This window comes from Xenopus laevis, chromosome 8L (assembly GCF_017654675.1).
Source record: "Xenopus laevis strain J_2021 chromosome 8L, Xenopus_laevis_v10.1, whole genome shotgun sequence".
In the NCBI taxonomy this organism is placed as follows: Eukaryota; Metazoa; Chordata; class Amphibia; order Anura; family Pipidae; genus Xenopus; species Xenopus laevis.
The window spans coordinates 95446968-95519056 of NC_054385.1; the positions used below are offsets into that span (position 1 = coordinate 95446968).

At 38.0% G+C, this 72089-nt stretch overlaps 2 protein-coding genes across 2 annotated transcripts; one reads left to right on the top strand and one right to left on the bottom strand.

The window, feature by feature from the left end:
• The first annotated feature begins 16433 nt into the window (after positions 1-16433).
• Positions 16434-30529, top strand: LOC108698977 (myosin-1B). Its single transcript, XM_041573117.1, has 40 exons — positions 16434-16475; positions 17851-18063; positions 18161-18304; positions 18816-18972; positions 19167-19194; positions 19293-19407; positions 19963-20055; positions 20137-20200; positions 20289-20387; positions 20937-21040; positions 21120-21258; positions 21358-21476; positions 21555-21704; positions 21793-21963; positions 22050-22356; positions 22439-22506; positions 22632-22719; positions 22825-22942; positions 23460-23583; positions 23768-23904; positions 23984-24239; positions 24334-24576; positions 24659-24835; positions 25059-25204; positions 25288-25378; positions 25520-25909; positions 26092-26218; positions 26674-26792; positions 26888-27084; positions 27170-27353; positions 27577-27742; positions 27875-27999; positions 28212-28520; positions 28763-28966; positions 29058-29183; positions 29268-29438; positions 29523-29627; positions 29715-29810; positions 30212-30346; positions 30438-30529. Exons 2-40 carry the CDS (start codon positions 17863-17865, stop codon positions 30453-30455), a joined length of 5811 nt encoding a protein of 1936 aa, XP_041429051.1. The 5' UTR covers positions 16434-16475; positions 17851-17862; the 3' UTR covers positions 30456-30529.
• A 4837-nt stretch (positions 30530-35366) lies between these two features.
• naa30.L (N(alpha)-acetyltransferase 30, NatC catalytic subunit L homeolog) lies at positions 35367-49234 on the bottom strand. Its single transcript, XM_018230748.2, has 5 exons — positions 48666-49234; positions 48001-48553; positions 41134-41257; positions 40556-40611; positions 35367-37843 (listed from the first exon to the last, which is right to left on the bottom strand). Exons 2-5 carry the CDS (start codon positions 48550-48552, stop codon positions 37706-37708), a joined length of 870 nt encoding a protein of 289 aa, XP_018086237.1. The 5' UTR covers position 48553; positions 48666-49234; the 3' UTR covers positions 35367-37705.
• Positions 49235-72089: the final 22855 nt, after the last annotated feature.

A 72089-nucleotide genomic window follows, 5' to 3' on the forward strand; every position in this document is an offset into this window, starting at 1 on the left:
TACTTAGACTCATATCCCCTTTGTACAAACCGCTCACTTAAGGACTGGCCAGCCATTCTATAATCATCATCTGTAGATGCAATCCTTTTGGCCCTTAAAAACTGCCCCTTAGGGATTGCTTTAACGGTACTTGGGTTATGAAAACTCTGGGCATCGAGTAAGTTATTTCTATCCGTTCCTTTTCTATACAAGTTAGTGCTAATAGCCCCATTACAAATGGTGAGTTGAACATCTAAGAAGTGTAACTCCTTATCAGACATTTCAACCGTAAATTGTATAGTCTCATGTGACCCATTTTCTTCGTTAACCATCTCATTTAATTTATCCATGGTCCCATTCCATAGTATCAGAATATCATCCACATATCTAAGATATAATATGATATGTTCACTTAACCTATGTCTCAGGAAAAATTTCTCCTCCAATCTGCGAACAAACAAATTGGCAAAAGAGGGGGCGACCGGGGCACCCATCGAGGTCCCCTGTCTCTGCCAATAGAATTCCCCTCCAAATCTGAAATAGTTTTTACACAACACCATTGTCAAGCAATCAACAAAAAAGTATACCAACTGGGTATCGATCGTGGTATCCAATAGTGCTTCCTCAATATACCTAATCCCTTCTTCCTGGGGAATGGAAGTATAAAGACTCTGAATGTCAATACTGGCCAGGACTATACCATTAGGTAAAGGGGGTAGCTCCTCAAGTCTGCACAATAGATCATTCGTGTCTTTTAAACACGTAGAGATATCTGTAACCATTGGTTGTAAGTAGGCATCCACAAACTGTGCAAGAGGCTCTAAAACTGACCCCACACCGGATACTATGGGGCGCCCTGGTGGATTGAACAAAGATTTACTGTATGTATCTTAGGAAGAAGATACAATACTGGTATCTTTGGATGGGCATTAATCAAGAAATCTTTAACATTCTTAGGGATAACATTGTTATCAAATGCCTCTGTAACCATTAAATCGACCGCTTCCTTTATCTCAACTGTTGGATTATATCCCACTTTTTCGTAATGTCCAGGAATCATCAATTGTCTATTGGCCTCATTTACATACATAGTATGGTCCATCACTACCAATGCACCGCCTTTATCGGCCTTCTTGATTACTATATTTTTATTCATTTTTAACCCATCAAGTGTCTTTTTCTCATTTAACGTTAAATTGTATCTACGTTTTTTTTGCTCCATTTGTTCCCAAATTTGCTTAACCTCCATACTAACCATATGTTCAAACATATCCAGGGAAACGTTCTCTATTTCAGGCATAAATTCACTCCGCTGGGTAAACTTCCCAACCACCTCTTTAGTTTGTTCTACAGTTGGTATATTGGCAAAATACATTTTCAGTTTTAGGCTACGTACAAATTTTTTAAACTCTATATCCCAATCAATCACGTCCCCGCGATAAGTCGGTACAAAACTTAAGCCCCTATTAAGAACAGATTGTTCATACTCTGACAGTTTGTATGAGGAAATGTTCACCACAAGATTTACCTCTTGTAAGATTGTGTTCTGCGTGGATAATCTTCCCTCTGAAGAGGGGCCCTGGGATTCTTTCAGTGCCCTTTGCCTCTTGTACTGTTCTCCCTTGTGGGTCCCACATCTTGGCCCGTCTGACTTAGACCTAAAAAAGGAAAAGAAACACATTGTGCCGCTCCTCGGTCTGTTGACGAATCTAATGGCTCTTCGCTTGACGCTTGTTCACTGTAATCACTCGAGTACTGTTGAGAGGGATAACATTGTGGGGGATATTGTTGCGGGTAGGAGAGCCGATATCCTCCTTGTGCTCTTTTTGGATATCCCCAAGGGTGTCTGTAACTGCTCTCTGGTAAATACCCTTCTCCTTCAGGAGCTTGCAGACCGATCTTCGGGTTCATCCGCCCCCACCGCTGCCTATTCCGCTCCTCTCTCCAAGTATACACCCACCGTTGGAGGTAATCCTGTGTATCCCGTTCAAATTTTGCCGCCTTTCGTTCTGTAATAGCAGCGCGTAGTTTATTCAGCGCTTCCGCTTGTTCATTAAAGATCTTTAGTGCCGCCTCCTCTGACTCACTTTGCCTCACTTCCCCTTTCAGCCTCTCGATTTCTTCACGGATCGGCTGAACTTTAACTTGCAGCCTATCGATTGTAAGTAACATTAAATCCAAACTGCATTTGTTACAGATCTCCTCCCATCTCTGGATTAATATAGGGTCATCAGGACAAAGATTAGGACGCAAATCAGATTGCAGTCCACGAGGAATACGTTTAGCTTTTATATATTGTGCTAATGAATTGGAAGGAGTGCCTACTATTGCAAGGATTGGGGATACGCTGATAATTCGTTTGTTACACCTTAAAAAGTATTGTTATGTGCAAATGAATGACTCAATCACAATGATAAGTGGCTTCATGGTGCACTGATTGATGAAAACTCCAACAGAGATGAATGAACAAGACAGAGTTCATTAAAAAGTGTTTAATGTAAAAGAAATGACATGGCAGCTATTTGAATTAGTATAGAAAATATTTTTTTTTTAAATTACATTCCTATTTTTAATTCAGCTAACAGATTATTTTGTTCATCTGCTCTATTTATTTAGTACACAATGCAGCATCACTGTGGAACTGAGAAATCGCTCCTTATGACAAAGGTTTAGAGAAAAATCCCCAGGAGTAGCTATATCATGTATTTATCACAATAAAGTAGTTTAATGAGTGTGCCTTCCACATAGAGCAACAAACTATAGGGCTTTTTAACTACAGTATTGTAAAGTTTAACATTTAATGCAACATTTAATCCCAAAATCCCAGGCCATCACAACCCACAAAGCACAAACATTCCTGTTAGTGCCACACTATGTAATTTTTTACCAGTAGGGGGGAAACTGACAGAAGTGTAAATGTGTAACTCTGGAGTACCTAGTACTAGTAACTGCCTTGCTTTTTGGGGGGAGACTAATTGCTTAACTAAACCCCCTGTCTAATAAAAACCCCTACTCCCTACCCTTCATAGTCCCCCCTCCCTGCTCCCCCACGCACAGGAGTTAACACAATACCCCTAAACTGATAATTACCACTTGTTGCAGAGTAAGCGCAGTGGAGCTCATGGGGGTCATCTTTAGCCGCTTCGGTAATCTCAGTAAGAAAGCTCCGTATCGGTGCATGCACATTTTCTCAGTTCACTACAAATGCGCATGCGCCGAAAGTGACAAAAATTACCGAAGTGCCGGAAGAAGACCCGAAGATTACTGAAGCGGCTAAAAATGGCCTCCGTGAGGTCCGCTGACTCTGCAACAAGGTATAATTACCAGCTTAGGGGTATTAACTTGTGTTCTCCTTTAAAGGGGAATTGTGAAAAATTAATGTAAGCTTAATTATTCTAAAAGAAAAAATCATTTTAAATCTAACCAATTTAAAATTCTGTATTGTTTCTGAAATAATAACTGTCCCTCTCCTTGCATCTGTTTCTCTTCCTTCTCTCTGCATGCAGGAGTTGACAGTTAGAGTCAATTTATCTTATAGGGGAGCTCCCTTTCCAGCAGAAGTGTTAGAGCTCACTCAAATAACTTGACCCAGCACAAACAGTGGCAAGGAAATACTATGTTTAGACAAACATCTGACTACGTTGCAGTAAATGTATATGTTTCAACTTATATACAAATTCAACTTAAGAACAAACCTACAGGCCCTATCTAGTACATAACTTGGGGACTGCCTGTACTAAAGACTATTTGTCACACAGATTTGTTTAATAGCCCACAACAGCTAAATTCATTTTTAACAGTGACAATAAAATAAAAGTTCTTGGGAAAGGGATTTTGTGTAAGGAGTGGTCTTACCTGGCAGCACTCAAATTATATTAATGATTCAGCCTTTAGATCATTAGGCCACTTCTGGTTTTATTACAGGAATGGGATCTGTTATCAGGAAATCTAATCAGAAATGACCGAATTACAGGAAGATCATCTCCCTTAGAATCCATTTCAATCAAATAATTAAAATTTTAAAAAAAATAGTTTCTTTCTGTGTAATAATAAAACAGTACCAACTGAGATACAATATAATTATTCCTTATTGGAGGCAAAACAATCCCATTATAAGAAGGTCAGCTTTACTGATAGCCAGGCTAGTATTAACACATTGACACATTTATCAAAGCTAATATAGGTTTCAATTTGTTTATGGGTATTTGTGCTCAGTACAGCTCAGAAGCAGCACTGTGCAGTTATACCATCCAAATACTCACTTCTTCATGTGGGTCACATGTGGGATGAAAGGACAATCTTTTTCCATGCTAGAATGATTAACAAACATGTGTATATTTATTATTATTAACATGTATTTATATAGCGCCAACATATTGTGTAGCAACAGCAATGTTTTACTGAGTGTTGGTAACTGCTTTATTAAAAATTATAAAATGTATAAAAACCTAAGGAATAGGGCCATTCCTTATTTCCACTCTCCCTCCCAGTTTAAAATATAACTATGGATGATGGCTTTTCATTGTCTCTAACATACATATACATGTATGGGATCCATTAACTGGAAACCCGTTATCCAAAAAGCTCCAAATTATGGGAAGGTCTACTCCCATTGACTTCATTTTAAGTAAAACATTCTGATTTTTAAAAAAAATTCTCTGTAATAATAAAATAGTACCTTGTACATGATCCAAACTAATAATCTTTATTGGGGGCTGAGCAATCCTATTGGGTTTAAATAATTCTTAAATAATTTTTTCATTTTAATATTCTCCGGGGCCACATTTTTTTTAGCTTGTAAGGGGGGCCCTGGCGCCAATGTTTTTTTTAGAAAATTACTCTTTGGAGCCCCAATATTTTTTTAACTTGTTAGGGGGTCCCTGGCACCAATGTTCTTTTTAAAACTTTTATAGGGGGCCCTGGTGCCAATGTTTTTTTTGTATGGGGCCCCGTGATTTCTAATGGCGGCCCTGATTTCAGAAGTGTTCATTTTGCTGTACAGTTCTTTGGAGTTTGTTTGTATTTCAATGTTGTAAAGAATGGACTAAAAGGAGAGGACACATTTAACTGGACAAATAAATAACATCCCAAAGCAGTAATCTTAGCAAAGTTTTATTAATGGGCCATCAAAATAAATGAACATACTCTGCATGCAACTGGAAAAGACTAATGACTGTTTTAATTTGCTTCTAGTGTTGTTGAGTGAATATGACATCCCAATTTTGCTTTCCTTCAAGGCAGGGATCCCAGGGGTACTATAAAAGGAACGATTACTTTGACTATTATATCTTTTCCAAACCATTGGTTACAAATTTCCAGTAGATATAAGCTAGGAAACATGTGACTAAATGAATGCTATAAATTCATAGGGTGGCAAAAATGCAGCCTCTAGAACACACCAAAATAAATATTGTATACCAATTTTCATAGCAACAATTCTCCCTTGCAAAAAGACATAGGGGCAAATTTACTAAAGGGCGAAGTGGCTAACGCTAGTGAAAATTCGCCAGCATGATGTAATTTCGTTACTTCACCGATTTACTAACGGGTGCTGACGTAAATTCGCTAGCGAAGTGGACCTACTCTAGCGCTACTTCACATCCTTACACCAGGCGAAGTTGCGCTATGGCGAAGGGACGTAACTACGCTAATTCACTAACTTGCGCATTTTATTGAACGTTACCTCTATCGCCAGACTTGCCTTCACCACCTCAGACCAGGCAAAGTGCAAAAGAGTAGATAGGGCTTGCTTCAAAAAAAGTCCCAAAAAACGCTGGCGTCTTTTACTTTTTTAAGGGTGATAGGCTGAAAAATATCGTAATTTTTTTTGGGGGTACCCTCCTTCCCCCTACATTTCCTAACATATGGCACCTAAACTATACAGTGGCAAAATAACAACTCTATTTTATTTTATGAAGCTTTCCCAGGCTTGTGTATTGTAATGTATTTGCTGCTACATACGACAAAAAAAAATGTCATATATTATATGCAATTAGATATACAATCACCCCAAAGACCTGGTGGATTAGATTCTCCAATCACACAGCTGCATGAGGAAAGTGTTTCATATTTTACCGTCTATTGTACTTTAACTTGCCACCGTATGCAGATTAGGCATCGCTAGCGTAACTTTGCTTTGCTTGATGAACTAACGCTAGTGCAACTTTGCTACCTTTCGCCTCCCTGAGCGCAACTTTGGATTTTAGTGAATTAGCAGCGCCCTGGCGAAACTTTGCCTGGCGAAGTGCGGCAAAGCCAACACTGGCGCAACATCGAAGGTAAGTAAATTTGCCCCATAGACTCTTCTAATTCAATTCCAGATTTGTATATAGAACCAGATGCAATTCAATAAGAAAAACTTCTCTCACTGTTTATCACTTAAAAACACTACTAAAGTCTAGTGGTGGGCAAATTTATTCGCCAGGCGCAAATTTGTCCGAATTTGTCTGTTTCGCCACTGGCGAATACATTTGTGAATTTGCAAAGTTTTTTAGACAAGGGCGCCCATTAAGAGACCCATTGACTTTAATTGTCGCCGGCATCAAAATCTGCGTTTTGCCATTTTTGTGCCAGTTTCGCAAATTTCTCAGGAAATTCGTAACATTCATGGCGAAGCGAAACGGGACAAATTTGCCCATCACTACTAAAGTCTATAGGAACTGAATTAGAAATTTTCCCATGATAAATATAATCTATTAAAAATTCTGCATTGTTTCTGAAATAATCAATTTTATATTCACTATTCCTCTCTCAGCATCTGTTTTTCTTCATTATGTCTCCATGCAGCAGTTGGGTCAGATGAATGATCCAATATATCTTATAGGGGGGCTTCCTTTACTAGCAGATGGATTAGAGCTCACTCAAATAAATGATTCCAGTACAAAAAAAATGAACAAAATAACTTTTGCACAAATCCTTCATGTAGAGAGACAGGATGTTGATGATTCTAACAGATTGAGCTCTAATACATCTTCTAGGCAAAAGAAGCCCCCTATAAGATATATTGGATCATTCATCTGACCCCCAACTCCTGAATGAAGAGCATTTTTAGAGATTTTGATACCTTAATAAGTCTGTGACTGTACAATGAGTGTGGAAGCTGCTAAGCGAGTGTTGCACGTGAATTAAGTGTTAAGCAATGTTAAAAACCTTAAAAGGCATTTGGTTTAAAACCAAAAAAGGTATTTGTGAGGAATTGCACTTGGGAGACTGTAAGTACCTGTAGGGGCCCATAGGGGGTTAATCTACCCCTATGGCTTTAAGGCACCACCCTTTGCTCAGTGTTATTGGCCAAGAGGTGATATGACAACTTCCTGCCACACTGCACTATAGTGTATGTAAGGAGTGGCCTCTTCCTCTTTGGCTGCTGGATGCTGATCCAGCTGGGTGTGCCCAGGGGAGCCTGGGTGCAGCAAGGCTCAGAAAGTCATGTGTCCAATTCGGGGACCAGGCAACCCCATGAATGAGGAATAGAAAGTGGCAGGTGAGCTCCCAGATACTAAACAAGTTAGACCCAACAATGGGCAATGATTACCAGCCCAAAGCCCCTTTAAATATTCAAAATTTGCGCAAAAATGCAATGATGTCATGACACTAACGACGCATGAAACCCGGAAGTGCACGTCGCAGGCCGTAGGAGAACCGTCAGTGGAAGAAGAAGGATCATCGTCCTCACAGGTACAGAATATTTAATATATTTTATCAGTGTAGTTGGGGTGAAAAATTTGAATACTCAAATTGATCGAGTTTTTGTGAGGAAAACTCAAATTGATCGAGAAAAAAACTTCATAAAGGCTATTAACATCTTCAAATGGTTCAAGGGACCTCTGCCATTGACTACATGACCTCAACATGTTTAAGATGGTGTATTTTCAGATTCAAGCTACGTTTTTTTTACCTGAATAATACCCTCAAAAACTAAGTTGCAATTTTTGTGGAAAAAACAACTCGACCTTTAATAAATCTGCCCCTATATGTGTTACAAGTTCTCCCCTTTCTGATTGCTCCAACTCAGCTAAATCTAACATTTGTATTACTAAAGGTAATGCCAGTCATTCCTATAATAAGTATAGGACTTAGTGCCTATATTTGATCCTATGCTGGTTTATAAATGGCAATCTCTAGCTCTTTCATCTAAAAGCTGAGGGTTTGTTGACGAGATTAGGTTTCAAAATGTAGAGCTCTTTTTTTTTTTAACAATTCTTTTATTGAAACAAGTGTACATGCATTTAACATCACTGTTACAAATACAATGTTTGTTCCGTTTTGTACACGTTCCATGTAAGCATTTTGTTACTAAATTAAAACATAAACGAAAAAACAATTACACGGTGTCTTTGTCATTCTTTAGATACAAGCTTTATACCTACATTTGATTGTGTTTTCCTTGCACAACTGTAGAACTATAACCATGCAGTTCTAGCGCAGCACAACAAGGTAACCATAGGTGGAACTGTAACAAGTATCAAGTACTGCCAATGGTTCCCAACATGACTCAGTATAAATACATAGTACTAATCCAGACTCGACTGTGTCTAGCGCACCTTTGCCTCCTAACCATATTAAGTGCAGTCTGTTTAAGAGGTGGTGAACCAATAGGTAGGCCCATGACATTCCCGTATCACAACCATTTATTAAGTACTGACAAAGGATAACACAAGCACTATGTGGGCGGCTAGTGAGTCAAGGTGGATCCTGATCAGGGTCGTCTTCAATCCACAAGCCCCATATTTTATCAAATTTCTCAGGGCAACCTCTTTTCATATATGTAAATTTGTACAATGGTAGGGATTTGTCTACTAACTGTACCCATTCTTGGGCATTAGGCCCTCCGCTAGATTTCCATTTTATTGCTATCAGTTTTTTTGCATACATACAGAGTATGGATATTAATGTGCGATGAGCCCTCCTCGGAGACACGTCCTCAACCTGACTTAGTAAGAGTATTCTAGGTTCTAGTGGCACAAAGAGGTCAGTCTTATCTGCAATGAGTTGCACAACCGCCCTCCAATACCTTATTATCGCTGGACAAACCCATACCATATGAAAAAAGTCCGCAGGAGAGTGTTGGCATCTGGGACACTCCGAACTGACAGCTGGGTTCATTTTATGCAATCGCTGTGGAGTAAAGTATACTCTATGCAAGTAGTTAAGTTGTGTCATCCTGTCTTTACTACTAATCACACCCTCAAAGATGGAGGTCAGTGATTCTTCCCAATTTTCCTGAGTGATCACGGGAATGTCATGCTGCCACTTAGCTCGTAATTTATGTAGTGGGGTACCCCTTACATTCTGTAATTGTGCATAAAAGTGCGATAACGGTTTGCGTAACTCCTGGTTATGAATCCCTGATTCTAAGCCATTTGGCGTGATGTCTACAGATTCATTTTTAAATTGAGTTAGAAGCGCGTGTCTCAATTGCAGATACCTGAAAAACATAGAGTTCGGTAAAGTATAAGTGTCTTTCAGAACTTGAAAACTGACGAGTCTACCTTCTGCTATGACATTCGACATGTATTTTATATTATATCTTGCCCAAAGCTGGGGATCTGGGAGCAGCTCCAGCTGTTTCAGATAGGGGTTACACCATAGTGGGGTAAAGCTGGAGCACTGATGTTGCAGCTTTGGGTAATATTGCAGAGCCAACTGCCAGGCCTTTATTGTCTCCTTCCTCAGGGGGGATATTGTAGTATTGTAAGTGGCTCCCCGGTATGGTAGGTTTTTCAATCCTTCAAAGGATCCCGCTAGTTTAGCTTCAAGTATCACAGATGCATTGGTATCATCAGAGTTGGCCCAGTTCCTTACAACCACCATCTGTGATGCCAGATAATAAAGGAACAGGTTGGGGGCTGCCAATCCTCCCTGATGACAGGGGAGTTGTAAAGTGGTGAGAGCTAATCTGGGAATAGTGTTATTCCAGTATAATGTAAGTGTGAGACTTTTGAGTGTAGAGAAGATGTAGAGCTCTTTAGATTTTTTCTGCAGTCTTGGGAGGCCAATTATTTCTTTTGCATCCATCTGTGTAGTGAACTTGCCATTTTATATATTCAGCATATGTAACTGCCTTCCACTTCTGCCAGATGTTTCCCAGCATTTCTTAATATAAGCTTGAAACAGATGCATCTACAGTTGGGGCTCCAATTCAGGTTGAGATCACGTTCTTCCACTCAATCTCAGCAATCCCATTGTTTAGGGATCTTACTTTGTGCATTATTGTGCTGAAACAGGAAATAACCTTGCCCAAACTGTTGCTATTAAGTAGGAAGCATGGAAATTGCCAAGAATGCCATTGTACCAGTATTGTAACCTTAAGGTTTTCATCCAATGGAACAGGAATCTTAGTCCAAATAAGAAAAAACTGTCCTACAACTGTCCTATCAACTTTACCATAAGCAGTATGCATTCAGGCATGTAGTGTTCTCCTGGAATCTGTCAGATTCAGTGGCAGTAAAATTTATAGAATTTAAGCTAACAATGGCTGAACACCCATAAAAAACATACATTTCCTACAAATAACATTTATGCTGACATTGCTTTTGGAGACAGTATCGAGTGGTTTCAACCAAGGACATGAAGATAGAGTTCTGGGTACTTGATTTCTGATTCTGCCCAACTCCAAACCTTGTTCCCTTTACTCCTTTCTCTTTTTAGCATGTACGCATTTTGAGCAGGGCCCTCCTTTCCTCATGTATCAGTAGTATTTTTGTATGGAATCTGTATATTTAATGTATTTAATATCTATACCTTTTTATTGTACAGTGCTATAGACAGTGCTGGGGCTTTACAAATACATGTTAAAGTGATATGGACACTAAAAAAGACTAAAAAAATTAACATACATTAAGGGGGTTATTTGCTAAAATCCAAAGTTATCTCATATTTAATTTAAAAATAAAAACACGACCGAACTCCCATGCCTGATTTTAGCTTATTTATTAATAAAAAAAACTTGATTTAATCGGATCAAAGAAAAATTTGATAAAATGGAGCAAAAGCCAGAATTGCTTAAATTTTTTGGCCCTTTTGCCCGAATTGCTTGAATTTTTCTGGCTTTTCTTGCTGAATTGCTCTAATTTTTTGTGTTTCTGACCAAAAAGGTTGGATTTTCAGGCTAAACCCAGCAAAGACCACGAAAACGTCAAATTGAGATAGGTGCCTCTCCCATTGAGTAATACAGGACCGCGACAGGTCTGAGATGGCGAATTCCATAGCATCAGAGTATAATACATCTCAAAAAATTCAGGGTTTCTTTACCTCTAAAAATTTGAGTTTTTTTAGTAAAAAAAACCTTGAATTTTTTGAGATTTTAACATTTGGATTTTAATAAATAACCCTCTAAAAGTTACCTATATGTCATGTTGATCATTTTCACGGATAGGTCTTGTCTGCTTTTTAAAGTGTCACTTAAAATTCCTAAATCTGGCCGTCCCTTCTCAACCTAAACTCTGGGCTTCCATCAACATACAACTAGGTGTTCATTACATTAACCTCTACGGAGGACCCTAGCTGAGGGACAATGATCAATATCTATATGGGAAGGATTTCACACATACTTGTTAGATTGACAATTTTTTTTTACTCAGTGCTAGTGTGTATAAATGTTATCATCTTGTAGTTTCTGTGTATACAATGCCTGAAGCAGGGACCTTAGTAGGGCCAAAAGCTTGTATTTTTTAATCTACCCATTAAGCCATAAAAAGTATCACCTACTACCTTCCGGTTTTCCTTCTCAATCTGTCAGCATTTCTAATTCTAATGGAGTACTGCTGCAGAAATATAGCAGCCCCCTCATAGAGGAACATGAGGGATCACATAGGTAATGTAAAAAGCATCAGGCAAATATTTTCAAGTCAAGATTATAAATAGTATGCAATGACAATGTTATCATAGATGAAAAAAAATTAATTTCTGGTGTCAGTTTCTCTTTAAGAAGTGTTTGGCCATAAAATGTAATTAAAAATACAAGTATTGTGAGTGAACTGATGTGTATTAAAGGCATCTATTTAGAAAATCTAAATAGCAATAGGTTGCTAAATCTTTCAAAAATGGTAGAATTGGCCAGCGACCTCAATACCGTGCAAATGAGCTTAAGGACGGGACATCAACATTATAACTCATGCCTTCAAGAAGAAATCAACAGAAAGGCCCCTGAACAATGGGTCTATCCTCGGTGTGGGCAAAGGAGATAAGACCGACAAAACTTGTCCTACACTGGCTGATATAAGCTGCCACTCAGTCTTTCCAGACTAAGTGGGAGGCCTGTCCAAATGATATCTGGCTGAATATTTACCACATATCTAATAGGCAAATGAGAAACCCCCACTGTGAGGACCTTCTAGGAATGTTGATGTGGTCCTAGTCTGACATATCTACTTAGGCCTATAGTTTGATCCAGCTGGCAAAATCAGGCTTAAATATGCTAATTATTTTACATTTGCAAATTACGTCCACCCTCGGACTGTTATAGTGACATTTCTTCTTTAAATTTGTTTTGCACATATCCTGCCTACATCTCTAGCTGTTTGGCATGGGGCAGATCTAATGCTTATTCAGAGGAGAGTAAGGGGCACATTTACTTAGCTCGAGTGAAGGAATAGAATAAAAAATATTTCGAATTTCGAAGTGTTTTTTTGGCTACTTCGACCATCGACTACGACTTCGAATCAAATGATTCGAACTAAAAATCGTTCGACTATGCGACCATTTGATAGTGGACTTCCTACTTCGCCATGTGAAACCTACCGAGCATCAATGTTAGCCTATGGGGAAGGTCCCCATAGGCTTTCTAGCAAATTTCTGATCGAAGGAATTTCGTTCGATCGATTGAATAGCGGTAAATCCTTCGACTTTGATATGCGAAGTCGAAGGATTTAACTTCCATAGTTGAATATCGAGGGTTAATTAACCCTCGATATTCGACCAATAGTAAATGTGCCCCTAAGTATAGGTGCAGAAAGAAAAAAAACCGAATTATATTAACAATAAAACAAAGAACTGAACCAGTTTATTTTCACACATAAAACAACTCCACTTAAACCTTTATCTACAGCTTTAACATCAGGCAGGTGCTGCTAATGCAACACTGCAGGCCTCCATAGCAAGAAAATGCCAACCAGTTTGGTGCTTGAACAAAGCCGTGACACTGACAATTGCATGGTACGGAGGACTCCGGCACTGAAAGGATTAAGGCACATCAACATTTAATCAGTTATCAGTCCAAAAAGAAGCAATATACTAATGATAAAGAAGAGAGCGGATTTTATTTTGCATCTTCAGCACATTCCAAACACAATTATTTTCCATTAGACTTCAAAATTAGTTTTCAAAAACGCATTATCCAAAATGTGCCCGTAGTTAGGCTAAAACCTGAAGTGATTGCACTCTTTCAGAAAGGTAAGAAATAATGTTTTCATGATCTTTTTAGGACATGAACATACAGTACAAATTCGGTTGGAGACAGATAATTCAAGGCCTGACACTCAAGAAGCAGAAAACAAAAGTTCACTCTTTGAAAGTAATGGGAAAAAAAGAAAAGATAGTACCTTATGGGTCCTTTTAAATTTTTGAATACAAAGCATTGTAGTAAAACTGTGAAGAACTGAATAGGTGAAGCCAAGTTAGCAAGTGTGCTTTATATTTGCCTGGATATATCTGGAGAATCATTATGGAGCTTTCTCTTTAAACAAGTGAACTTAATATGCATCTACTGTTATAAGGAGAGCAACTTTAAAGATTTGACAAGTGGACTTAAATCACATTAAAAAGAAAACCCCCAAATGAAAAACAAAAAAATCCCAGACACACCCTTTTACAAAGCCTATATGGGAAAATATAAAATTCACATTTTAAAAAAAACAAAAACACCCATTCTTACAATACAGTAGTAAGGCAATATCAATTCTGAAGTACTACAAAATGTAACAAATGCCGCCACAAGAATGATGGGAGTGGGTGTAAAAAAAGAATTACATTTGCGGAAAAATCTGAGACAAAAAGAGAGAATTCATGGGGCACTAAAGATTTTGAGGCTAGTTCCAAAACATACAACTTTGAAACCCTGTACTGCGAGGCCCGAAGAAGTGAAACATTTTAACCACAGTGAAACAGTGGAACAAAAATGTAGCTGCAGTATTCAAAGGGCAACCTGCTCCCCACCAGATGCTGCTGAACGTCAACTCCCAGAATGCCACTAGAAGATGCAGATCAACACCATCCTGAGAGTTTTGCAGAAATACACAACCTCTACTACTGAAGTTACGTTTGCAGTTGCCAACAGTTTTCTAAGCAGGGTTATAAGCAGGGGCGATCCGCCAATGAGGCGAGCTGAGGCGCTCGCCTCAGGCGGCATCGCCAGCTAGGTTTCCAGGGGCGGCAAAAAGCCGCTCCTGGTGCCTTTAAGAGCCGAATTTCCGGTTTTTGAACCGGAAATTCGGCTTTACTAGGGCGAGAGAGCGCAATTGCGCTCTCCGCACTAGCGTTGCTGCCTCCCCCCGGAAATCGAATCGGGCTGGGGGGGCGGCATTACTGGAGCCGCCTCAGGCGGCAATGCATACAGAAACGGCGCTGGTTATAAGAGGAAAGCTGCAGCATGTGACCCCTGTGGTGAAGTTTTGGGCATGTTTTTACAATTATTATTCACAATGCTGAGCACCAGGAATAAGGTGACAGGTTAAATATAGCAGAAAACTCGGTGACACATTGGTTTCCTTTACTAACAGCATAGCTGTTAATGTGATATGTAGTTTAGAGGCAAAATATTTTTGCATTACTAAAAATCATCAATATCATTAAAAAGAATGCAAATGTAATATTTTAATCTTACAGAAACCCCCTTTGTAATTTGTAGTTGGAATGTTTATTTTATACATTATTATTTCAGTTAGTACCACAGTGCAGTGTACAATGTACAGACACAAGTCACACGTGTTTTTGGCAGTAACGTAACTAGAGGGGGCGGGCCCTGACGCGGGACGTGCAGCCGGGCCCCCACGCCCCTCCGTACGCACAGAAAAACTGAAGAAGTCAGTGGCGCGCAAGCTGCCAGGGGGCCCTGAGGGGGTGCGGGCCCTGGCCCAATCGCACCCCCTGCTCATCCGGTACTTACGCCACTGGTTTTGGGAATCACATGCAAGTTGTGGCTGGCATAATAGGAATGACGATGGCTTCACTTCTGGAGAACAAATGCTCACTCTGTCTATATCGACACATTGTGTGATTGGCTTTGTGTACCATTCACCTGAGCATGCTGGACGGGTACATTGGCTCACAACTTTAAATCCATGTTTGCATGACACTTGCAGTCTAAAATGAAGCTTATAAAATTAAAATTGAGAGCATATTTATTAATCAGCAATTTTCACAAAGGGTGCAAAAGAAACAGTGAAGCTCCCTCCTGCGCAAAATGTATAACACGTCTTTGCACCATTATTTTGTACCACTGGATGTGCCGATATCAGATGAAATTATCATGCCAATATAATTTAAATCTCCTATAAAAATGGATGTTTACATACATATACAGTGTAAATTTTCTGTTAAGTGCTTTTAAACAAGCCTTTAAAAATAAGGCACGTATTGTAAGATTTTATTTATGTCATATTCATCCAAGAAGCATGAAGTAGTAATTATACAAAAAACAGATTTAGGACTGTGATTGACATATTTTGTTTGCTAGAAAAACTTTTATAAAATAGGATATCAGAAATTAAAAAGAGAAAAACAGCAGTTACATAGTTGAAAATTAGACAGCTACTGACGCTATTTCCCATATTCACAGATGCAATTTAGAGTCCTGCTTATTACACAGGATCTATTTTGACAACACAGATTTTGTTTGAATTTCAGATTCCTGAGCTCAGTGAAACCCAACCCCACAGCAAGTAGTAGGCTACACATAGGAACAGTTGCTTTGAGCATCTCTGGGTATTTGTAACCTGAATGGTGTGTGTTATTTTTACTTGTGATGAAGAGGCAACTTTGGGTCTTGGTTCACCATTATGGTAATATGGAAACCTCTTCCTTAGGTGGAAAACTGCTGAGCTCACACTGTTTGCAACACTATATAAACCAGCCCTGGTTCCTCCAGCAGATTGCTCTGTCTCTGGTAAGTACAGCTGCCTACTAGATGTAAAGCTCTAGCTGCTGGGTTTAAAGGTCTAGCAAGTCATTTCTACTGGGTGTAACTAACATTAAAGCTTAGTGTTGGATAGATAATACAGACAGTGCTTTGGCAATCCTTTAAGCACTTAAATATAAGTTGTGAGTAACTTTTATATCCAGCATTTCAGCCCCTTTACCCTTTTGATTTCCTTTTGAGACCTCAGATAAGTTTTTCTTCATAACTGGATTAGCTCAGAGTATGGTAGATAACATACCTATAATCACATGCCTGAAGGCTATAGAAATGCTTACTGATAATCAGGTTCACTAACAGGACTCTCTCTTGTATTTTTATAGGGGGACTTAACTTTTTTTCTTATCTTCATCTGGACTGAAAGGTAAGTGAAAATTGAATTTAGTTAAAAGCATTGTTTTTTGTCCATCATAGAAAAGTAGAACTTTCAATTGCTTTACATTTATTTTTGTAAGCATTAATGGTAAAATAATGCAGAAAGAAGTTCACTTTTAATTCTAAGAAAATACAATTTAAAGTAGTCTGGTATTTTATGTAAAATTGTATGAATCTCTTCACTTTGGAGTTTCAACTACAGGATGCCAGCTATAGGTTCAATTGAGCCTCCTAGTAACCAGGGAGTGGTTGGAAAGACCAACTGCAGGAGGAACAGGAGAGGGCTTGAACAGAAAGCTAGTTAGATAACAAAACAATAAAATCAATGAATGAAATAGCTAGTACCTGTATGTACCTTATACAATTTGAGATAGATAATTCATCTGCCTCTAAAAAAACAGTTCATATGTCCAGTTCAAAAGCTAACTTCATCCTTTAGAAAACTAAAAAATGTATATATTATGTATCAGCTTTAAAAGCCCCTAAAAAGGCCACACAAACGGGACTCACTCTCAAGAGCAGCTATCACTTTCCCATACTGATGAATGTAGAATGGTGCAGTGGGGCTGGGAGGGCAGGTCCCTCTTCATTATGATCTTCCCATACTCTGTGTTGGCAGTTATAGTACAGAGGATCTGAAGCAGTGCAAGATGGTGCTCTCCAACCCAACTGGACTACTCTGTAATGTTCATCTATGAAAGTAATAGCTGCTATTTGGTGGGATTTCAGTGGTGCAGTTCAGGAGGGGAAGGGAGGCCTGGGGAGGGGTCTGGGGTTTCATTCAGGCTTTTCTTCTCATTTAAATAATATATTAAAGTAAATGAGCATAACTTCAGCATTATGTTTCTGTGTAAATGAAAGTTGTATAATTGTATGTGCACCGAGAGAAAATAGTGTTAATATACTGATACTATATTATATATAATGCATAGTGTATAAAGAGCCACCTGCATATACATGTCCCTATACATTCCATTAAGTGATGTATTTGTGCATGTATATAAGCCTCTGTGTTTTATCAAGCATAGAACTTGCCTTTGCATAAACGCCTTCATTCTCCAAGACTGTATAGTGTGAATGTTATGCCGCAGTTGTAACACTGACTTCCTGGTTTTCTTGTGTACCTTCTAAATTATCCATCATTGCAAGCTACCACATTCCCAACCAACCTTTACTCATGTGTACTAATATTTTATTCAGTTTTAATCCACCAGGCACGACTTCCTTAGTTTTAGTTCATTATATAGCACTGCATTGCCCACTAACTGCTTTATTTTACAGTACAGAAAGAGCAGAATGTGTATTTGTAGCCACAGTAAAAATATTTATATTATCAATACTATAAACTAAATTCTATATCCTAGCAACCAGCAATCATGGGTGATGGAGAGATGTCCATCTTCGGCGAGGCCGCACAATTTCTCAGAAAAAGTGATAAAGAACGTTTGGAGGCACAGAGCAAGCCTTTTGATGCCAAGAACACTGTATTTGTAGACGATCCAAAGGAACTTTATGTCAAAGGTTTGGTTACAGCCAGGGAAGATGGCAAAGTAACTGTGAAGACTGATGATGGAAGAGTAAGTAGAACTTTACAGTTCTGTTGTTCAGCAAAGTATTGTCAATCCCACCTATTTTCAAAATACATTTCAACCCTTTTTATTCCTTCCATTACAGACAGTAACTGTCAAAGAAAGCCAAATTTACCCCCAGAACCCTCCCAAGTATGATAAAATTGAAGACATGGCTATGATGACCCATTTGAATGAGGCTTCTGTCCTGTATAACCTCAAAGAGCGTTATGCTGCATGGATGATCTACGTAAGTCATAGAGACAGAGCATGTTGCAGTGATGGGGCTCCACCTTGAAATATAATAAAAATATTCTATATTTAACTATTAATTACTGTACAGACGAAAACGGCAGCGAACAACATCTAATGTAACAATGTCTACTAATTTATTGGTAAAATAATGACATTATTTGGTTTCTAAGGAACTGAAACTTGTTTTATTCTGATCAAAAATTCCCATTTCACAGCCCCCATTTATCTTTATTATTGTAACTTTCATAGTCATTAGTGTAACAGTGGTAATCATACAATTTTTGTCACTGCATGCTGACTTAATTTTTATTTGTATAACCAAAACATTTTGCAATGTACAAAGGTGCTAAATGTCCACAAGTCCTTCTGTACTACGTTCAATGAATCATATGAAGTTACATATAAGTATTTATATTTCAAACATAACATTCAACAAATATTTATATAGTTATAGTTGCTAGTTGACATAAAGAGCTAATACTTCATTTTCTCGTATATCATTTCAGACCTATTCTGGCCTTTTCTGCGCCACTGTAAACCCCTACAAGTGGCTGCCAGTGTACAACCCTGAGGTTGTTGCCGGTTACAGAGGGAAAAAGCGTATGGAAACCCCCCCTCACATTTTCTCCCTTTCTGATAACGCCTATCAAGCCATGTTAACAGGTACCAACTTTATTACATTATATTTAGATATCTGCTATTGTCAACCATGGTATTCCCAGCTTACTACTGATTAGGATGATGGGAGTTTTACTTAAATAGTTAAGCAAGAGCAGGAGGGCTGGAGGGTGACTGTGTCTAGAGAGAGAGAGATAAACCAATAACTAAAAACTAAAATGGCAGTAATCTATTTGCAGATCGTGAAAACCAGTCTGTCCTTATTACGTAAGTAATCACATCTTTAAAATAATCATTTGTATTGCTTGCAGCTATTAAAACATATCTAGATAATTAATTAAAGTTTAATTAACTCTTGCCTCCAGTGGAGAATCCGGTGCAGGAAAGACTGTGAACACCAAGCGTGTCATCCAGTATTTTGCAACAATTGCAGCACTTGGAGACGCTGGAAAGAAGAAGGAACTCTCCAACAGCTTGCAGGTAATACTATGATACCATTTCCAGATATGGTTCTTTCAGTAAAGGGTGACATTAGGTAGCTTTAAGCACCAATTATTTCAGTTTATTGGCCCTTTTAAATATAAGGATACAGCATTTTCATTTATCCATTTAAACCATTTAAAAATGAAATCATATTTCTAGCACTCACTAACACAGGTTATGCTATTCTCTTGCTGGCAGCGTAAAGTCATCTACGGTACAAAGAACTAAAAACATGATTTAAGCTTTGACATATATCTCATAAAAAAAATGTGTTCCTGTTTTTTTCTGGAACTTTGTTTCTCTTAGCAAACACGGGCAATGCTATTAGTCCTGTCCTTATCTGCCCTTACTTATTAAAAGCAATTACAATCTACCTTAAATCATATGTTTAAGCACTATTTTGTTAAGCATTGCCCCATTCACTTCCAAAGCAATCTTCATGTATACAACGACTATCTTACTACAAGATTTCAAACACACAGAATAGAAAAAGTGAACAAACAGAACTGCAATTTATTTTATAACTACATGTCTACCTTATTGTCGCTTTAGGGAAATCTGGAAGATCAAATCATTCAGGCCAACCCTCTTCTGGAAGCCTTTGGTAATGCCAAGACTGTGAGAAATGACAACTCCTCTCGTTTTGTAAGTTGGTTGCCCGTATCTGTCTCATTGTAATTCCTTATGATTATTTATTTGTATTCTAAACTGAGCTGTAACTTCTAGGGTAAATTCATCAGAATCCATTTTGGAACAACAGGAAAACTGTCTTCAGCTGATATTGAAACATGTAAGAATAATATGCCTGTTAGTTTGTCTTCCTTTTCTCCATTCTTGTTACACAGCAATCATTCATATCTCAATATCTCAATCTGCAGATCTGCTGGAAAAGTCCAGAGTTACATTCCAGCTTTCAGCAGAGAGAAGTTATCACATCTTCTATCAGATCTTAACAAATAAGAAGCCAGAACTTGTTGGTAAGTATATTGTGTGAAATAGATGACTTACATATCTTACAACTCATAAAAAAGTCACAAGATTACAATTAATACAAATAAGTTACATTCAATGTTTACTTACTAAAGTAAATGAACATAATTTGCATTCTTCTTTGGCCCTGGAAATCTTTGCCCTTCACCGAACAACAAGTAGAGGAATTCACAAAATGATAGCAAAATAGCAGGAGAAATAGGAAAAAGGCAAAGGAAAGTTTAAAAAAAAAAAAAAGACTGGCTGCATAGAGCAGAAACGGGGACAAGAATGGACGGAGGGTGAAAATAAAATAGATAACGTATGGGCTGAACAAGAAGTTCAAGACAATATACAGTATGAGATGATAACAGAAAACAAAGGGTAAGAGCAGTATGAAATGAAAAAGGTGGAAGCTATTATCTGAAATAATTGTCACTCAGAGTTTGCTGGATACAGGGTTTATCTTTCTGAATAACAGATTTTTCATAATAGATCCCATAACTGCATTATGCCAGCACTGATGTGTATAGTAACAAAGGCTTTTACTTTCACAGAGATGCTTCTGGTCACCACCAACCCATATGACTTCCCATCCATCAGTCAGGGTGAGATCGTTGTGAAGAGTATTAATGATGAAGATGAATTGATGGCCACAGATGTAAGAAAATAAAAAAGTGTAAGAAAAATATTGTACATTGCAACTTACTGAAATCAATCACACATTAATTTACTTGCAGAGTGCCATTGACATCTTGGGTTTCAATCAAGAAGAAAAGCTTGGCATCTACAAAATGACTGGTGCTGTCATGCATTATGGCAACTTGAAATTTAAGCAAAAGCAAAGGGAAGAGCAGGCTGAGCCTGATAGCGTTGAGGGTATGTCAACTATTTTCTGTTTATATAGTCAATAACTATTGACTTCTTTGCTGCCGTGTTTCGACATATTACTAAAATAATTGTATTTTCATTTTGTAGTGGCTGACAAAATTGCTTATCTGATGGGCCTCAACTCTGCTGATTTGCTCAAGGCTTTGTGTTACCCAAGAGTCAAAGTTGGCAATGAATTTGTCACCAAAGGACAGACTGTCCCACAGGTAATATTCTGAAAAAATTGTAGAAGCAATTGTAATCTTATGGACTTTATGCTCTAATGAGTATTTTCTTTCTTTTAGGTCTATAACTCTGTAGGTGCCCTGAGCAAGTCTGTTTTTGAAAAACTGTTCTTGTGGATGGTCACTCGTATTAACCAACAGCTGGATACTAAGCAACCAAGACAATTCTTCATTGGTGTGCTGGATATTGCTGGGTTTGAAATCTTTGATGTAGGCAATATTTTTTGGTTGTATAAATTATTATATATCCTATAAGGTCATAACATCAATTATTTTAACTGTGCTCTGCTATTTACAGTTTAACAGCTTGGAGCAGCTCTGCATCAACTTTACCAATGAAAAACTGCAACAGTTTTTCAATCACCACATGTTCGTCCTGGAGCAGGAGGAATACAAGAAGGAAGGAATTGATTGGGAGTTTATCGACTTTGGTATGGATTTGGCTGCCTGCATTGAGCTTATTGAGAAGGTTGGTCAGATTAATCACTCACTTTAGACTGCTAGAAAATAAATCCTGTATTCTAACTTACTCTTTTTAATAACTATATTCTTCAGCCACTGGGTATCTTCTCCATCCTTGAAGAGCAGTGCATGTTCCCCAAGTCCACTGACAATTCTTTCAAGGACAAACTATATGAACAACATCTGGGCAAATGCAAGAACTTTGAGAAGCCCAAGCCTGGCAAAGGAAAGGCAGAAGCTCACTTCTCTCTTGTGCATTATGCTGGGACTGTGGATTACAACATCTCTGGCTGGCTTGAAAAGAACAAGGACCCACTGAACGAGTCAGTTATCCAACTCTTCCAGAAGTCTTCTGTTAAACTGCTGTCCATGCTCTACTCTACCTTTGCTGCAGCTGACGGTAAAGAAAAATCTTTTTCATAATAATTACAGTTTTGAGATTGTGGTTATGGTGGGCTTTAATACTGTTATTGTAATTGTAGATGCTGGTGGTAAAGGTGGAAAGAAAAAGAAGGGATCCGCTTTCCAGACTGTGTCTGGTCTCTTCAGGGTTAGTATGATTTTGTCCAATAATTATCTGTATGTATGAGATAATCATAGCATGAGCTAAGTAAAAGTATGGATTTGTTTTAAATATCTAAGTGTTTTTATTGTTTTATATTTCAAACACTCCAGGAAAATCTGGGAAAACTTATGTCAAACTTGAGAAGCACTCATCCTCACTTTGTGCGTTGTTTGATTCCCAATGAATCCAAGACTCCTGGTAAAGTTTAACTCTACAACATATACTTTTAGGAAATGTAAAAAAAAATGTACTTGCTGATCTCATTGTGCATAACCAAATTATATAAACATTCTTTATTACTAGGTATCATGGACAACCATCTCCTTATCCACCAGCTGAGATGTAATGGTGTGCTGGAAGGTATTAGAATCTGCAGGAAAGGATTTCCAAGCAGAATCCTCTATGGTGATTTCAAACAACGGTAAATGGTTTAATATCATCATAGATAATATAATTTAAAATAAGAGAGTTTGTTTATATACATTAATAGCATTCACAGCTGCTTGCAGCATTCATCTCCTTCTCCATATTCAAAGTGAAATGTAAATAACTATACAAGGCAAATCACTGTAGTGAGAAAAAGTTACAAAAGTTAAGAGGTTTCACTTCCTGCTTCCTCAGACAATTTTCAATTTTTATACCACAAATATATATATTTCTAATAAGTAAACTATAGAGTATATTTCAATAACAACTACAACAATCCTACGTTATAATTATCTTAGTTGAATTCACAAACAATTCTACTTTGTAGATATTTGGTTACTGATGCATTTATTTATTGTTTGGTTGTTATCAACTGGTAGACTGCCCAGTCACCTGCATATTTATTTTTGATAAAACAGGATGGGATCTATTCTTTTAGTCATTATTGTTTTCTAGGCTTAAACTAAATCTAATAATATAAATATAAATATATGAATTGTGTTTAATTGTAGTTACAAAGTTCTGAATGCCAGTGCCATTCCAGAAGGGCAATTTATTGACAACAAGAAGGCTTGTGAGAAGCTTTTAGGCTCAATTGATATTGACCACACTCAGTATAAACTTGGACACACCAAGGTACGACATTTTGCATAAAATGTGTGATAAAATTACATGATGAAAATTAATAGTGTAAAATCTGATCTGTTATAAATACATGACATAAATGAGATTGAGCTTTTTTTATGGCATAGTGACACTGAATTTCAGATTATGGCTAAACATATTCTTGAAACTGTTCAAATCTATGTCTTTGTTAAAGGTATTTTTCAAAGCTGGTCTTTTGGGTACTCTGGAGGAAATGAGAGATGAAAAGTTAGCTCAACTTATCACTTGCACCCAAGCTCTTTGCAGAGGATTTTTGATGAGGGTTGAGTTCAAGAAAATGATGGAAAGAAGGTAAGGAGAATGTTACATTTTAGAAAATAAAAAATAAAATAAATTAAAAATTGTAACATTTTACTTATGCAACAAACAGGGAGGCCATATATGTCATCCAGTACAATTTGAGGTCGTTCATGAATGTCAAACACTGGCCATGGATGAAACTGTACTTCAAGATCAAGCCTCTCCTGCAGAGTGCCGAGACTGAGAAAGAGATGGCAAACATGAAGGAAGAATTTGAGAAGACCAAGGAAGCACTGGTAAAAGCAGAAGCAAGAAAGAAAGAACTGGAGGAGAAAATGGTTTCCCTGCTCCAGGAAAAGAATGATCTAGTCCTGCAGGTTCAATCGGTAAGATGATACACTATACAGAGAATGTCCCACAAATATCTTACCTCCTTATCTATCATTCTAATGTAATGATATCTGATTCATATTCAAACAGGAAGGTGAAACCTTGGCTGATTCTGAGGAGAGATGTGAAGGGCTCATCAAAAGCAAAATTCAGCTGGAGTCTAAACTAAAGGAATTAACAGAAAGACTTGAAGATGAAGAAGAAAGCAATGCAGAACTAACAGCAAAGAAGAGGAAACTGGAGGATGAATGTTCTGAGCTTAAGAAAGACATTGATGACCTTGAACTAACTTTGGCCAAAGTAGAAAAGGAGAAGCATGCCACAGAAAACAAGGTAGGAAATTTGTCTTATGCCTACAATATTTTTAGTGTTATTTATAAACAATGTTGCAATAAATGGTCACCTTTGGTCTTAGGTCAAAAACCTTACTGAAGAAATGGCAGCTCTCGATGAGAACATTTCCAAACTGTCCAAAGAAAAGAAGGCCCTTCAAGAGGCTCACCAACAAACACTTGATGACCTGCAAGCTGAAGAGGATAAAGTCAGTTCTCTTTCAAAAGCAAAGACAAAGCTGGAACAGCAAGTTGATGATGTAAGTATAACTTTAGTATAACTTTCTTCCCCAAGACACTTTGAATTTTCTAAACACTAGAACTAAAAACCTGCCTGAAAAGTTTAAAACATGATATATATATATATATATATATATATATATATATATATATATATATATATATATATATATATATATATATATATATATGTATATATATATATATATATATATATTCTTAATATCATGCAATTTCAAACAGCTGGAAGGTTCCCTGGAACAAGAGAAGAAACTTCGTCTTGACTTTGAGAGAGCCAAGAGAAAGCTTGAAGGAGATCTGAAACTAACCCAGGAAACTGTTATGGACCTTGAGAATGATAAACAACAAACTGAAGAAAAACTTAAAAAGTAAATATGTGCCTTTAAAATGTATAAAAAGAAAATGCTCCACTAGCAACAATACACTCATACAAATGTTTTCTCAAACACAGGAAAGACTTTGAAATAAGCCAGCTGCAAGGAAAGATAGAGGATGAACAGTCCCTGGGCATTCAGTTGCAAAAAAAGATCAAGGAACTGCAGGTACACTTTTCCAAAATACATTACGTGATGCTCTAAACAATCTTATAGTTTGTGTATGGTAACTCATTTACTGCAGGAAGCGAATATCAGACTTATCTCCGTTGTCCTTCAAAACCATATTTATATGATTTCAATTTACAGGCTAGAATTGAAGAACTTGAGGAAGAAATTGAAGCTGAACGTGCAGCTCGTGCAAAGGTAGAGAAACAAAGGGCTGATCTTTCCAGGGAACTTGAGGAGATCAGTGAAAGACTTGAAGAAGCTGGAGGTGCAACATCTGCTCAGATTGAGATGAACAAAAAACGTGAAGCTGAGTTCCAGAAACTGAGACGTGACCTGGAGGAGGCAACCCTTCAGCATGAAGCCACTGCTGGTGCCCTGCGCAAAAAACACGCTGATAGCGTAGCTGAGCTTGGGGAGCAAATTGATAACCTGCAGCGGGTTAAACAAAAGCTTGAGAAAGAAAAGAGTGAACTGAAGATGGAGACTGATGATCTTGCCAGCAACTTGGAAAATGTATCCAAATCAAAGGTAGAAATAATTTTTACAAGTTATATAAATACTTTTCCATTCATTGCCATCCCTGTCTGAAGTGAATGCTGTGCTATATGAAAAGAATGATCCAGATAACAGAATATATTGTGTTCCATTTGTATCACTCTTTTATTAGCTTTTAAAAATAAATACCACAATTTTTATTTTGTTTCCTGAAGGCTAATCTTGAGAAGGTTAACCGTGTCCTTGAGGACCAACTTAGTGAAGTGAAGGCAAAGGATGATGAGCGCCAGCGTCTCCTCAATGACCTCACTACTCAAAAGGCTCGCTTGCAGACTGAGACTGGTAAGTATAAGTAGGAGAAATGTAAAATATATACATTAGTATACTATCGCTAAAAAGTCATATATATTGAAAGGTACAGTATATTTTACTGTTGCTTTATCATCAAAATTTTAGAAAAATAGTACTAAAAAATGGATGTATAAAATTTAAAAAGAGCCATGTGCTCATTTGTGATTGCATCAGACATAAATCTCTGTGCCTTCTGAATGGGCAGGAGGATAGTATGATGGCAGGTGTAGCTTTCCCCATCTTCCCTATGCATCAGCATCATTCATAGGCACTCCTTTGGAGCTCTGCATCTTGAACTAAATTGAAATAACAAATAACACAAGGATGAAGAGCACGAGATAATTTTATGCCCATTAGCACAAATAACATATAAAAATATCTTACACCTGCAATTTATGAAAGGGTAATCTCACTAAGCTGTACAATGAACTGCCATTGACATTTAGGTGAGCTCTCCCGTCAGCTTGAAGAGAGGGAATCTCTAATTTCTCAGCTCTCAAGAGGAAAGCAGGGATTTACTCAGCAAGTAGAAGAACTGAAGAGGCAACTTGAAGAGGAAACAAAGGTAATAGTATTGTGGTTTAAATAATTAACTAATTAAAGTTCTGCTGTTCCCATTATTAAAGCCAGATTTAAAACTGTTTTATAAACATATTTCAGGCAAAGAATGCCCTTGCTCATGCGCTACAATCATCCCGTCATGACTGTGACTTGCTCCGAGAACAATTTGAGGAAGAGCAGGAGGCCAAGGCTGAACTTCAGCGCTCACTGTCCAAAGCCAATGGTGAAGTTTCACAATGGAGGACCAAATATGAAACTGATGCAATTCAGCGTACTGAGGAGCTTGAAGAAGCCAAGTATGTTTATACCAAATTACAACAATGACAGAAAGATACAGATTCTGAATTGTCATAAAATATTTTTTATTTCATCTGTTTTTAGGAAGAAACTTGCTCAGCGTTTACAGGATGCTGAGGAGCAAGTTGAAGCTGTGAATTCCAAATGTGCCTCCTTGGAGAAGACTAAGCAGAGACTGCAAGCTGAAGTGGAGGACTTGATGGTTGATGTTGAGAGAGCAAATGGTGCAGCAACTGCTCTTGATAAGAAGCAGAGAAACTTTGATAAGGTACATCATAAACTATACTTCTATGGTCATCATTGAATTCAGAAATACAGTCAGTCTTATTTTTATGTGTATATTTATTACACATAAAAATTTTAAACATTTTAATATATTCGGTTATAGTTTTTAAACAAGTTTCAAGAAAGGCTCTTTCATTATCCAGTATGTTAATAATATTTTGACTATAAGATGCATATACATAGGTTGTTATGGTTGCAATAAATAGGTCCTGGTAGAATGGAAACAGAAGTATGAAGAGGGCCAGGCTGAATTGGAAGCAGCTCTGAAGGAATCTCGCAGCCTGAGCACTGAGATCTTCAAGATGAAGAATGCTTATGAGGAATCTCTGGAGCATGTTGAAACTCTGAAACGTGAAAACAAGAACCTTCAACGTATGTTTATTTTATATAAGGCAGCTCCAATAAAATTAGCAGAGTAGAGTCTGAGCTTAAACTGATTTTCTAGTTTTGAAAATGTAAGAAGAAAAACAAAGGAATCAATTCAAATTATTGTTTCTATTCCAGAGGAGATTTCAGATCTGACAGAACAGATTGGTGAAAGTGGAAAATCAGTTGTTGAATTGGAGAAGTCCAAGAAGCAAGTGGAGCAAGAAAAGAATGATCTCCAGGCTGCTCTGGAAGAAGCAGAGGTATAGATCTGAAGTGAAGTACATCAGACTAGAGATGAATGATGTTCAAAAGAAAAAAGTCGCAATGAAGGATAATATTGCGTATTATTTTGGCTTAAATGCATAGGATGGGAATATATGGAATTTTGTCAAAGCTAATTTGATTTTAATTCAAGATAGGATTTTTACCTTTTCTGTCATCTTTTATAAACCAAAACATGCATTTCTTAAAGGGATCTCTGGAACATGAAGAAGCCAAGATTCTGCGCGTCCAGCTTGAACTGAACCAGGTGAAATCTGAAGTGGACAGGAAAATTGCAGAGAAGGATGAGGAAATTGAACAATTAAAGAGAAACAGCCAGAGGGCTGTCGACACCATGCAGAGCACACTGGACTCTGAAATCAGGAGCAGAAATGATGCATTGAGACTGAAGAAGAAGATGGAAGGTGATCTGAATGAGCTTGAGATCCAGCTGGGTCACGCCAACCGTCAAGCTTCTGAAGCACAGAAACAGCTCAGGAATTTCCAGGCCCAGTTCAAGGTATTCATTAGAGAACCTATCCAATGATATAAAATACATTAGCTTGCATTTACCAAATGAATGTCATAATCATGATTATACTGTTGCTCTATTTTAGCATACCATAAACATTTCACAATTTATTGAACTTTATTGCATATTTTGCCATATTTTTGACTTGTATTCATTAGAGACATTGTGCAACCAGATATTTTTATTACAGTTAATGCTCTGAATTTCACCCTCTTTTGTTTGTCTAACAGGAGTCCCAGCTCCAGTTGGATGATGCAGTTAGGGGACAGGAGGACCTGAAGGAACAGGTTGCTGTAATTGAGCGCAGAAATAACTTATTTCAAGCTGAAATCGAAGAAAACAGGGCTGCTCTGGAACAGACAGAAAGATCTCGTAAGATTGCAGAACAGGAGCTCCTAGATGCAAGTGAACGTCTTCAGCTGTTTCATTCACAGGTGAAATGATTTGCCCCTAGCATTTTTAAATAATATTAAGAAAATGTGATTTAAATGAAATTTTAATATATTACCCCTTGTTGATTTTCAGAACACAAGTCTCATTAACAGCAAGAAGAAACTTGAAAGTGACATCAGTCAGCTACAGAATGAGGCTGAGGAAGCTGTCCAAGAATCCAGAAATGCTGAAGAGAAGGCAAAGAAGGCCATAACAGACGTATGTAATTTCTGTCTTCCAACTGCTGGTAATAACAGCTCTTGGTGCACTAGACAATTAATTATTTGGCCATTTATCTGACAGGCTGCCCTGATGGCAGAAGAACTGAAGAAGGAACAGGACACCAGTGCTCACTTGGAAAGGATGAAGAAGAATCTTGAACAGACTGTGAAGGACCTGCAACATCGCCTGGATGAAGCTGAACAACTGGCAATGAAGGGTGGCAAGAAGCAGCTCCAGAAACTGGAATCCAGGGTATGTGCCACAATCTGTATTGCACCACAATATACCAATATATAAAAAAACTTTTCTGATGCATATATATTGTACTATTGGCAGGTACGGGAACTGGAGAATGAAGTGGAGAACGAACAGAAACGTGGTGTTGATGCTGTGAAAGGCGTCCGTAAATATGAGAGGAGAGTGAAGGAACTCACATACCAGGTTAAATGATCTCAGGTTTCTATTAATGTGACAGTATTGCAGACCTATACAGTTTATTATATGTTAAGCTTGATCCTCTTGTTGTAGACTGAGGAAGATAAGAAGAACCTTCTGAGACTGCAGGACCTGGTGGACAAACTTCAGTCTAAAGTTAAAGCCTACAAGAGGCAGGCTGAGGAAGCTGTAAGTAATCATTTAGTAGTATTTGTTCCATAGAAATATCATTAATTTGTTATTTAATAAAAAGTCCTGCATTGCCAGCTCTTGTAACATTTACCATCAACGATGATATGTAAAATTGTTTTGTAGGTTAAGCAAAGAATATTGCTTGAACTTCATTGACTATCCTTTTATTTCTTTTTATTTTAATATTCTACATCTAAGGTTAAATAAATATTCTTGATAGATCTCTGAAAAGATCATCCAGCAAAAAGCAATTGCCTACTGTATATAAATTCAATGTATATACAGTATAATAACTCAGCCCAAGCATTCCCTAAGATAATGCTATTCTAAATCAGTAATGAGGAATAATTTGATTCAATAGATACCAACACCCTCATTAATCCTGATTCTTCTTTCAGGAGGAACAAGCCAACACCCAATTGAGCCGCTTCCGTAAGGTTCAGCACGAGCTTGAAGAAGCAGAGGAAAGAGCCGATATTGCAGAGTCCCAAGTGAATAAGATCAGGACCAAGAGCCGCGATATTGGAGGCAAGGTACTGAAATCCTCAAGAAGATAAACCTCTTTTTGTGACATTAGTGATTATCCAAATGATTTCTTAATATGTGTTTCTTATCTGTTCACAGAAAGAGTCTGAAGAGTGAAAACATAGAAGACTTAGGAATGTGAAAATTTTTTCCATTCCGGATATAGTTTAATTTTAAATAAACAGATTGAAGCCTACAAAAACTGCTGCTTTGTGCCTTTTGTTTAGACTTGTGTAGCAAGTGTTATGAAAAATACAGCTCTACAGTTGAATAACACGTTGAAAAGAAAATCACATATATTTTCTTATATATTTCAGTGGTGATTAGTTTGTTATCTGTGTTAGGATGAACATTTCTCATTGTCTTTGAAATCTAAATCATGGGGAGTGCCAAAAAGCATGGTATAATGGAGTTGTGAGTGGATGATGCTAGGCTACTGTGATATATTAGTCACCAGCTTACAGTCTATCCCTAACCCAATGTTTTGTTAGTAATGGTAGTTAGAACAAATTTTGAACTGAAAAGGAAAAGTAATGTTCTTAATTTTGTTTTCAAACACTTTCATCTATGAATTAAAAGTACAATGAAAGCCTACAATCCATAGGGGTATTCACTTGCAAGGCATCCTTCTGTGAACCCAGTAACTATCCTGTTTTGCCCAGTGCCATTATTCTGCAAAAACTGACAAATGAATATACATTGAACAGATGAAGAGATTGTGTGCATCTACTAAATAAAGATTATTGTTAGAGCATTTTTTTCTCAGAGGCCACAACAAGGTCTCAGTGGAGGCTGGGAAACAGGTAGACACACAAGTGTTTGGCAAACAGAAAGAAACTTTATTGCAGCAAAACAATATGGAAAGAACAGCAGCACAGGACGCGATAACTGAATGCACTTGAATAAAAGCACCAAGTAACAAAGCAAGGCTACTGTTAAGGATAGGGAGGACCACATGTCATGTTCAATATGGTACCAGTATTACATGTATGTTTGCAAATGCAAGGAGTCTGACTGGTAAAATGGAAGAGTTGTAGGTGCTAGTGGGAAAATATGATGATTGGTGTGGCCGAAACAATGAGTTGCATGACTGGGCAGTTAATTTCAATCTGCTATACTTTGTTTCCGAGGGACAGAGGCAATAGAAAAGGAGGAGGGGTATATCTGTTTGTTAGGCAGGATTTAAAAGCTAATGTAAAGGAGGAGGTTATGTTAGAAAATGAGTGAGCAGTAGTCCTATGGGGGGGAGCTCTTCACCAATTGTAAAGAGTCCAGCAAATGAATTGTAGGAGTATGCTATAGACCCCCCTAATGTAAGTGAGGAGGAGGCTAAGCTCCTGATGCAAATAGAAAAGGCTGCTAGTTTGGGAAAAGTAATGATAATGGGGGGTTTTAATTACCCAGATATTTACTGGAGCAACAGTACTGCCTGATCAGTTGATGGGAACAAGTTTATAAACTCGTTGCATGACAATTTTATGGTACAAGTTGTTGAGTGCCTTCAGAGGGCTGCCCTTCAGAGCATTGATTGGGGCATTATGTTTTCAGCTAAATACACAGAACAGAAATGGTTGTCATTTAAAATGATATTAAATTGTTACTGTTCTCAATTTATTCCCGTAATAAATGTAGAAGCACTAAGAAACACCCTATGTGGCTTAATATAAAAGTAAAAAGTTAAGATAATGGCACCAATATATATGCACATAAAAACATTTTTTTATATGTATATTGGTATATTGTGGTGTAATAGAGATTGTGGCACATAACATGATTCCAGCTTCTGGGGCTGCTTCTTGCCACCCTTCATTGCCAGTTGTTCAGCTTCATCCAGGCGATGTTGCAGGTCCTTCACAGTCTGTTCAAGGTTCTTCTTCTTCCTTTCTAAGTGAGCACATCTTCAGTCTTAGTGCATCATTTCTGCCTTAATGGGACTGCACTAGGCAAACCCATAATGGATAAGGACCTTGGAGTCCTTCTAGATAATAAACTTGGCTGTAGCAAGCAATGTCAGTCAGTAGCATCAAGGGCAAATACAGTAAGGTCTTGAGCTGTATTAAAAGAGGTATAGATTCACGGCAGGAAGGGTCATTCTTCCACTGTATAGAGCACTGGTAAGGCCCCATCTAGAATATGCCGTACAGTTTTGGTCTCCAGTGCTCAAACAGGACAATCTTAGCTATGAGGAAAGACTGGCCAAATTGGGGATGCTCATGCTGGAGAAGAAGCGATTAAGGGGTTGATATGATAACTATGTATAAATATATAAGGGGATCATATAATAATCTCTCTAATACTTTATTTACCAGTAGGTCTTTCCAGCTGACACGAGGTCACCCATTCCAATTAGAAGGAGGTTCGCCTAAATATTCGGAAGTGTTTTTTACAGTGAAAGCTGTGAAGATGTGTAATTCTCTCCCTGAATCAGTTGTACAGGCTGATACATTAGATAGCTTTAACAAGGGGTTGGCTTTTTAGCAAGTGAGGGAATACAGGGTTATGGGAGATAGCTCATAGTACAAGTTGATCCAGGGACTAGTCTGATTGCCATTTTGGAGTCGGGAAGAAATTTATTCCCCCTCTGAGGCAAATTGGAGAGGCTTCAAATGGGGTTTTTTGTTTTCCTCTGGATCAACTAGCAGTTAGGCAGATGCTGAGAGAGGAATAGTGTTCAGTTACAGAATATTTAATTGATTGTATTTAGAAAGTGTCTTATTTCAGTATGCTGAAGCGAATATTACATTTTCATTTTCAATAGTTCCCCTTTAAGAAAAAACTGTAAAAAAATCAAATCAGTGTAGTTGGGGTAAAAAACGAGAATACTCTAATTGATAAGAGTTTTTGGGGGGTAAAACAAAAATTGATCGAGATTTTGGGGGGAAAACTAAAATTGATCGAGTTTTTGAGTGATACCCACAGAAAAAAACTTGAACATCATGAAACCTATTAAATAGTGAGCTCTAATATATCTTCTAGGTAAAAGGAGCACCCCTATATTGGATCATTCATCTGACACCCAACTACTGCATGAAGACAGAATGAAGAGAAACAGATGCTGAGAGAGGAATAGTGAAGATAAACTTGATTATTTCAGAAATGGTACAGAATTTTTAATTGATTGCATTTAGGTTTCTTATTTTGGTATTCTGAAGCTTATATAAAATCTTAATATTCGCGATAACTTCTACAAGGACCCTAGCTGATCAATATCTGTATGGGAAGGATTACATACATACGTGCAGGTCCGGACTGAGAATTAAAATAGGCCCTTGAACTTCAGGTACATAGAGGCCCAATCAGTCCACTTAATACTGACTTTCTATGGCACCTTATAGCAACCCCTCTGGCATTTGCCAGAACCCACAGATTGCCAGTCATACTTGTTAGATTGATAACATTTCTTTACTCAGTGCTCGTGTGTATAAATGTTATGATCTTTTATCTTCTGTGTATACTATGCCTGAAGCAGCAACCTAATCAGTCCCACAAGCTTGCATTTTTAAACTACTCAGTTAGCCAATAAAAGTATCACCTACTATCTTCTGTTTTTCCTTCTTAACCGGTCAGTGTTTCTAATGCTAACGGACTACTGCAGCACAAATATAGCAGCCCCCTCATAGAGGAACATGAGGCAGATAGGTAATGTAAAAGCATTAGGCAAATACTTTCAAGTCAAGATTATAAATAGCATGCAATGACAATGTTATCATAGATGAAAAAAAAGTTTAATTTCTGGTGTCAGTATCTCTTTAAAGGGATACTGTCATAGGAAAAATTTTTTTTTCAAAATGAATCCGTTAATAGTGCTGCTCCAGCAGAATTCTGCACTGAAATCCATTTCTCAAAAGAGCAAACAGATTTTTTATATTCAATTTTGAAATCTGACACGGGGCTAGACATTTTGTCAATTTCCCAGCTGCCCCAAGTCATGTCACTTGTGCTCTGAAAAACTTCAATCACTCTTTACTGCAAGTTGGAGTGATATCACCCCCTCCCTTTCCCCCCCCCCCCCCCAGCAGCCAAACAAAAGAATAATGGGAAGGTAACCAGATAGCAGCTCCCTAACACAAGATAACAGCTGCCTGGTAGATCTAAGAACAACACTCAATAGTAAAAACCCATGTCTCACTGAGACACATTCAGTTACATTGAGAAGGAAAAACAGCAGCCTGCCAGAAAGCATTTCTCTCCTAAAGTGCAGACACAAGTCACATGACTGGGGGCAGCTGGGAAATTTACAAAATGTCTAGCACCATGTCAAATTTCAAAATTAAATATAAAAAAATCTGTTTGCTCTTTTAAGAAATGGATTCCAGTGCAGAAGTCTGCTGGAGTAGCACTATTAACTGATGCGTTTTGAAAAAAACATGTTTTCCGATGACAGGATACCTTTAAGAATTGTTTGGCCATAAAAAATTTTTTAAAAATACAAGTATTGTGAGTGAACTGATGTGTATTAAAGGCATATATTTAGTAAATCTTATCAAAGCCAACAGGTTGCTAAATCTTTCAAAAATGGTAGAATTGGCCAACTACATGAGCTTAAAGGACAGGACATCAACATTATAACTCATGCCTCATGACTACAAGTAGTAATCAACAGAATGGCCCCTGACCAAAGATAAAACTTGTCCTACACTGGCTGATATAAGCTGCCACTCAGCCTTTCTAGACTAAGTGGGAGGCCTGCCTAAATGATATCTGGCTGAATATTTACTACATATCTAAAAGGCAAGTTAGAAACCCCCACTGTGCGAGGATCTAATAGGAATGTGGATGTGGTCCTCGTCTGACATATCTACTTAGGCCTTTAGTTTGATCCAGCTGGCCAAATCAGGCTTAAATATGCTCATTTGTTGACCTTTACAAATGATGTCCACCCTCTGACTGTAAAAAAAATTACATTTCTTCTTTAAATCTGTTTTGTACATATCCTGCTTACAGCTCTAGCTGTATGGCATGGGACAGAGCTAACAATTATTAAGGGGTGAGTAAGTAAAGATGAAGAAAAAACAAAAACAAATTATATTAACAATAAAACAAAGAACTGAACCAGTTTATTTGCACACATACAACAACCGCTCTTAAACCTTTATCTACAGCTTTTAAGATCAGGGATACAAGTTGCTGCTAATGCAACACTGCAGGCCTCCATAGCAAGAAAATGCCAACCAGTTTGGTGCTTGAACAAAGCCGTGACACTGACAATTGCATGGTACGGAGGACTCCAGCACTGAATGGATTAAGGCAGATGAAGAGAAAACATCAGCATTTAATCAATTATCTGTCCAAAAAGATGCAATTTACTAATGATAAACAGAATAATTTCATTTTGCATCTTCAGCACATTCTAAACGCAATTACTTTCCACAAGTCTTCATAACTCCTTTAGGACACTGCATTATGCAAAAATGTGCCCCTAGTTAAGCTAAAACCTGAAGTGATTGTACTCTTTCAGAAAGGTATGAAATAAATGTTCTCATGATTTATTTAGAACACGAACATACAGTACAAACTCAGTTGGAGACAGATCAACCAAGGCCTGACACACAACAAGCAGAAAACAAAAGTTAACCCTTTGAAAGTAATGGAAAAGAAAAAAAAAACTGTTTTAGAATTACTTATATTAGATATACTATGACCTGGATGAATGAAAATCTTCAAAGTCAAAACAAATTGTAATACCCTGGAGGTCTCCCTTTAAAAAATTGAATATGAAGCATTGTAGTAAAACTGTGAAGAGCTGAATAGGTGAAGCCAAGTTAGCAAGTGTGCTTTATATTTGTCTGGATATATCTGGAGAATCATTATGGAGCTTTCTCTTTAAACAAATGAACCCGATTAATATGCATTTACTGTTACAAGGAGAGCAACTTTACAGTTTTGATAAGTGGAATTAAATCACATTAAAAAGAAAACCCCCGAATGAAAAACAAAAAAAAATCCCAGACACACCCTTTTACAAAGCCTATATGGGAAAATATGAAATTCACATTTAAAAAATGTATTTAACAAAAACACCCAATCTTACAATACAGCAGTAAGGCAATATCAATTCTGAAGTACTGGAAACTGCTTATAGAATCAGATTTAACAAATGTTGCCACAAGAATGATGGGAAAAAAAGAATTATAAACTTTTGGGGAAAAACGTGGCTAATCTGAGACAAAAAGAAAGAATTCTAGGGGCACTTAGGATTTTGAGGCTAGTTCCAAAACATACAACTTTGAAACCCTGTACTGCGAGGCCATACAGAGTGAATCATTTTTACCACAGCGAGACAGTGGAACAAAAATGTAGCTGCAGTATTCAAAGGGCAACCTGCTCCCCACCAGATGCTGCTGAACTACAACCGGAAGGTCTCACTTTATCAGTCACTGCTACGTTATACTGTGGAACAATTATTTATATTGCTATCTTTATCTAGTAAAATAAAAAAAACAGGGTGGTAGTTTTAGAGCTTCTAGCATTATCTGTCAAATAAAATCATACCAATTTACATAGGTTTTTTTTTTTCTTTAAAATCCCTAGCGCCTAAAGAAAAGTGCATCCAAAACCAGCATAGATTTAAGTTATAATATTGTTTCTCTTATAGCAGCTAGATGATCATTCATTTATTCTCTAAATAGCTTACAATTCTCAAGAAAAGCGAGGGCTGCCATAGTTCACCACCCACCGTTTCCAAAAAGGTGTTCAAATGATAAAAAAAAAAAAATCATCTGAAATAACTTACTGTCAGAATTTAAATAAAACCAAAATGGATTTTCCTTTGCAAAGACAACAAAAAAGAGAAGGGGGAAAAGGAAAACATGCATTTATAGTGGGGGGGGAGAAGACAAATATTTTTATACAAGCATCGGCAGACTCAACTGAATTACTTATTGTAAAGCACACCCCACCCCACAATACATTGGATTTTATGTCATTCAGTGTTTACTGAGGTACCAATATTTAAGAATGGAAAATTCAATAGTGAAAAATAATGGCTAAAATCAAAAACGTGTTTTGTTTATTTTTGGCTTCCTCAGAAAACGATGGCAAGTTCTGTATGAAATGTTAGTAATGTGTTCCCCCCCCCCCCCGGGAACCAAAGATTACAGTTCTTGTATAGGTTCGATGATATTTCTTCAACACAGTCAGTAGATTTGTAAATTAATGAATATGTCTTGGCTAGTGTCTGGCACATCCTGCTGGTACCAAGAGGCTTTCTCAAAGTTAGAAATAATCTGAGCTCAGGACAAGTGCGCCATGCCTTAGTGCAACATATATGTGCGACACTCAATGGGATACTGACAAAAGAGCTGCATGAATGTGATGTCCGGACAAGCATCGATCGGGGATTACTTCCTCGACGTGACGTTCCTTCGTTAACGCAGCCATAGTTTAAGACGCAGTGCATCTACTCCATTTAAATAGTATCTGAACAGGCGCTTATCTCGCACAAAGCCAAGGTTTTCATACAGTTTCAAGGCCGACTTGTTTGTAATTTCTGTTTCCAATACAACCTGGACAAAAACAAACAATTAGCGAATGTGTACACATGTAATTCTGTGAGGGGGCATTGTAAAGATAATAACACAAGTTACACAATACAATACACAAGTTATAAGCAGTGGATGGACTGACGGATGTTCTGAAATCAGATTTTAGTGAAAAAGTTGCTCTTGGATCTTACTTAAAGGGATACTGTCATGGGGGAAAAATTTTTTCCAAAATGAATCAGTTAATAGTGCTGCTCCAGCAGAATTCTGCACTGAAATCCATTTCTCAAAAGAGCAAACAGATTTTTTTATATTCAATTTTGAAATCTGACATGGGGCTAGACATATTGTCAATTTCCCAGCTGCCCCATGTCATGTGACTTGTGCTTTGATAAACTTCAATCACTCTTTACTGCTGTACTGCAAGTTGGAGTGATTATCACCCCCTCCCTTTTCCCCCCAAGCAGCCAAATACAAGAACAATGGGAAGGTAACCAGATAACAGCTCCCTAACACAAGATAACAGCTGCCTGGTAGATCTAAGAACAACACTCAATAGTAAAAACCCATGTCCCACTGAGACACATTCAGTTACATTGAGAAGGAAAAACAGCAGCCTGCCAGAAAGCATTTCTCTCCTGAAGTGCAGGCACAAGTCACATGACATGGGGCAGCTGGGAAATTAACAAAATGTCTAGCCCCATGTCAGATTTCAAAATTGAATATAAAAAAATCTGTTTGCTCTTTTGAGAAATGGATTTCAGTGCAGAATTCTACTGGAGAAGCACTATTAACTGATTCATTTTGAAAAATTTTTTTTTTCCCATGACAGTATCCCTTTAAGTATGGCAGCTCAGACTCTACCCTCTGAATTGTGTCTTTATTTTTAGATTGTTTGCTACTCGATGCCCGTGGCATTGCACAGGCTTATTTGCTCTGTGTTATTTAAGAATAATTTGCTGGGTACCAAGGATATAGAATACTGTGATTGGAAAGTGAGGTTACAGTTAACAGAAGAACTACCTAAAAAGAGTTAACTAAATCATCAAGAACTGCAGTTCATATTTTTCCTTTTATTTACAGGAATGCAAGTTTGATTAAACAACTGCTAACAGTTTCCTATTAATCCATATAGATGCAAACAGCTTTAAAATCCCAGTGATTCATGACTGATTAGTAAAAAGCTCTAAAGGGAATTTTAACCTACTTCTGACCTGATCTCCATTTTTATCGATGTTGTGCATGGCTAAAATAAAATCTATCAATTGATTCCTTCTTCCATATGGAGCTATAACTATAGAAGTTCAATGATGAACAGAAATACAATAAAGAATTAAAAGGGCATTAAAAGGTCACCTGTTGCCCCAAAATTGTTCCCGCCCAAAGCTCTAGGCCACCTGAACTGGGAGGGAGCTTCTGGTGTGGGCTAGCCAAATTGTGACATTGAGAATAGTGTCAGAGCTTTCGCTCATTATGTGCATGCATGGCACACACGCACAATGAACCTGCTGGGATGCTCATTAAGCATACACACACCGCTAAACATGGCCGCCCACACTGGGAGCTCCTTCCAAGTGTGGGCTGCATAGCATTTTCAGGGGGCAAGTTAAAAAAAAAATGTTTCCTGCAACCAGAGTGCAAGCTTTAAGCTCACACCACCAGTGTAGAAAACTATTTTTGGGCAATGGTGCATTTAGGTTAAAACTTTTAGTAAGTTATAGACTGACTTATTTTAGTGACATTTCAACTGGTTTTCAATTTTTGTTTAATTACTTGCTGCCTTTTTCAACCTTTTCCCAGATTTTAAACAAAGGCCACTAACTCCGGGAGCCAAACTTCGCCACAGATTTGTCCGCGATGAGACAACATCACCTCTCTGTAGGACCGGTGTGCTGCAGCTGTGCCACTTTCTTATTCAAACCACTAACAAGTTGTTTGGGCAAATTGCACCCTGGCAACCAGAGAGCTGCTTAAGTTCCCAACATGCTGAATGGCAACCCCAAGTCAAACAACCATGGGTAAAGCACTATTAATACTGGAGAAAGCTAGTTCTATTAACTGAAATGCCTGGACTTCTGTCTCTAAAAACAAGTTCTGCCAGTGTGACCAGCTGTATGACCAACAATGACTAACATTCTTCAGCTCCAGCTTCACATATTTTTCTATTTAGAAAATGATCAGTAAAATTCATATGTGCTGACACTTTTTTGAAAGTACTAATTATGCTTTAACCTGTAAGCAAATGGCTATCCATCAGATCTATTGGAGCTGTGCTGTATGTCCAAAAATGCGGACATTGTGTCCCGGAAACTGTTGTTAGGAAGACAATGGCGCTGCAAATAAAGCTTAAAGATAATTACTGGCTATGCTTTAGGGCAATTGCACATGGGACATTATGTTGCCAGAGGTAAATCTGACCTACTGTGGGCAACATAACATTCCTAGTTTCCTTCCCACCAGCAGTAATGCAAATTTCCTATGAGGGAAACATAAGCGTCACTTCTGCTTTCCAAAGTAGCCTCATAAGAAATTTCTGCTACTTTGCGACATGTACACGGGGGAAAAAAGTAACATGGGTAACAAAACATCCAGCGTCCCTTACAAGCACAGAGTTTACTTTAGTATTAAATATAAGTGTCCGTGAAAGTGTGAAAGGACCGAAAGGCAATGTGGATAAATCAAAAAAATAATGATGAAAATTCGAAACAGAAACAAAATTTGTGATTTTTGTCTTACCTCATCACAATCCCCTTCAACCATGGCATAAATAGCTTTCTTAACCAAATTTGTACCTAAAAATGGAAATAATAAAACGTGCTTATATTTTTGATTAGGCAAATTCAGGAACAGATATCCAAGAAAACATGTAATAAATTGCACAATTGATAAATCAATAGAATAATTTATTATGGAGGTTCAAAGTTAAAGAGAGATAGAACATACATTTTGTGTTAGCTTTAGCGTAGAGAGGTGGGAGAAAAAAAAAGTATCAACTACAAACAACCAAATAACCTGAATAACGAAATGGAGCAGATGCTACTATACAAACATCCTCCATGTCTATTTAACGGAAAAAAAACAGTAACATATCCATTTCCAAAATTTTTAGGTACTCTTCTACATAGGGATACATATTTAGCAAAATCTTCAAAAGATACTGAAAAAACAGAAAATCTGTTCCTCAAACTGTGGTCTATGTGCACATCGCTCAACTGCAGTGGGAATAACAATTCTGCATAATGGAATTTTACCTAATTGCCCTGTTTACCTACTCATCAGCTTAGAACAATATATATTAGAAACAATGTGCGTACCAATGCCCTTTCTTCTGTATTTGGAATCCACAGCTAACATGGCTATATAACCTCGTCGGAACATCTTTTTGTGCATATCCAACTTGCAGACAATGGCACCTACGCACTCTTCGCCTACCATGGCCTGAAAAATAAATACATTCCAAGGACTTCATTAATATTACACAGGGAACTAATTAAATACAGTGTTCTGAGCGTAAACAATGCAGTGCACAAAATAAACAGTGAATAAAATGCAGTAACGGAATTCTTGTGCAGAATGAAATGAAAGTAAATTGAGCTGCAATGATAAAATCAGTTTACCCAAATGCAATTTTATAGGGCAAGTTTTCTTAAACCTTTATTTATTTATTTATTTTTTTTAAGCTACGAAAAACAAATTTGCAATAGTTTTTTCTCTTTTAATGACCTATCCATTCTGGCTCTCGCCAACCCCAAATCGAAATGGTTTACTAATGCAGGTGATCGTATGAAAAGACAGCAGCTTTATAGTGAGGCTATTATATCTTATTATGGTATATATCATCTCAGGTCTTCTAGTCATCTCTCAAGCTGTCATTCTAAACACGGCCTGGTTGCCAGGGTGATTTGGTCTGAACATTCCCTTTTAGTTTGAACTGATCCTATGCATCAGGACATGTATGGGACCTATTGTCCAGAAAGCTCTGAAATGCAGGAATACCAGGTTGCATAATTGTTCTAGGCAACAGCATAATCCTATGTTTAAATGGTTATTAGGCTTAAGGAATGGTGTTCCAACGTTGCAGCACTCCAATAAATGTTGAAAAGTGTTTATTTGTGCCAACAATCATCCCGCACAAATAAACACTTTTCAACACTTATCAACACTTATCAGAGTGCTGCAGTGTGAATATTCTGGATCCCATGGTCAGCCTTTTAATGGGGTAAGCAGTCTGTACTCAATGCGACTGGTATAGAACATTACCTCTTTTTCAGTTGGTATTACAGCACAAACCAAGCACAAGAGTATGGGTATGTAAAATGAGTTGTAAAACCACATACAGAGCTAATCCTGAGCATTTCAGCAACTGCATTTTTTAAAGCCATGGGTCTGTGAAACAGGTATCTCCTTGACTGTATCTGTGGCAGTGGCCCAGAGGTTAAATGGAAACACAGAGAGCCTATTCAGAATGGGTCTGTATAAAAATACTGCATATGGTAATTTTATGGAGTTCAGAGATGGTCACCCAGGCATACTGGAGAATGGCCCAATGGGTGGTGGAATAATAACTAGTGTTAACACATATTCTTACCATTTCAAGAACATTAATAGACACATACATGGCGCCAAAAATGTCTGAGTGCTTTCTAAGTGGCTCTTAACTTGTCTAGACAGGTAATGCATATTTAGTGATAACTGTAAGTAAATGCTAACTGCTTCCATTTGGAAATTTATTTTTATACTAAAATAACAGTTTTTCATTTTTCCCTCATCCAGTTAATTTGTCTAATGCTCTATAATTCCAAAAGTCTCATTTAAGACCAAATTACCTAATGGCAGTTGGAACATTTGAATGATGGAAGATCATTTTGGCAGCAAGTTAAATAATGTGGGCAACAGGTATCATTAGTCAGCTCCATTATGATGTCCACCAATAAGAAATGAAACTAGCTAGTAAAATTAAGTCTAGAAAAAAGAAAACACACGTGGGTTACACCCTTTAAGTGACATTAAGTAGCAGTGTTAACCCTAGTATTGCAGGGCAGTATTATATTTGCTTTACTCATCAAACAAAGCCAACGGCACTGCTGTCCTGACCTTAGAGGTCTCTGAATTGACAATAATAACGTGTTAATTACCTATGGCCACAGGTCTGCTTATTGGACTATCCCGGCCCAACCAGTAAACTGAAGTTTCTTATATTAAAATGATAAAGAAAATAATAATGCATATTTAAATGTTTTGAAGTTCTGCTCTATAGTAGCAAAATTATCACAAGTGATTATTTTACTATAGATCGTCTTTCATTTAAAGCTGGCCAAACATTAAAAGATCCTCTTCATTTGGTTAGATTGCCAAATGAGCAGATCTTTCCCTGATTTGAACACCCACAGGTCAGTGATATTGTGCTGATCTGATCATTTGACTGTGTCTTTAGGGGACCGAATTGGCAGGATAAATCTGCCCATGTACGGCCACCTTAAGATTGCCATAAACGAACAGACCTGATTATTCATCGTGAGGCCCCATGCACAGGTCAATGAGCTGTGAACTCTGTCTGAAAGAAACAGAGGTTTTAATGGCCGTTTATGACAATAATTACCTTTCATTTTCTCTAAGGCTAGCAAGCAGAAACTCAACAACATTTTTTAAATGGGTAGATAGGGTGTGGAGCATATACCATCTTCCCAAATCCAAGGTGTGACCATATAAACAATAAGCACAAATGTAATCCGCAAACTCAATTTAAACAGATACACAATGGTGGTGTGTTTTTGCAATGAAAACTGCAGCTTTACTGGATATTCACAGCATTAAATAAAGTGGCATAAACAAACCTTTTCAAACGTTGGGTTAAGTCTCATTTGTCGAAGTTTTCTTTCCAATTGCTGGATGGTAGGCAAGTATTGTTATAAAGGCTTGTTTTGTGCCACAATGCTCCTGGTTTGATTACAAAAACATCCTTTTGTGTAGCTGCAGAATAACTTAAATATTATGCACTTAATGGGACCAGAAACACTAAAGGTATTGAGTCAGAAGAATGATGCAAAGGGTGCAGTATTAGGTTTGGGAACAGTGTTGTAGCAGCAGGCTGATATACCAGGTTGGGATTCCCAGTCAAGGGAAGACTAAATTTAGGATTGGGAAGTTTAGAAAGTCGATGTACAGCGATGCAGTGGCTGATAAACTTAGGGATGGGTGATGCAGAAACCCACATAACCTTTGGGGAATGTAATGCTGGACTATAGGTGAGGGAAGTGTGCTGAAGATCTAGGGTGAATGTTGTCCTACACAAAATGGAGGGAGGGAGGGAGAGAGAGAGGGGGAGAGAGAGAGAGAGAGAGAGAGAGAGAGAGAGAGAGAGAGAGAGAGAGAGAGAGAGAGAGAGAGAGAGAGAGAGAAAACCCCCTGTGTTGCCCCCCCCTCCCTCCTGGCCTACCTGTCCCCCTGGGCAAATGCCCCTAACTTGTTACTCACCCCTCTGCGCAGGTCCTGTCCACGGAGTTCACAGTCGCCATCTTTGCCCACGCGCGTCTTCTTCCTGCTTTGACCGGCGTCTTCTGGCGCATGCGCAGTAGGAATAGTTACCGGTACGGATCTACTGCGCATGCGCCAAATGTCACAAAGTTTTCACTTCGTGACATTCGGCGCATGTGCAGTAGATCAGTACCGGTAACTGTTCCTACTGCGCATGCGCCAGAAGACGCCGTTTAAAGCAGGAAGAAGACGCGCGTGGGAGAAGATGGCGACTGAACTTCGTGGACAGGACCTGCGCAGAGGGGTGAGTAACAAGTTAGGGGCATTTGCCCAGGGGGACAGGTAGGCCAGGAGGGAGGGGGGACAACATTTTGTAAAGTGAACACAGATGCATAGAACACAAAACCCCCTTATGTAATAATAGGGGCTAATTTTGCCCAGGAGCAGTAACCTATAGCAACCAATACGAGGTTTGCTTTTATACAGGTACAATAAACAAATAAATGCTATGGGTTATTGCTCCTGGACAAACATAGTGCATTATAGCTGGTAAAAGGTATTGAAAATCTTGGCTATGAGGAAAGACTGGCCAAATTGGGGATGTTCACGCTGGAGAAGAGGCGCTTAAGGGGTGATATGATGACTATGTATAAATATATAAGGGGATCATATAATAATCTCTCTAATGCTTTATTTACCAGTAGGTCTTTCCAGCTGACACAAGGTCACCCATTCCGATTAGAAGAAAAGAGGTTCCACCTAAATATTCGGAAGGGGTTTTTTTACAGTGAGAGCTGTGAAGATGTGGAATTCTCTCCCTGAACCAGTTGTACTGGCTGATACATTAGATAGCTTTAAGAAGGGGTTGGATAGCTTTTTAGCAAGTGAGGGAATACAGAGTTATGAGAGATAGCTCATAGTACAAGTTGATCCAGGGACTAGTCCGATTGCCATTTTGGAGTCAGGAAGGAATTTTCCCCCTCTGAGGCAAATTGGAGAGGCTTCAGATGGGTTTTTTTTGCCTTCCTCTGGATTAACTGGCAGATAGGTAGTTAATAAAAAAAAAAGTTGAACTCGATGGACATGTGTCTTTTTTCAACCTTACTTACTACCGTATGTTACTATGTTATATTGGTCCCAAAGTATCCAATGACACCTGTAGCTCCATTTATAATTTCTGTGCTGTAATTTAATGTGTGTTCAGGGCTGTGACTATGATAATAGCATGAAATCATCAGTGTGTGAGGCCTTGCTATTGAAAAAAAAAAAAAAAAGCTTGCATTAGATGCTGTCACACTGATGACTACTCAAATGCAATTAAATGGCAAGGAACATGAAGTATGACTCAAAGTAGAGCACTTGCTTGCCACTGTAATGAACAGAGAGGTACTATGGATCTAAAAACGCAGGGGCAGGATAACAACACTGACTTCCCTGAACAGCAAATTTGCAAATAGGAATGCATCAAGTCCATATTTGAGGATTCAGCCAAATCAAATTCTATATTGTACCTTCAAAAAATTGGCATATATTAAAAAGAAAAAAAACCTCATGTTCACTTATCCATTCCTCATGATGTCAAGGGTGTGGATGCAGATTAGTTGAGGGATAAAGATATGGGCAAATCCTGCACAAACGGACGAGGCAAATCTTGTATTTGGCGCATCCCTTATTGTAGTAAAGCTATGTAAAAACAGGCCACTAGCCAACATAGAAAGGTTTAGCTGCAGTGTATGTTTGTGCTCTGCTGGACAGCACAGAAAAAAAAAAGATTAATTCCAAAACTTCTTTCATGTAGTCTAAATGGATTTCATTTTGTCACATGTATCTTAATACTGACCTTACAGTTCACATTCTGGATAACAGATCCTATACCTGTTCTGTTTAGCAGCCTGGTTGAGATCTGACCCCCTCCCCCCTCCAGAAGTAGTTGATGTTATCACAATAAATTAACAATAGACCTGGGTAACATTGCAACAGCTGGCAGTGTATGTAGCCTGAAATTGGCAAGGACAAATGCTGTCTTCTGTTGTGCGTCTCCGTGTAAATATATGTCAGTGTGGGCTTTCATGTATACAAGTGTAAATGTGTTTTAAGTAGATAGCAGATGTCACTGTGTATTAGACTTAAATCTGATAATTGAGTATGTGTCAGCATATGTTTGTGTGTTTCACATTGTGTGCGTTAGACAGTGTTTATATTTGTCAAAGCAGTGAGTATGTCAGGCATTGTGCATTATAACCCCACTTTCTTTGACTAAAACACTGTCAGTATATCTAGTTTCTAGCTATGGAGCCTTGAGCAAAAAATTCTATTTTGCAACAGATTGTGAACATGCCACTAAGAACTGACAGGCCCCAGCGATCCATTGTGGCTGCCCTGATCAGTACAAAGTAAAGTAAAACACACACTTTTACTATATTGTGCAAGCACACTGCCCAGGTCAGTCACAAAGGATCCCTGGAAAAAGAGACATTATTGCAAAGTGGGATTCAATAGAAGAGTACTCTGGAGAGGTACATTTTTCAGCATAGACAATGGTAAACTACAATATTTCTATTAAAAAATGTTTTCATGAACTATCTGCCCCTTCAACAAAGCAACACGATTCATTACCTGTTGTAACTCATCAGTTGGGGCCGGCTCCTTTTCCTCCTATAATTTACAGAAACATTTTGCTATACAAAGAATCTGGTTTGTAGCGGTGTGCTGCTCAACACCTAACTCAAGGTGTGAGATCAACATGCTAAATTATTTAAAATAAAAACATTTGTCAGAATCCTTGCTTTTTTCCAGCAATCCCTGTTTCCCAAGTGTTGCACAGACAGCTAAATTTGCCTCATGGAAGCGAGTACCATTATCTGGAAACACAATATCCAGAAAGTGCCGAATTAGGGGAAGGTCGTCTCCCATGGACTCCATTTTAATCAAATAATTAGAATTTTAAAAAAGCATTTCCTTTTTCTTTGTATTCAATGAAACGGTAGCTTGTACTTGATCCTAGCTAGGATATTATTCATCCTTATTGGAAGCAAAACAGCCTATTGGGTTTAATGTTTAAATGATGTTCTAGTAGATGTTAGGTATTAAGATCCAAATAATGGAAATACAACTTATCGAGAAAACTCAGATACCAAGCATTCTGGATAACAGGTCCCATACCTGTAATTTCTAAAATGTTGGCTACGATAGGCCCACAAAATGTACTGGCCCAATCCCAGTCCAACCATCAAAGTGAAGACTAGTACATCACTGTCGATGTTAGCCAGCCCAGCTTCTCAAAGGCTTCAGAAGCATAAAAGGAGCAAAACCTGGAGGTTGAGGGCACATGATCAACAACCTGGAGCTTATAGGGCCCCATGGCATCTGGTGGAATATCATGATTGGCTGTCCAGACCTTGCCAGTTACAGGTTAAAGCCTGGAGAGAGCAAGGGGCAGATCCTTTACATAACAACACATGCATCACAATACTACAGGCTCTGGGGCAGCAAAGCAGTACTCTGTTTATACACACACACATATATATATATATATTTTTTTCCATACAGCCTAGAGGTAAGGAAAGGTCTTGTGGGCCAGAGCAGAACTACAGCTCACAACGCACAGGGTTTGCCTGAATGAAGAACCTCAGACTAAAGGTACACACGTGACCCTCTGCATGCAACTATAAGCCGGTTGCTATGGAGCCCAGCTGCCTCCCACTTACCAAAAAGCAAAGCTGCGGCCAGTTGTGAATAAAATATCTATAGGTATAAATGGAGTAAGGTTCGGACAGATCCCTGGTGATGAGTCTCATGATATCGGGCATTTGTAACTCGGACTCATATCGCACATATCGTATCGTGTCATCATCCCCCTGGCTGACATGATTGCTGTGCGCTCCCCCTCCTCCTCCTCGCAGGGTGCAGGCGGTCAGGCAGGCGCTAAGGCTCTCGTCCTCCTCCTCACCCTGAACCCGCTCCAGTCCGTTGGGAGCAGCTGCGTCAGTCCGTTCCTCGTGCTGGGCAAGGCCGGCGTCCTTCCTGACCTGCTCGAGGAGCTTGTTCTTCAGGGAGGACACGGCCTTGAGGTGCCGCAGGTCGGGGCTGATGAGCCCGTTCAGTTGGTGGTGATGGTGGCCCTTAAATCCCTCCGGTACTTCCCTCCCGTGCCGACCTTCATCCTCCTCGTCCCCCTCCTGCTCTTCTCCTGGATCGCAAGCGAGTCCAGCTCCGGGGTACTGGGAGAGCACGCTCGGCCCTGACGGTGCATCAGCCATCCTGGTGGGGGAGAGACAAACCGAAATAGCAGCGGCCGTTAGACACCTACAGCCCGGGATATGCGGCCCCTCATCCCCCTCCTTCCCATTCGGGACCCCACACTCTCACTAACCCGGTCTGTCTTTCGATCTCCGCTCACCCGCGGCCGTAAAGGGAAGCCGCCGGCAAACGACAGTCGACGTTTCCGCCTTGCTTTTACGACACTTCCGGCAGGGATGTTTAGATTGCGGCCCTCTAGGTGTAACGCTTTTACATTTAACGCAGTGGTTTAACGGGTGACCGTTCAACTACAGCCCGAGGGCGAGGTCTCAGTTGCTATTTTATTCGGCTGATTGTGCTGTGCGGACAGTAACGTAGCGACAGAGTTGGCTCAACGCCATGACACGTGCTTGTCAGTGTGAGGCGAGGTGACACATGCTAGGATCACTATGGGTTCCGCAGTTTCCTGAGTCCCAGCCAGCCGCACATAATGCTGTGAAACTACAATCCCCAGTGTGCACTGCACTAGCACGACGTCACCACATACACCGCCTATCAGCGAACCGGGAAGTGCTTGATGTACTTGCAGTCTCGTGGGGTAGATTTTTACTGTAGAAATAAGGCTGACGAGGGAAATAAGAGGTTTGGCTTTGTGACTGAGCCAGGCACCATGGGGTGGGGGGGGGGATATCGGCGGGTTTTTTCTCTTTAAAAAGATAAGATTTGTTAGAAGAGGCCTTAATCAGTGTTTTATAGTCGTCAGTGGAATGGCAGGTGGGCGGAGCCATATACGTAGCCATGACTACTAATACCATAGACAGTCACTATTTACTGGGGGCTGTTTGCGCCTCTGTGTACTTCAAATGACACAGCCTTTCTCAGTCTGGGCTAGCATTTAGCATGGCCAAGCTAAAAATTATTTTTTATAATTCATCCTTCCTCCCTCTGCTGAATAAAAGGCTGACTTGTTGGAGCTCAGTGTCAGACTGGGATGCCAGGGGCCCACAAGAAAACTTTAGAAAGTGGGCCTATTTTTCAAACTATTATTCCTCCTCTCCTCAGTCAGCCTTTTATTCTCCTTGTCTTTTATATCTACTTACTATTGTATACTTTATTAATCTTCCATTATTAAACCCCTTTTTTACCATAAAGAAATAGGGAATGACCATGAAATAGACCAAATGTTAGAAGCAAAATGGCCTACTGACATCTGGGCCCACCGGGAGTTTTCCTGGTATCCTGCTCGGCCAGTCCGACACTGTTAGTGCTGTATTAATAAATTAAAGTACACAAATTGCTGTGCTTTATGATGATTCTGTCGCAGGCTGGCATATCTACCACAATAGATACCAGTCATACCCTTTGACCTTAATTTGATAAGGAGGAGCAAGATGTCAAGGTTCAGCCAACTGAACCTGGATCCTAACCCGCAAATAGGGTTGCCACCTGACCGATATTTTAACGGCCTGGCCTGTAAAAATTAAGCTTGATCCCAATGTAATTAATAGGCAAAATGCCTTAAAATATAGGAAGGCCGGTATTTTTTCAAGAAAAGGTGGCAGCCCTACCTGCTAAACGTTAACCTGCGCCTGACCCTAACCCGCAAAATGTTGCCAATGTAACACCAGCATCCGACCCATACCACTGTCATCTCTTTCTGTATGCTACTTCTTTGCCCACTTTTGTTTCTAAGACATGGAATGTCACACAATGGTTGGCCAAATTTCAACCCGAACACGCATTACTAGTGGTCAACCCGCATTACAAGTGGTCAACCCGCACATCACTAATGCTTTGTTCACATTGTATTGCTTTATAAAACAAAAGTAAGCAGTCCAGTCGGAATTTCCTAGTAATTTAGCCACTATAGGGCAATTTTATAGGATATTTTGGCTAAATTTGCTTCACCAGAGCAAACATGGCTGATAAAAATAAACACAGAGCACTTTCTGCTTCAATGTACATTCCCAAGGCAAAGCAATGTAACAATAGGGGAAGCTGACCCCTTGGCCGTGGGGCGAGGTGGGGACAAACACAAACAGAAGGAATCCAACAAGTGTGTTTGGTTCCCTTGGGGCAAATCGTTGATCGCTATTGAAGAAACCTGATAAGAGTACCTTGTAACAGGCTGGAGGTAGTTCCAGGGATCCCTAGCATCTGTGCATGTACTTGCTTTTCATCAGATTAAGGTGCCCATACACTGAGAGATCCGCTCGTTTGGCGATGTCGTCAAACGAGCGGATCTCTCCCCGATATGCCCACCTTGAGGTGGGCAATATTGGGCTGATCCGATCGTGGGCCCTAGGGCCCAACGATCGGATACTAACGAATAGCAATGGGCTGTCGGATAGCGGGACCGCATCAAGGAATAGATGCGGCCGCGATCTGACGGGATTTTTTGTCCCATCTGATCGAGATCTGGCCAGATCTCGATCGGTGAAGCCCGTCGGGGGGCCCCATACACGGGCCAATAAGCTGCCGACACGGTCTGTTGGCAGCTTTTATCGGCCCGTGTATGGCCACCTTTAGACTGGACATTAGCTCTCATTGTTAGGAGAATGTATGGATGCAAGTACCTTAGGTGGATATCCCCAATGCACACTCAGTTTTGCATCCAAGCCAGCCCCTTGCACTTGTTTTCATAGATGAGCCCTGGTAGCTTCCAACTGATGTGAATTATGCAAGCTGATAGCAGAAACAATTCTATACATTTTTAAATGTTTTCAGTAGTTAAATGGTATAAGGCTTCAAATGACAGAGAGATCTTTTATCCATAAAATCGCAGATCTCATTACTGCATTATAAAACTATTCTCAAAGGAGAACTAAAGTTTAACGGAACAGTAACACCAAAAGTGTTTGAAAGGAATTAAAATATAATGTACTTTTGTGCTGTGCTGGTATAACTGGTGTGTTTGATTCAGAAACTCTACTATAGTTTATAAACAAGCTGCTATGTATATGTTATCTGTATCCTGTGCTTGAATGGGTGCCCCAGTGGCTACACAGCAACTTGTTTTTGTAAACTATAGTTGTGTTTCTGAAGCAAACACACTAGTTTTACCAGTGCAGGGCCACCGCACATACTATTGTCTTTCCTTTCAAACACTTTAATTTTTTGGAGTTACTGTTCCTTTAACTAAAGAAGTAGGCTAGAAATGATGTACATTATGTTTTGGCTTCTGTACCAGCCCAAGTCAACCACAACCCTTTAGCAGTAAAGATCGGTGCCCCCAAAGATGCCCCAGTAGCTCCCCATCTTCTTTTCTGTTAATTCACTGCACATTGTCTGTGCTGCTGTCACTTACTGAACTTAGGGACCCACTCAAAATATGCATTACACATAGAATATAAATGTCACAATATAAGGCTGATTAGTAATTCATTCAGATAATTACTAAATGGCAGCACAAAAAACAGTACAACTAGCATCATAATTTAATAATCAGCCCTGTAATATCCCCTTATATTACGGGCCAACCTAATTTTCTTCGTGATGTTTTGCGACGACCCCTAAGCTTAGCTTCTCAACAGCTGCTCAGAGCCCACTGAGTATGTGAGCGTCGCAGACACTTTCCAAGATGATGACCCCCTGTGACAAGTTTGAAGTCCTGTATCATTGCTGCTATTGACAAGCTGAAACTTTAGGCTGGTACAAGAATTTCATTCCATTTGCATTTTTAGCCATATCCATTTTTATGGTATAGTTATTCTTTAAAGCAGGAAAGTCATTCCCTAAAGTTTATGGATTCTAGTAGAATCACTTCAAAGGGACAATTTTGCTATGTTAGCTTTTTTAAATATTTCAATAGATATAACCCTTTGTTTCTTCTTGCCACCTCCAACAGTGGAAGCTGGTATCATCACACTCTACTTTTTCAAGTGAGAGCCAGTTGGACACACAGATGCTAATTTGCGAATATATTGGCTCATCAAAAGCAAGTTGCAATTATGCTGCATTTCCGTGAAAAAACAGTGCATTGTGTCTAAAAATGATGAGGATATGCATCCACAACTCTCACTTAGCACTAGCCAACTGAAAAGTTGTATGTTCATCTTCAGACAAATGTACAAATTTGAACAGCTGTGCCATTAAAAACATTTTTCTATCATTGCTGCTGCTGCTCTTTGCCAGTCCTGAAGAAGAACTATAGGGGGAATTAGAGAAGATTCAGGACTGGCAAGGAACGATTAGAAAATAGTTTTTAATGGCATGGGCTGTTCAAATGGACAAATTGAACAGAAGCCAAACATGATCTTTAAGCCATGCAAAGAAACACCAACGGTGACTTCCAGCAGCCAATACATCACTTCCTGCCTGGCATAAGAAGAGGAATGTGGAAGAACATTGATCGCAAAAGTGCACAGTTTCCCCCTTGCTGCTTTATCATCCATCTTAGAGCAGATAATGCTTGCATTCCCTACCTCCCCAAAGTGTGAACCTAAAACACAAAATTACAAGTCCCTCCCGACTTTTTGATAAACCCTAGTCTCCTGTTTTGCATATGCACATAACTGAGCAAAATCGAGCACTAATGCTTACAGTTTTGACACAGACACCTTTTTTTGCATTTTTTTGGCAAAATAGCATTGTTTCTCCAGTCATAGTGCAGGACCTATTAGCCTGCATCTTAGGTGGAGGAAACAATTGTCCAATGATAGGTGCCCTTTAAATAAATTGTTATACAGCCCCTGTTACAAGATAAAAGCATAATAGAAGTCACTGAAGACATAAGGATAAGGGCACAGACACATTAAAGATCAAGGAAAGCTGTATTTGCTGGGGGGTGCCCATTTGTTACATGCCACTAAATACAATTGCTTACTTGTTATGCCAGCCTTTCATCCTTTTCTGTAAAAAACACAACAGCCCAGGACATTTTTCTTCTGCGTGCAACCAACTTCAGTCACTTCCCTTGTGGCTGTCCCAGACAATGCACATAACCAGTATGCTAAAATTTCTGATTTTATTAGAATGAGCAGATTACAAATAATTCTTGTGTTATATATTGCGATGATAATATCTTGCTGCAAGAGAAAATATTATAGCAATATTAGTGAACAGTATCCCCAAAACATTAAATAAAACCCAGTTATTCTAATCAGAGACTTTGTCACAACTAGTGACCAACATTGTCTGTTCTGCTTTTTTTATACATACCGTACTTCTATTAGAAGTTGGCCTAGAAAGACAAGCAATTAAAAAAATAATAATACAATTAAACGTGTATAGTTGATCTTTTTTTGTGTGCTGGGGTCAGTAACACTGACAACTAGATGGATTTTCAGTTGCAGGTTGAAAGTAGGAATACCAATATTTAATTAAATAAATAATTAAGAACAATTGCAATGTTGCTTAGAATAGATACATCTATAATATAAAAGTTAATATAAATATGAATATCCCCATTAAGGTTGTGGTGGTGGTTTTGCATGGAATGATACAGGGATTAGTAGGCCACGCACTGGTTCATTGGCTATTTTTGTTCAGAGTTGTTCCCCTTCTTTGAGAAGCATTACACTTTGGATGATGATATTAATTTTCTGTCTCTTAACCTCTCTGATAATCCATTACAGTTTGCTGATGGACAAGGCCCTAGAGGTGATACAATAATATATCTTCTATTAGAAAACATTTCATGCACACAATGAGGCAGTTGTCTTGCTAAAATGTGACAAAACAATGTATTTCCATTAGGGAGCACATGAGGGCAGTCTTGCTTAGGCTTTGATTAGCTATCCTGGGAGAAATACAGCAAACAGCCTTTGGTTAATCTTTAAAACCTTTTGTGTTCAGCAGAAGACCAAAGAAAAACCAAAGAAAGTGAAGTGTGTATTTGCATTGGGTTAAATATATTGTTTTGAAAGGTTTGATAGATTTAGAGATATCACTTTTTTTTTTAATTTCCCCACATGGTTTATTATTGTACTCAGGTTGGTGTAAATAATGCCATCCCAGCTATCACTATGGAAGGTTGGAATTTGATTACAATACTTTTGCCCAAAGGGGTACCTCCGTTTTACGGAAGAATATATCATTGAGATCATGTTTTTCGTCATAATAGCTTAACGTGGTCTGTCCAAATCTGAAGAGTATTTGTGGAGAGGATTTTTTAATTAGGCAGGCAGCAATAGTGGAGGAAGTTGTACATCTTCATGGTAGAGCTGAAATTCTAAAGTGAGGACCGTGAACATGATGATGGTGGAAAGCCACAAAATTTTTTTACTGTACTGAAGTAATTTAAAGTTATGTAGTTCTGCTTATTTCACGTTTGTGTGTACCTGTTGTATGCATGTATTTAGAGGCTCTTGGCATCATATAATTGACCTATATCTATAGGATATTGTGCTTTTGTTGCTTACTCCTTAGAATGCATAGCAAAAATCACAGCCATCTTCCACCAGAAATATGGCCTGGCTCCCTTGATAGGAAATTATGCTTTTCCCTAAAAACTGACACCAATTTCTGCATGATTGAATATCTGCACTGAGTGAGCTTGAATTATGCAACAGTGGTTGTGATAGAGGCTGCGCATCTATCTTTGGCCACATCTTTATTTTTATATTATACATTATATCTCAATATATATGACTAATCATTTGGGTAGGATGCCCAATTGTTTTTAAACTCATTGATTGTGTCTTTGCACAAAAAGAGGTATATCAAGACAGCAGCTGGTAAAAATGAAACTTCTACAATTAGGTTGTTAATTACTAAAACTCGACCAAACTCCCATCCACGATTTTATCTTATTTATCATTAAAATAACCAAAAGTTGGTTCGGGAAAAAACTCGATAAAAAAAGAGTGAAAATTTTTTGGATTTGATGCTCGAATCTCTCAATTTTTTTGGGTTATTGTCCGAAAACCCTGAATTTTTTGAATTATAGGACAAAACCCAGCACAGATTACGATATCTTCAAATTGTAAAAAAAAAAACTGCCATTGAATGCTACACAACCTCGATTGGTTTGAGATGGTGGATTTTCGGATTCTGACTTTGCAGATTTGGGGTATAATAAATCTTGAAAAAATGTTGCCCAAAAAACCTACCAAAAAAAAGTGAGGTTCAGTAAATAACCCCCCAAATGTTACTATTGTTAGTGATTCTGATGACCAGGCTTATGGGTCTACTAGGACTACATGGTTATTTTCAGCATGAAGAACATTTCAGTTGTTGCAGAAAGTCTCAATGGGGTTAAATAAATAAAATACATTCATTGTGTATGTGAAATTGTTCAATTCTCTATAAATGTAGGGAGCCTACTGAGATACCAAATTGTCTTCATTAACTATTATGGTGATATTGCCATATACAAAGACCGAAGCATTATCATTCTCTTCCTGTTGCAGCTGCCAGGGGCTTAGGGGCTGAAAGGGAAGGGATGGAACTTCCAGGTATTGTTTAACAAAGGTCTCTTGTTGGAGTAGCAAATTGTCATGATGCAGATCAGAAGGTCTCGAGGAGACCTGCGGCTTCCATATATTTGGAGTCAACATTCCAGAAAACTGTACAGGGATGTAAACATGTTCTTTCCCTGTGTCTGCAAAAGAAGCAATACTGAATATAGACATGGATGGAAGGTGTAGCTTGTTTTCAGACTGGTTTATGTGTGGTGGAGACTTTAACAAATGTATCTTTGTAATTTTTGGCTTTGTGCTTCCTGTGTTTCCCAGCATGGATATGTCTTGCAAAAGATAATCCATTTTTATGACCATCTTTTGTTTTAAATTGAAAAGTGCTTTCCTAAACCTCTTGCTTAGCAGTGCATATAATAGTGGGTTGATGGCTGAATTCAAAAGGGCCAACCAAGCAGATGCTGTAAGTAGCTCAGGTGGAAGCATCCATTGATTGCTCTTCATGGTTATGGACTGTAACATACTCACAACAATATATGGAACCCAGCAAAAAAAGAAAATTAAAATAACCAGGAATAACCTGAAAGTACCATTATGTTCTCGCCCTGGGCTATTGTATTGTTCAAAAATGTCATGCTTTTTGCTAGCAGATGAGCCTGACATGGGTGCATGGGAAGTATAAACAGAGCTTTGAGAGTCATCAGTGTTTCTGTCAGGTGGAATCTTCTTGGACTTGTTGGAAGACCTTAAGCTTTCTTCTTTCAGAAATATTGTGTTTGCCTTCAAATTTTTTTGCAGTTGACATTGAATGTTATGTATGCGTCTGGCATGATCTCTTATGACCTGTACAATGTTTATGTAGCAAAATACCATGGTACATGTTGGCAGCAAAAACGAGCAGACTATAATGAATCCAGTATAACTAGGGCTAAATGCCCAGTTTACAGAACAGCTAAAAATAGCAGGGAAGTATTCAAAATGTCCCCATCCTAGAAATGGTGGCAATCCAGAAAATGCTGCCTGAACCCATATCCATGTGACAGTGCTAACAGCTCGCTTCATTGAAGTCTGGGAGTTATATTTAAAGCAGTCAATGATGGCTCGATATCTGTCCACTGCAATAGCAGCCAAAGTCAACACCGAAGACGTGCAGTACACAACAAATGCATATCCCATGTACAAACACAAATGCTGCAATACACAGAACGATATGTTAGTATGCATGAAATTGTTTCTCATATATATATATATATACAGTTATTCCCACTATGACAAAGACAATGTTTCACCTAATATCAATGGGGCACTATAGTAAAAATAAAAAGGTTGTACGTGGTTTATTGAATGGGTGACATTTTTTAAAAAAATATCTGATTTACTTTATAAATAAAACCAAGAAACAACAAGACTGTAGAAACTTTCAGATGAATAATTTAGCAATATATTCAACAACCAATCAGCAGCATGTACTGGTCATTTGTTTAAACAAATATATTATTGGTTGCTATGGGTTACTGCTTCTGGGCAAACTTAGTGCTTTTTATTGCATATGGGGGCTAATGTTCTGCAGATAGACCTCTCTGTGGGGAATCAGCATGAGAAACATATTCCTTTGTTACAAAAAATGTAAATCATTTAAAGTGGACCCGTCACCCAAACAAAATTATTCCAAATCCTATTTTATCATGTTAGTCAAGCAAAATGAACTTTAATTACACTGTGTAAATTATTTGAATATTGTTTCCATCAGTCTGGGAATTCAAAATTATAGCAACCAGGAAGGAGCCATTTTGTGGACACTGTTATTAAGGCAATCCTTACATAATCTCAGAATCTTGTTTGTGCAACAGGGGACAGGGACCCAATGCCCATCACCATGCACTGGTTACACAATTAAATGGTTAAGAGAGCTGGGGGAATGTGGGGAGAGCGGTGACATCTAGGAAGTGCTGAATGGAAAGTGAAAGTAATTGCTTGCCCCGCCTCTATGCCTAGGCATAGAGGCGGGGTAGGCAATATTTGATTGACAGCTGATATTTTTAAATGAGTTTACAACAGCTATGAATGCTTTATTAAAAAAAAGAAATTGGATTTCATGTTTAATTTAAAAAGGACTTTTATTATACAGATTTTCATGTCTGGGTGACGGGTCCACTTTAATAACACACATTTTATTAACTAAACATTACACTTTGGGGAAAATTCACTAACCTCCGAAAATTCGCCAGCGATGGCTTCGCTGACAGCGCAACACTTCGCCAGGCATAGATTCGCCAGGACAATGGTAATTCACTAAAATCTGAAGTTGCGTCCAGGGCGCTGAACGCTGGTGAAGTTGTGATAGCGTCACTGCGCCAAGCGAAGAGAAGTTGCGCTAGCGTTGACTAATTTGCATAAGGCGGGAAGTTAAAGTTCAATGGATGTATATGTTGCAGCAAATTACATTACACTACACAAGCCCAGGAAATAAATAAAATAAAGTTGTTATATTGCCCTACACATGAGCCCAGTGTATAGTTTATGTGCCATATGTTAGGAAATGTAGGGGGGAAGCTGGTTACCCCAAAAAAAATGTATGCTCTTTTGCAGCCTATCACCATGAAAAAAGGAAAAGATGCCAGTCCTATCTACTCTATTGCACTTCACCTGGTCTGAGGTGGTGAAGGCAAGTCTGGCGCAAGAGGTTACGTTCAGTAAAATCCGCATCTTAGTGAGTTACGTCCCTTCGCCAGAGTGCAAGTTCGCCTGGCCTTAGGGAGTGAAGTACTGCTAGAATCGATCTCCTTCGCTAGCAAAGTTACAACAGCGAACGTTACTAAATCAGCGAAGTTCCGAAATGACATCATAATGGCAAATTTTCACCAGCGTTAGTCACTTCACCCTTTAGTAAATTTGCCCCTTTATTTTCAGGTGTATAAGAGTTAGTAATGAGTGCAAAGTCAAGTCAGCTATCCAGGAGATCCACCCTTTTATTCAACATATTTTTACATGAGCATTTCAAATTTCATTTTGAACAGAAGTAATACTTATATCTAATTATTTTTACAAAAAAAAGCCTGAACTAAGTTAAAGGGGAGGAAGATACTTTTACTTGCATCCAAATTAGATTTTATGTAGCTAAACTTGTTCCCTGGTTAAACTACAATAGATACCCCCAGGTAGTTAATTAGACCTGAACCAGAAGGCAAATGACCTGGGACCATGTATCTTAGGACAATGAACACCCCTGGATAATCTTTGTGATTTTATATATTCACATGAAGTGATTGTGTTAAAAAAAGGCTTTAGTTCCTCACATTTTTATGAAATCTTTTTGTTCAACCCACTGAATTAAATCTGAAAGTCTGCAGTTCAACTGCATCTGAGTTGTTTCATTTAAAATTCATTGTGGTGATGTACAGAACCAAAATTAGAAAAAAAAAAGTTGTCTCTGTTCAAATATTTATGGATCTAACTGTATATTTCTGCAGAAAAACAGTCTCTGAAAGATGTGAAAGACAATGGTATATTTGTAATGAACTTTCTTCTTACCTGGTGATTAATCCACCCATTATATATAACAGATGTTGCCACAAGGGGCATCACTCCAATGCCCATTAGAAAGTCACTCACTGCCAAGTTGATGAGAAATATGGATGTTACCGTATGGAAATGTTTAGTCGCTGCAATTATTATAATGACCAGAAGATTTCCTAGAAAAAATATATGTAAATATATATTTATAATATATACCTGCATTTGACACAGTTTTTTTTGTGTTCCCACCAATTTATAATGCATTTCAATTGATGCTTTTCCCTGATTTTACACCAAAATGTTGTCCTAATATTTCCAAAAATGGCTGTTTGCCCTCTGTGAATGTTATTATTAGTGAAATGTCTGGAAATAGTCAATTCCAATTAGTCTCATACAATCATGCACCAACCACCTATTACTTTAGGTTGTGTATGTGACTGGCAGAGCGATCTAACACATGCCCCACCATAGTGTAACATTAATTCTGCAATGTTTAACCCATTAACACAGTAAATATTGTATTTCAAAGTTAAACTGACTCCTGTGCTTGTATCTTTTGAGTATAAGTTGCTTTAAAACATTTGCTGGATTTTACATTTTCTGGAATTTTACACTTTTTTTTTTTTTTGCTGGTTCCCTGAAAAATTAAAATGGGGGTTCTACTATATGCATTACCAATTACAGTTATTTTTGTAGTTGCTTCTGAAAGTAGTATTTCTTTATGCCTTTCCACTCTCTGCACCGGACTACATTAACAAAACTTAGGAAATATACATATACATTGTATAATATTATAATGTAAATTACAGGTATGGAACCTGTTATCCAGACTGCTCGGGACCTGGGGTTTTCCGGAAAATGGGTAATTTGGATCTTCATACCTTAAGTCTACTAGAAAATAATTTAAACATTAAATAAACCAAATAGGCTGGTTTTGTTTCCAATAAGGATTAGTTGGAGCTTAGTTTGGATACAAGGTACTGTTTTATCATTACATAGAAAAAGGAAATCATTTTTAAAAATTACTATTACTATTTGAATAAAATGGAGTCTATGCGAGACGGCCTTTCTGGATAATAGGTTTCCAGATAATGGATCCCATTCCTGTATTAAGTCTACTGACAAGTGAGCAGATCGTACTAACACTAAGCAAACCTGCAGGAAAGCAAAGGCAATAACAACAATGCTCAATAACAATACAAAATAATTTGACATTATGATTTCAGATCAGATGCAAATCTAGTGAAATAGCCCTCTTACCTGTTATGGCCGTAATGCACATAGCTATTATTACAAAGCTGAGAAGCCATTGTGATAGAGACCCCAGGTTATAGATCATAGCTGCTGTGCTGTCATTCAGAGTGCTTGAGACTAGCTCGGTGTATTGAGACAAATGAGATGCATTTTCCCAATATGATGGCTTTGAAGACATTCTGAAGTATTTTTTCTCCAAAAGCTTAATAAATCCACAGTTGATCTATTGAGTCCATAGCTGTATTCTTAACAATATCATTGCTGAAAAGACACAGTTGCTTGACATAAAGGTTTTTTCCATGTTGTACATTTTAGACGACTATTACAAGAGAGTTCTTCATGAGTGCCATCATTTTAAATAGGAGTGAAATAATTCATTGAAGCTACAAATAGTGCCATTTTCAGCAGTAATACAAACTTTGCTCTCATTACAGGTGCTATGTTTGATGGCCCAAGTGAAGCAAGCAGTTGTTTGAAAGGAACAGAGCCCTGTGAGCGTTTTCATAGAATAATCAGGAGAACCAAAGGAAAGCAAATGGATAGTCATGGAAACCATTGTTGTACTGACGACACTATGAACTGAAGCACAGACAATGTCATAGACAAATTGCAGCATGCTAATGAGTTATATCATTGACTGCACACCTGGTTTTCTGGACTGCACAGCTTGGACCTCCATGGCCTTGAGGAATCTCCTTCAGTACCAGCGTAGCCAATCACCCAATGTCGGACTGGGACACCCAGGGCCCACCCAAAAACCTTAGACAAGAGGCCCATCAAAAAACCTTAGACCAAAGGCCCACTCTCAGTGCTATTATTCTTCCTTTTCTCGCTCAACCTCTTTTTTTCCTAACCTCTTTTCTTTACATACTATAATCTATTATTCCATCTATTTAGCCTCTTTGTTTTCATTGAAATTGGTAATGGCAATGAAATAAGCCAAATATTTAGCAGCATAAGGGCCCACTGACACCTGGGGGCCGATTCACTAACTTCGACCATCGAATGGGCTACTTCGACCTTCGACTACGACTATGACTTTGAATCGAAGGATTCGAAGTAAAAATCGTTTGACTATTCGACCATTCGATAGTCGAAGTACTGTCTCTTTAAAAAAAACTTCGACCCCCTAGTTCGCCATCTAAAAGCTACCGAAGTCACTGTTAGCCTATGGGGAAGGTCCCCATAGGCTTGGCTAACTTTTTTTGATCGAAGGATATTCCTTCGATCGTTGGATTAAAATCCTTCGAATCGTTCGATTCGAAGGATTTTATCGTTCCATCAAAGGAATTATCCTTCGATTGTTTGATCGAACTATCTGCGCTAAATCCTTCGACTTCAATATTCGAAGTCGAAGGATTTTAATTCCTAGTCGAATATCGAGGGTTAATTAACCCTCGATATTCGACCCTTGATGAATTTGCCCCCAGGAGTTTTCCTGGTATCCCGGTGGGCCAGTCCGACACTGCAATCACCATTTATCAGAGCCATGGTTGGCTACTCATTCAGGAGAGGCCCACTGCTCATTTCTTACATATCTACGAAACACAAAGGATCTATTAAACACTTTGGGGGTTATTTATCAAAATCGAAAATATCTCATTATTTTCTGAAATATACTCCGACCAAATCCACTTGGGTTATTTTCCCTTATTTAGCAATACATTTTCCCTAAAAATTCCACTGCAGGAAAAAACTTGAAAAAAAACATGAAAATCGTAAGAAATTTTTTAGCAGTAAAACAGATTTGCTCCCAGACCTCAGGATCTAACTCTCTATTTAAGTCCTTGTTCCATGCTGACATGTATGGTAATTCCTGGGGTAGAGGATGGTCAAAAAACGTACTATATAAAAAGGATTCTGATTTCTGAAGGTTAGGAGAGCGGAGGCACCATCTCTCAAAAAATGTTTCTGTCTTATCTGCACTGTTTACCTGGTGCCATTGGGCTTGGACGAAGTGGAATATTTGCTGTAAACGAAATATTTTGTTTGGTGGAATAGGGTATTTCTCTATAAGTTGTAGGGAATATGGCCTAGAAATCAAACAAAATTGGTATAGGACCATATATTATTTATCAGTGGCTAAGTGATGGGGCTATTTAAAAATATGACCCTTTTTAATTAAACCTGTGGGTGATATATTTATACCTAAAAGCTATTTGCAAACAGAATAAATAGGGGAAGTTCTGCATATTGAAGGATGAGGCTGTACATTAGATATTAGCTTCTAATAAAACAAACAAAAACTGAATATTTAGGGGGTTATTTATCAGTCCTAATTTATCTCAATATTTTCTGAAAAAACTCAGACCAAATACGCACAGGTATTTATTAATACACTTTCACAAAAAAATTGTTTGCGGGAAAAAATACGAAAAAAATCAGATTTTCACAAAATTTTCAGACTTTTCAAAAACTCAGAATTTTGCCCGAAAATTTGGGGTATTTCCAAAAACCCAGCACACATCAAAATTCATTGGGACTTCTCCCGTTGACTTATATGCAACCTCGACAGGTCTGAGATGCCGGATTTTCAGATTCTGACTTTTCCCATCCTCTGGGTTTAATAAATTCCGAAAAATTTGTGATTTTTTTAAAAGTCAGATTTTATTAAAAAAAAATCATGAACTTTTCGTGATTTTTGCATTCGGAGTTTAGTAAATAACCCCCTCACTGTAACCATTTCAGCCCCTTGACATAGGGTCCAAAAACATATAGAAAAAAAAATGAAACATATGCAAGATGGCTCAATTCAAGCTTTATTAGTGCAAAGTAATCACAGCAAACAACATCAAACCATTGTATTAAATTGTATTAAAACATACCACAAGGCAGTGTCCTCCCTCTGTGAGAAAAAACTCATGTCAGCATTTTGCACCAGTGGGTGCTTCATCAGAGGAACAGTCTTGTACAAGTATAAAACAAAACAATAAGTGCAAGTGCCTACTTCATTCACACTATAGAGGGTGAGGGAGTCTGCGCTCAGCCAATTAGCACTTAATAGGTGAATGCTTCAATCTTCTTACAAGGATGTACCGAACATCCAAAATTGCCAAACTTTCAGTGAGAAGGAGGAGAGCACTCAAACACAGATTAACTGCTTGTGGTTAATATTCATTCAAACTGCTGTACACGACATGTTTCGGGCCGTTAATGCCCTTTCTCAAGTGTCATTCACACTATGACCGGCTACGTTTAAAGGAAAACTATGCCCCCCGAACATTGTAGGTCTCTATAAAAAAATAACAAACCATTTTCATAATAATATACTTTTTTAGTAGTATGTGCCATTGGGTAATCATAAATAGAAAACGGACATTTTAAAAAATAAGGGCTGCCCCATGGGATTGTCTTTGTCTTCCACACTTCTTCCTGTTACAGTTAGTGTTGTAGTATTTCTGGTCAGCTGATCTCTGAGGCAGCACACAGACCATCATGAAATGGTGGTTCAAGGCAAAAGATGTAAAAGGGTAATATTTACTTACTCTTAATTTTACTGTTGCTTAAGTATTCATTTTGGGGGTATAGTTTTCCTTTAATGTATAATGACTAAGGACAAGGTATTAAAATGTGTTTCTAATTAGATATGGAATACAATAATTGTACCTCCTCTCTCTCCCATAATGTCTTTAGTATTGTAATATAAACCCCAGCTGGAGAATATACTGTATTGATTGGTGGGTTTGCCCATAGCATTGCCTTTCTGTTTGGAGTTAGAACTCATCTCTATCTTGTAGCGTTATATATACATAGGTGCTTCCTCCTTTTTTTCTTTATTTGTTCTCACGCTTGCATGCATTTCCATGGTTCCCAAGCTGCAATTTAATCAATACAGCGGGGCTCATTTATAAACACTGGACAAATTTGCACCTGGGCAGTAACTCATGGGAACCAATCAAATATTTGCTTTCATCGTTCAACCTGCTGCTGGCAGGAAAAAGTCATTCACTGATTGGCTGTTATGTGTTACTGCCCATAGTCAAATTTGCCCAGTGTTTATAAAAGGGCCCCACTGTTTTTTCCATTAATGAATCATATACACTCAGAATTATTGGTTTTTCTACCTCAGACTTTTAGAAAATGCAATGATCTTTACTTTTTCTTCTGACTGATAAGATGAGGCTACATCCTCTTAAATCTTATGTCAGTGATATCATATCATGTATGCCGAAAGATCATACATTTTTATTTTTTAAAACGCTAGCATTTTTTTAAATTTTAAAGCGGGATTGTCTTTAAAAGTTCTGACTATTAGAAATGTTTATGTTAACATTTTTAACCATATGAGGGGCATGCCATTTGTTTTAGGGTGGGCTCATGTCTAGGGCATAACCGGACCTCTTTTCTCTTTATTTTGCTTCCTTGGACATTTTTAACAATAAGTGGCCACTTCAAGCGTTTGCACCAACATCTCTAATAAAGACATATATATATGACCTATATGTACCAGCCCTATTCAAATTGACCTAAGCATATGTGGACTAATGAAGTTTCGCTAGGCAGAAACGAGCGTTAGTGAAAGTTCGCTATGGAATGCTTGCGCTGATGAATTAACGCTAGCGAAACTTCACCAACGTTCGGCTGTAGAGACGCAACTTTACATTTTAGTGAATTATCATAGTTGTAGCAAATTTACGCCGTGCGAAGTGTGGCTAAACCTTCATAGGCGAAAATTCGCCCTCTAGTGAATTTGCCCCGTTGTGTTTGTGTTTTGATCAATATCCAGAATTAAAATTATTGTTTTAGGAAAACATTTTCATCACTGGATGAAATTTTACTATTTGTAGTAAAGCAAAAAAACATATATGGAGATACTTTTTTCCAACTCAAAAGGGCAGATTTATCAAGGGTCGAATAGTAAATTCGAATTTTCGAGTTTCAAAATTCACACATTCAAATTTTAATCCCTCTATTCAAATGTAAATTCGAATGTGAGATCTATCACAGCTCGACCATGGAAACAGTACTAATTTGAATATTCACCACCTAAAATCTGCCGAGTTCATGTACAAGTCAATGGCAGAGGTCCGTTGAGCCATTCGATATTAAACGCCTTCCTGACATTTGAGTTTCTTTTCGGAGAAAAACTTGATTCATACGAATTGAATACGAATCAAATGCAATTCGAATTTTCAGGTCGAAACCATTCGATCGAATATTAGACATTCTAATTTTTTCTTAAATGACCTCCCAGTCGAATTGTGAGTATATTCAAATTAAAATGAATTCACATGAATTAGAAATTCGACCTTTGATAAATGTGCCTCGAATTATTTGCTTGCACAGCCCTGCTGTAGTTATATTATAATCAATTAATCGATTTCTAAACTTTGAATTTGGTATTTTTCACATTTTTGATATGGGGCCTTTTTATCAAACCTCAATAATACAAGGTGTTTTATATTTAACCATTTTTTTTTTCACGTCAGAACAAGTCCTTTCTCCCTGCATATGATTTACATCAGGAAGTGTTTCAGCAGATCATAGTGCTCAGCACTACAATGGAGTACTATCACTACAGAGGTCAGAATTACATTCAGCTGCTCAAAGCTGATGAATTGACACATGTATGAGCTTTAATAAATCGATCAGTTCATTAACAATATTCCTGATGGTTTTTTGTTAAATAAAATCATATTTCTGAATTCTCCAGTTTGAAGTACAGGTATAGGATCCCTTATCCGGAAACCCAGAAAGCTCCGAATTACGGAATGGCGGTCTCCCATAGACTCCATTTTATCCAATTAATCCAAATTTTTAAAAATGATTTCCTTTTTCTCTGCAAAACCAGCCTATTGGGTTTATATAATGTTTAAATTAATTTCTAGTAAACTTAAGGCATGAAGACCCAAATTACGGAAAGATCCGTTATCCGGAAAACCCCAGGTCCCGAGCATTCTGGATAACAGGTCCCATACCTGTACAGTATAATACTGGTCCTTATTTTCCAACTAGTTTTCATGTTTATTTAAATCGTTGAATAGTGATGAAAAGTGTCCTTTTTTTGTTTTTTGCAAAATAGTATTATTTACCCCATCTGGAGTGTTGGCTCTATAATGTTTTACCTTCCTAGAAAAACAACTTTTCTATTATAGGTGCCCTTTTATTCACCAAGAACGAGACTTGACTGTTGCTGTTCTATCACTTGAATGCTATGCCACACTGCATATCCACAGAGAAATAGCAAACTAAAGTACAAGGAAAGGCTAATCCAAGTCATCGCCAGTGATGCCTTGGAAAAGTAAGTAATGTGACACAGCAATGGCTGGGGGGTTTAATTCAGTTGGTAGTGCCTAACATATTACGTAATAGAACCCCCAAATGAATCCACCTTTCCTTGTCCTTTAAGCATTTACAATTTGATTTCTAATTTGATTTTTAATTTAAGTCAGTCCAGCTGTGAAAGAAAATGTTCTGTCCTTCCATGCACATAACAGGTTGCAAGCTCATATTGTGTCTAACGTGTAAATACATGTTCTGAATATATGTCAACTTGCTGGGACAAGTTCACTAAATTCTTGACACTTTGCCTCGTCTAAGCTGAGCTGTTTTTTTTTTTTTTGCAAATTGCTGTAAAAGTTTTAGACCATTTCAATTCATTTATACAATGTGTCAAGTTCACATAAAAGTATAGATTCTAAAGAAAAATGTAAAAAAAAAATGTAATTACTTAATTCATGGCATATAGGCTTATAGAAGCATATGGTTTACATTGAGCAGAGTGTTTATAGGGCTTTGCCTGTTAAACTCATTGCAACCCAGTGTTTCAGCTATGTACAATCTGGCTTCTAAATTTCCATGAGCCTTATGCCACATAATAGGGGTCCTTTATATTCCCAGGGGACAAAAGTGCAAGAGCACTAAGGGGTGCAAGACTGCTAAAAAGGAGTGTAGAGGCCTGTGGCCATTCTTCACTTGGCCCATGCATTTTGCAAAGTGCAAAAAAAATGGCTGATTGTGGCCTGTTTATGTACTTTGCACACTGCATGGGGCAGTGTAAATGAGACCCTCCAAATGGAATGGATAGTAGTTTTATTTATAAGGATGGTAGTTTTATTTATAAGGATGGTAGTTTTATTTATAAGGAGAATGCAGTGATTTCCTAAATGCTTATTTATAATTAATATGGGGTAAGGTGCTATGTCATTACTCTTATAGAGTTGCTGAATTCCTCTGTTGCTATGGTAAGTTCAGTAAATAAAATATAGCATTTCCAAGCTGTTTCTCTCCTTTAAGGAAATCTTTTCCATGGTGGAACTTGAAACTTTTTGAATGGGCAATTCCCTGTTGACTTGCATTGCATCAGATTGAATGCAATGCTTATTTATTTTCAGGGATTATCATTTATTATTATCATTGTGTTGTAATGGTTCTAACACCATAAAGCAGAATGGCATTCAACAGCCCAATGCAACCACACAATTTCCGAAGAATTTACATAGTCATCTGCTTTGATAAATGTATCAGTTCATTAAATGCTTTCCCGGCTGTCAGAAAGTGCAGAATTGCAATAGTTTTTAGGGAAATTAGATTACCCTAAAAACCATAAGCAACAGAATGTAGGTAAGGGCAAGGTTTCATTGTGGTCTACATCCTTGTTAATTTGTAGGAATTAGAGGTCATTACAAACTCAAGATATTACAAAGGTTGTCAGTTCTACAAATATGAGATGGTAAAATTGGGACATGAATATGATCCATTCCAGGTTGACAGAACCCTTCAGAAGATTATATGATATGTCTCAAGATCTACATTCAGATCAGCAGTGAGACTCTGGAACATACCCTGGTTCCATCACTTTTCAAACCATGCAGGTTGTACCTTTCTTCCAGATTACACAATTTTCACAAATTACACAATGATAATGTAATTGCCAAATGGCCATGTGTTCTTTACACCACCATAGCTCAGTGAGGCTGTTATGAAAAACCACCAGGACACTGGTGATATCTCCCTAGAATCCCAATACTCAACCTGTTGAACAAAATAATATGACTACACATAAACCAGATTAGAAAAATATCTCTAATAGTAGGCAGAGACAATGAGATTAGATGCACACCTACTACTCTAATTCTTGTAAGAGCAACAATTACAAGGTTGTACTCCTACAGTCCCCCCTGCCAGGAAAATGAGAGGAAAATGTTCCATTAGCTTAATGAAGAGAGTGTGAGAGGACTGGAGAAGCATTTTATCAGTATTAGCCCCTACAGAGTATAGTAAGCATGTAAAAAACAGACAAAATGAAATGGTAACAATTAAACTTGCTTGCAATTAACCCCTATGAAGTTTAAACCATTTACCTGATGAGAAAATTAGCTGTATTTACAGTTTCACTTCAGTATTCACTTTCAGCATTCATTAAGAAAGAAAGAATTACAGAGGAAGTTGCCTAGGGGAAGGTATCTTCAGTTTTAATAAGAAACAGAATAATAAAGATATGTGCTTTTTCCCCCTCCTGGTCCCTATTCCCAAGCACTGACCTATTTTTTTACATCATGTCATCCTCACAACCACTATTCTTTTTATTTATATGAGTTAAGTCAAACATATTCAATATATACAATCAGGCCTAGGCTGGCAATTAGTATATTCTGGTTCAAATGCAGAAAGGCTGTTTTAAAATACCATGACATAGACAGTCACTATTTATTGAGGCTGTAGGGGGCTGTTTGGGCCTCTGTGTGCTTGAAATACCAGGGCCTATTTTGAAACTCAGCCTGGACCTGTATACAATACATGAATAACACTTCCTGAAAAATATTACACATACTAATGCTTAGCTTAGATCCTTCCCGTGCCTTTGTACAGAATTATTCCTTGTTGCAAAAATATATTTTGTGCTTGGGGTAAAACTACTGTAGCAACTTTAATTTCATTTTAAATTATTAAAGAAGATATGAATGTGGTTTTGTCTAACATATTATATCTTCCATTCTCTATTTTTCCTTACCTAGTGCAAAAAAATCCCTACCAGCCCTATAAAATAATGAGAGGCTGGTCCAGTGTCCCTTAGTCCCAAAGCATTCCACAGCACTGTGCAATACAAGGGAGCACACAACTACAAGCATGAGTTGCTGTAATATCAAACATAGAGATTACAAACAAATATCTACAGTACATAGAAATTCTTCAAGGGAGGAAGGGTCCCTGCCATCTATCTTTTACCTAGAACTTCCAAAAGAAAAACCTGTTGTTTTTTTCACCCAACAGGGCTGATTCTGACTGGACTGAATGGAATTTGAATAGAACTGCCACTTAATTATTTATGAAATGCAGTCAATACCTGGATTTTACATTTTTGCATTTTAACGGCATGTTTCACCATTTTTTCCAGTCCCACTAATGTCAGAGGGTGCTTTTCCTAGATCTGACACCTAGGGGGGTTATTTACTAAACTCCGACTTTTAAAAAATCAATTCTTCGGAATTTAGTAAACCCTGAGGATGGAAAAGTCTGAATCTGAAAATGTCGGCATCTCAAACCTGTCAAGGTTGCAAATAAAGTCAATGGGAGAAGTCCCAATGATTTTTTGATGTGTGCTGGGTTTTGTGCAATACCCCGAAGTTTTCAGAGTTTTCGGGTGAAAATTCCGAAAAAATTGTGAAATTCGTGAAAATCAGATGAAAAAATCCGAAAAAATTGTAAAAATCTGATTTTTTCCAGCAGAGCAAATTTTCGGGAAAATGTAATAATAAATAAGCGTAAAAAACCAGAGCGGATTTGATCGGAGTTCATTGCAGAACATATTGAGATAAATTGGGACTTTGATAAATAGCCCCTCTACTTTATTTCCACATTTATGCCAAAATCTTGTTCTGGTTTTAACTAAAAATACATGAATGTCATAATGTGTTTTTAAGCTGTTTTTAAGTTGTTTACAATACTAACAACATGTACAGTATATTGTGTGCTTGGTCCTTCGGTAAATAGAGAATTCAGACTAGTTTTTGCCTCCCTTCTGCTATTTACAAATCAGTTGTTGCTTAGATTGTACATCTGACTTACAGAGAGAACTTGGAACAGTGATGATATTGTACACAAGTTTTTATACAGTATAGAAACATTTGTAATCAGTCCATAGTGCATTTACCTGTGATCACGATAACAGAATTGACCCACCAACTTGCTTTGGGTGTGCTTAGCATATTTGCTAACTAGCTTGTTCATGCAGTTTATTTCATATAACCTGACTTTATTATAAACATACAGCAAGCCATAATTATCTAAGGGGCAGTTTATCAACATTTTATCAAATTTAAAAAAAAAAACGCAAGCCATACTATTTTCAAGAACAAGTCTTGCAAACTCAAATATTCAATATTTATTAAGCACAAAAAAACTCAGCTGGTGAGTGTCTTAAGAAGTCAACAGGAAATGGATTTTTTTAAAATAAAAGATTTTTAAATTTTGAGTATAATTTTAAAATACATTTTAAATTTTGTTGACATAGAAAATGAAGAGTAGAATGTGTTATTAATGTAATCAAGTTTTTAAACATTTTTTTAATTTTTTGAATACTCGCAACCTAAGGTTTTCCAGATCTTTCCATAATTTAGATCTTCATACCTTAAGTCTACTAGAAAATCATGTTAACATTAAATAAATCCAATATGAATGTTTTACATTAACAAGGATTAATTATATTTTAGTTTGGATAAAGTACAATATACTGTTTTATTATTACAAAGAAAAAGGAAATCATTTTTTAAAATTTGGATAAAAATAAAAGAGCTTTCTGGATAACGTGTTTCCAGATAATGGATCCCATACCTGCACTGTATATTTGGGCTTGTTAGATTATCAAATTCTCCTTTATTATATGAAATAGGTGGCAAATGGAATTGATGTTTACATTGAATCTTTTATTTAGAGAGCTGAGAAATGATTGGATGGGGGACTATGTCAGAACATACTTCCATAATATTTGGAGAATTTGGCTTAAATATATCACAAATTGCATTCTCAGTAGCATAGTTTCAGGATTGAAAAAGGTGCTAAATATATTTGGTACCTCAGAAAGACAAGAGTCAAATGACTTGCTTTAATAAATTCAGTTTCTACTCATTATAAACATGTATTTGAATTTCAACCCTATAGAGAAAAGGGTTAACCCCTCTCAGTTTGTGGCAGACATGCCATTTATGCAGCCGACCGGCACAATGGATGCCTAATGGAGGGGAAGGTTCTCAGGAAATGGTTGACCATCATGGAACTCTACATTAAACCAAAGCGCCTGTGATTGTAAAAGTAGAGAGGCTAATGGTCTCACGTCTGGAATTTGCATTATCTCAGTGCTGCTGTCCTGCAGCATTGTCTAGCTCGACTTTTCCAACCAGTAATTTTTTTAAAACCAATGAATTCTGAATGGTATATTTCAGTCTTACAGCCAAGCCTTATACAAGTTTGGGGATGATTATTATTATCAA

Excerpts from the sequence above, each read along its gene's own strand:
- naa30.L (XM_018230748.2), bottom strand. The coding sequence starts at position 48,552 with ATGGCTGATGCACCGTCAGGGCCGAGCGTGCTCTCCCAGTACCCCGGA. Across the intron at positions 41,258-48,000 it reads GGCCGCAGCTTTGCTTTTTG|GCCATGGTAGGCGAAGAGTG; the intron begins GTAAGTGGGAGG and ends TTTATTTTTCAG. Across the intron at positions 40,612-41,133 it reads ATACAGAAGAAAGGGCATTG|GTACAAATTTGGTTAAGAAA; the intron begins GTACGCACATTG and ends TTCCATTTTTAG.
- LOC108698977 (XM_041573117.1), top strand. The coding sequence starts at position 17,863 with ATGGGTGATGGAGAGATGTCCATCTTCGGCGAGGCCGCACAATTTCTC. Across the intron at positions 18,973-19,166 it reads CTATCAAGCCATGTTAACAG|ATCGTGAAAACCAGTCTGTC; the intron begins GTACCAACTTTA and ends ATCTATTTGCAG. Across the intron at positions 29,811-30,211 it reads AGAGGCAGGCTGAGGAAGCT|GAGGAACAAGCCAACACCCA; the intron begins GTAAGTAATCAT and ends TTCTTCTTTCAG.